General features: G+C 37.1%; 4 protein-coding genes and 1 long non-coding RNA gene across 5 annotated transcripts in view; 3 read left to right on the top strand and 2 right to left on the bottom strand.

Moving 5' to 3' along the window:
• Positions 1-12,942: 12,942 nt before the first annotated feature.
• LOC140165571 (uncharacterized) lies at positions 12,943-17,054 on the top strand. Its single transcript, XR_011860739.1, has 3 exons — positions 12,943-13,066; positions 15,142-15,222; positions 16,983-17,054. It is a non-coding gene; the product is annotated as an uncharacterized lncRNA (long non-coding RNA).
• A 6,840-nt stretch (positions 17,055-23,894) lies between these two features.
• On the top strand, positions 23,895-28,630 carry LOC140165563 (transient receptor potential cation channel subfamily A member 1-like). The gene is made up of 5 exons (XM_072188852.1): positions 23,895-24,029; positions 24,708-24,776; positions 26,531-26,644; positions 27,942-28,057; positions 28,275-28,630. Exons 1-5 carry the CDS (start codon positions 23,898-23,900, stop codon positions 28,360-28,362), a joined length of 519 nt encoding a protein of 172 aa, XP_072044953.1. The 5' UTR covers positions 23,895-23,897; the 3' UTR covers positions 28,363-28,630.
• A 4,464-nt stretch (positions 28,631-33,094) lies between these two features.
• LOC140153167 (glutathione S-transferase theta-3-like) lies at positions 33,095-37,114 on the top strand. Its single transcript, XM_072175875.1, has 5 exons — positions 33,095-33,206; positions 34,377-34,464; positions 34,686-34,836; positions 35,930-36,094; positions 36,707-37,114. The coding sequence occupies exons 1-5, from the start codon at positions 33,095-33,097 to the stop codon at positions 36,857-36,859; spliced, it is 669 nt and encodes a 222-aa protein (XP_072031976.1). The 3' UTR covers positions 36,860-37,114.
• Positions 37,115-40,798: 3,684 nt separating this feature from the next.
• Positions 40,799-52,251, bottom strand: LOC140155463 (uncharacterized). Its single transcript, XM_072178327.1, has 5 exons — positions 51,924-52,251; positions 48,618-48,824; positions 46,215-46,424; positions 45,612-45,767; positions 40,799-40,863 (listed from the first exon to the last, which is right to left on the bottom strand). Exons 1-5 carry the CDS (start codon positions 52,249-52,251, stop codon positions 40,799-40,801), a joined length of 966 nt encoding a protein of 321 aa, XP_072034428.1.
• Positions 52,252-58,735: 6,484 nt separating this feature from the next.
• The window catches only part of LOC140155444 (uncharacterized), a 13,553-nt gene continuing 199 nt past the window's right edge, over positions 58,736-72,089 (bottom strand). The window contains exons 1-7 of the mRNA XM_072178305.1: positions 72,070-72,089; positions 63,280-64,123; positions 62,612-62,686; positions 61,342-61,575; positions 60,998-61,195; positions 60,210-60,386; positions 58,736-59,556 (exon numbers count right to left, since the gene is read on the bottom strand). The exon at positions 72,070-72,089 is cut by the window's right edge and continues 199 nt beyond it. Of these exons, the coding sequence (XP_072034406.1) occupies positions 58,736-59,556; positions 60,210-60,386; positions 60,998-61,195; positions 61,342-61,575; positions 62,612-62,686; positions 63,280-64,114 (2,340 nt within the window). The 5' untranslated portion in view covers positions 64,115-64,123; positions 72,070-72,089. The remainder of the gene's footprint in view (positions 59,557-60,209; positions 60,387-60,997; positions 61,196-61,341; positions 61,576-62,611; positions 62,687-63,279; positions 64,124-72,069) is intronic.

Genomic DNA, 72,089 nt, shown 5'->3' with positions numbered 1-72,089 from the left:
AATATACGCAATTTCAAAACATACATTAAAGCCATATTATAACATTTTCAACCAAAATAGATTAGCATTTCTTTGCCATAAAATGTTAGCTTTTACTGTCAGATATATCCCTTTTATTTTTGAGCCGAACAACTACGGCAAAGCAAAGAAAATTGGAATTTACTACCAGCGCACATGTCGCCAATACATACCACTCCTTCGGTCATGTTGTGGTACGACCCGTTGTTGTGTATATCACCGTCCCGCACGCCGTGTATACGTACTGACGGTACTGTGTGTTGTGAACATCGTGTATGCGTTCGACTAATAATTCCATCGTAATAATAAAGCGCCGGTTCCGGCGTTTTATTCAAAATCTCGGATTTTGACAAAACTACAGCACCTAGAGTCTTGATTTTTGCAGGGTATATTGGTTTAATAAAGTACAATTTAATCGTGTCAAAAAAGGAATTTTAAAAATTCAGTGAGGGCGTCTTCCTCAGCAAATGTTATAATATGGCTTTAATTGAACAAATTACTTATCTAAAGAAATGTATGTAATGCAAAAAATATAATAACAGCTACAAACACAAGGTGGTTGCTTCACGGGCATTTCGTGTATTCTGTGGCCCAACTCCTATTTTTTTTACAAAAATGAGTTAGACCCAGCATTTTATTGCCAGCAGATTGTTCTTCCTTGTGTGTGAAAGATGAGCCAAAATCCACTCTCTAACTAATCTTCTACGTACAGTTAATCATGGTTTTTATGGAAGAAAGGCCCAACTCCATGGAGTTGGACCCTTCTTCCACAAATATTGGGTTAAAGAGGAATTTTGTTCATCCATGAAATCTGCTTTTTACTACAATAAACTTTCTTGCTAACATATTACATTCTATTTGTGCAATTAATGGATAATGATCAAATTTCTGTAGCTATTTATAACACATCTGCTTACGGAACTGGCACTTGCAGCATATTAGTGGAAGAAGGGTCCAACTCCAGCTCGTATTAAGGCCTGTACCGTTGCCATGGAAACATCATTTCTAATTTCGAATGTATATAATATTGTATGTTCATGTATTAAAGGTCCACTGAAGATGAAAACATTCTGTCTATAAAACTTTTTCAAATATTAAGTTTTTTCTTAATATCTCAAAAACAGTTTTGATGGAGTTGGGCCCTTCTTCCACTCAGGTATTCAATTAGTTCTAAGAGATGAGCAGTAATGCAAATAATGTATAATTCTCTTTAGCGACGCAATAGTAGTGGTTCGATACTGGACCATGAACAGAAATCCAGTCTACAAACATTTTTGACCTGTGTCATTTGATCCACTCCATCGTAACCCCCTGTCTACTTAAATGTACTAAGCCATCTGCATTTACATTAACATTAACATTAACATGTTACTGTTAATGATCAACAAAATGCTTGTCACTTTTATAAGGGTTATGTAAACCATAAACACGGTAAAGATTGTAAAGATAGGCGGGATAGGCCGTGAGTACTTCGACTTCAGTACTAGAGTAAACATACTCATCATTACGCTACATAATAGTATCAGATTTGTTTGTTGTCAAAAGTACTAATCACCTAAACTTCAGGTGCGACTATGAATCTTCTTTGCTGATTCAATTCAACATGGCATCCAAAGAGAAATATAAAGGTAAAGATGGGTCTGAGGAGAAGAAAAGGCTCAGTTTCCAGACTGTGACAACTGTTGCTCAACTCTATCCTGGTCATGCGCAAAAGAAGATTGGTCCGATAGGAAGGAAGAAAATGCAAGGTAATGAAGTGAAAAAAAAGAGGACGCGAAGTTTTTCAACGAAAAATCACGATGAAGACATTACGGGAATTCGGAAGTCTAAGATGGAGATTGATAATGACGCAAATGAATTAGAACAAAGCACTAATAAAATCACTGAATGTGATGACGAGGCTAAGATAAATGAGGAACCACCTATGGATGATATTACTGGTATCCCGTTGGAATCAGTTTGGTTTAATATGAACGGCGGCAAGAAAATGGAGGGAAGCGGTAATCAATTGCTTCAAGTAAGTATTAAGGTGTCCTGAGATCGGCATCTAGCGATACTATAGAGTCATAGACTGACTATAATTATGCCCATTGAGGTATCTTAGATTGGTTAAACACTTTCGGCAAAGCTTCTTATTGACATCAATCAACAAACTCTGTCCTATATAACCGAATGTGGTATACATTCTCCGAAAAGTTTGCGATAATAAATTATGTACTTTTAAAGTTAACACTACTTTATTTTAATGTTTTTGATAAAATTATATAAAATCATTTGCTCATTGTACATCTCGGTTTAATAACCATAGTCACATCAGTAGCCAAAAGGGGCAAAATTGCTAAATCGTCCTGCTGACCCACTTGCAAAATATTGGAACAAATGCGTGTCGAGCTCGCAGAATGAATATAACGTTGGCCAAAAACAGGACAAAACAAAGATGCACAATACAATACAATATGTAATATAATATAAATTTTGGTCAACTTGGTGTCCCGGTATTTCGGGCACTCAGTAGGCTACACCACTGGGTCACATCACCTTTCAGAAATTAACCAGCCATAACAGTGTGTATATAATACCCCCAGCAAACACAAAAACGTTTTAAAAACGTTTTAAATAAGTTATATTTTGGCTTTTGGTTTAGGTAAAAACGTTTTAATAACATTAAAATGTCGGGTTATATAAAGGTCATGATAACGTTTTAAAACATTTTGTATGAAAACACACTACAACAATATTTTTAAATGTTTTCAAAAAATGTTATTGTAAACTTATTTTACAAACATTTTTGCCAAATATTATGTCAATACTTAAATAACATTATTTTAAAATGTTTGAACCCAGCAAACACAGTAATGTTCTTAAAATGTTTTTTTTTTCAAAACCTTTTAATAACATTTAAATGTCGGTTATATAAAGGTCATGAAAACGTTTTTAAAACGTTATTGAAAATATTTTGGGCAAACATTTTTCGCAAAATATTTTTTCAACCCCAAAATAACGTTCTGTTTAGATAGTTTTGTATCAAGTTTTCAAGAATGTTTTTGGAATGTTATTAAAACGTTTTTATACCCTTTATATAACCCGACATTTAAACGTTTTCTGTAAAACATTTTTGTTTGCTGAGCAGTAGATTATCATAAAATGTTTTTTAAGGTTATGAAAAGGTTTTATACTCTTAATATACCCTTTATATAACCCGACATTTAAACGTTTTCTGACAACCTTTTATAACCTTTTGCGAATGATGTCGAAAACGTTTTGTGTTTGCTGGGCCTGTATTAATGATAATACCATTAGAACCATTTAGTGGGGCTTCCTGATAATATTATTTGTATATCCGGTTCCTTTTACTTATTCCCCAGTTCTATTTAAAATATAAGAAAATTTTCATAAACATGAAAATACATATATGTTAGTAGGCTATGATTAACGATGCGACATACCAAAGATAAGATAAATTAGATAATGTTGACTTACAGAGAAGTCAATAAGATAAGGCCCAAAATCTCGGAACACCGCGCGTAACACTTAAAATTAACCTCATTTTTACTATTTTTTCATGTTTCAAGAAATTTGTTTTATTTATTTCTTTTGTTTTGTTATATTTAGTTATCAGAGAAAAGAAATCATCAAACGCATTTTTTTAAATTAGCAAATCGCATTCGACAGTAGTATTTGCTTATAGTATGGTAGTTATCATTATAATAGCTCGTAATTGATGTTTTTGTTGTTGTTGGTGTTGTTGTTGTTGTTGTTTTTGCTACTGCTGCTGCTGATGTTGTCATATCAAACGAAAATTGTGGGGGATAGGTGGATAAATAGCTATAAATGTCCCAATATTCTACAAGAGTGGTGATCCATACAATCATCTCCAATGTTACACAGATGCGTATTTTTGGACCAAATTCACCTCATATTTTGACTATTACAGCTTTAAAAATCACACATTTTTCTCTCGCTTCTTGCGCATTAACATGATTAATTTGGTTTCAGTTTTTCGGTCCCTTTTGCGCGCATTTGATCCATTTGCTCTCCACTGCAAGTTTTAGTTCTTCTTTGATAAGCTATTCTTGGGGCAATATACACTCCATTTAATCTGCTTAACATGTTTTACATCAACCTCCATCCCCCAAATGTTAAAAAGAAATCTTCGCCACTGGTCGTTGTTGTTCTTGAAGTCATCGTTAAACATGTAAATTTGACACAAAATGGCACAAACATTTCATAACTGTTAATTTTCTTAAGGGTGCAAGGAAACTCAGAATCTTGTGTAATTCAGAGCCGGACAAGACGGATATAGATGCCTTAGATGATGATGGATACGCTACGTTGCACTTAGCTACACAACATAATAAGGTGGGAGTCATCGAAAACCTGATAAAGAAAGGAGCAGGTACGTGTGGAAGAAAAGAAATATTAATACAAATATGACAAATGAATTAAGTTGATTGATTAAAAAGGATAAACAACCAAACAAAACAAAACAAATCAGTAACCTATTCGGCTGCAATGCCACAAACAAGATGACATCACGGTTTCAAATCCCGTTTTTTGACATAGTTAGAGGGAAAGAATAATTTTACCTCAATAGCTGTGTTAGCGCGGTGATAAGAAAGATTATAAGCTCCTGTAATGTAATGTAAAGTTATGTTATACAAATATTGAATGTTTATGAGTTCAATGGTAAGAATATTTTCATGAGGTGAAATATGGACTGTTCCATTCAACGAGGCTTTGCCGAGTCGAATGGAACAGTTCATATAACATGTATAAAAACATTCAATATTTGTGTTTTATAACTCATAAATAAGTTTCCTTGCTTAATTTTATAAATCACCTGAAAAAAAATCAAAAGATATTTCAATGCATATTTATTTTAGAAGCAACACCCGCTTTAACACCTCGCCTATAATTGGCGAGTCGAGGTGGAAACCTCGCGCTATAGATGAGTTAACTTCTGATTTCAATGCCTGGCAGTATTCACACGCATCATCACAATTTCCTTTGTTTTTTGCCTGGCAGTATGCGCGCGCATTATATTTTGTTCAGGGCCCGTGCTGTTTTAAACCTCCCGCCACATCACAATACGGCTATTGAACAGTGTAGTGGTTGTATGCTGTTCGCTGAAGCATGTCGATATACCGGTCCCTTGCCTTTGTTGATAAACATTGAGGTCAACTTATCTATACGCTCGGCTCGCGAGTCTATCAGCATTGCTATGGCAGCTCCACGTCCGTGCCCCGATCCGTGCAATGGAAAAATGACTATTGCATGGACGCGGAGTGCAATAGTCCTTTTGCAGCTGAACGCTAAAATAGCAAAATGTAATGTAACGTTATCCTGTTGCCAACAAATTTATTCTACCAAATATTTTAGCTATCAACATTCGTGCCAGTGTGGATGGCGCAACGTCACTACACATTGCGGCTAAATATAACAACATTAACGCAGTCAGAGTTTTGCTGAAATATGATGCTGACATCATGGCTAAATTGACCAATGGGCAGACGCCGATCCACGTAGCATGTAGGAAAGGCCACATGGAGGCTGTTAAGGTGTGTTTCATATACTTGTCATTTACATTAATTTCTTTACAAGACAGTGAAGAAATGCATTACATTGCATCTAGTAAAGGCGCCTATGGAATCGGCAATAATGTGTATATGATAATAGGCCAATGTTGCTGAAAACATTTTGGGCTTGATATTTCACGAAATATAAATTTTCTCCTTCATTTTGGTGCAATAAGGTATATGATATTAGTGCATAGCGCTGTATTCAACATATTCAATAATGTAAAACAAAGTATATATGCATGATTCTTGACAGCAAGTGATGTTACGAACACCGTTTTCGATGGAATAATATCTACAGAAATCTGCCAGGTTCTCGATATAAATTATCGTGTCGATACATTTTCTTTCGCTTAAGGTTGGTCTGAACCCTGGAATTGTGGAAACTTTTGGGCCTCATAACTTCTAAATTGTTGGTCTAAAGTATATAAAAGTATACATATTTAGAATGGCAAAGACTTGATAAGTTCATCTGTGAGGTCAAATCAATTTAGGCCAAAATGCCATTTTTGGCCCAAAATCCCCAAAATAACGGTTTTCTTTTCGTGCATCGTAACAAAAACATTCTTGGGCCAAAATGGTTTTTTTTATTAATTTTAAAAACTAGATCAAAATATCTTAATAGATTATCGATAATAAGTTATCGATGATGTCATCACGTTTGCTTTCTCCAATTGGTCGATTTTACTTTAGTGGAAAAAATATGTAAACATTGAAAAGTGTGTTTTAGATTTTTCTTTTCTTTCAATCCGATGTAGCTTCTGGTGAAGAAGAGGCCAGGGTGTGTGAATGCCAGAGACAATGATAGGACCACGCCGTTGCATCAGGCTACAATGAATGGAGATATCGATCTATGTACTTATTTGGTAAAACAATTTTGCAAATATTCACTTCCTAAAAAGTAACTTATTAATGCAATTTTCTTACCATGTGTGCAAGTGAGTTGAGTGCAACACTGGAGAGGCCTGAATGATGTCATATAACTATACTAGTATAATAAAGTTTATTATATTTTTTAGTTTCCCTTCTTTGAGGGTGGCTCAACATACCTGGTGGCTCAACTTACCCCCCGCTCTCCCCTGCCGGTAAATCAACAAAATAAGTACCGTGCTTCATATGCATGAATACTAGCAGGCGTTAAAGGGGATGCAGTTCCTCTTTTCTCAATAACGTCGAGATAAAAACTTTTAATTTCCAGGCGTAATAAGGAAGTAATAATTACATTATTTCACATTGTTAGAGTATATTAGCCCTCTACTCTCCTGATCAAAATAACATGTCTTTGCTTTTAACCTTGATTGGATTTAAATTTGGTTTGGTGAGCCAAATGTATAAATATGTTGTAATTTCTTTCTTTTTTTCAAATTTTAATAAACATACGAGTTAACCATGTATATCAAACTTTACAATAATAATTTTCAGGTCGAAAATGGCGCTCAAATCCGTGCTAAAGATATCAATGACGTCACCCCACTCATTGAAGCTGCGCAGTGTGGATTCAAAGATGTCGTTCAGTACCTTTTATCTGTTGGTGAGTTTGTATATTTTAATGTCTTTCAAGATCACACAGTTTGGCATAATCACTAATATTGACACATTTAGAACAAACCAGAAAATTCAATCGAACATATAAGTCAAGGCTGCTCTGTTCTGACGAAAACCAGAATGGATCTTAGCGTCGATGGCCGGATCAAGTCATGCCAAGCTCTTCATTACACCTTGATATCAATTATAATCTTTTTCAAATCCATGTTATATTTTCTTCTTGGATCTTCTCTATCCATCTTTCGTTCCACCATCAAATGTGGTTCTTCAAAAGAAACCTGAAGGCAAACGCAAAAGACATAAAAGAACTATATAGCATAGTTCTCAATTGTAAGACCTTCATTACAGTACTGAAGTGCAGTATGGGACTCATACACGTCAGAGATCATAAATAAGCAAGACGCTGTCCAATACCGAGATGCCTATTTTATGTTAAATAAATAAATACGAACAGCAGAGTAGTGTAACCATGATCATTATAGCGGATGATGTTTATTTGTTCGAGGTATATGGTGAATATGGTTGCAGAGAGGAGGTATCCTTGTCTCAAACCAACTACTACTTTTCAAACCATTCAGTGATGTATTTGCTTGGATGATGTTCTTGTTTAACCATTAGTATTTGCTTGGATGATGTTCTTGTGTACTACATGTACGATGGATCGTATGCAATTCCATAGTGCTTCTCGCAAGATATCTAATGCTGCAATGAAATCAACCAAATTCCCTTTTCCAATTTAGTAAAGAGAAAAAGTCAATTATGAACCTACATGTGTATGGGTATAGTAAGCATTAGAATTAGATTTCATTAGAATTTAATTAATATTAATGCCGTTCTTTTTTCCCGAAGCTTCTCAAGTTGGTATATTCCTTTGTGAATATATATTGGACGAAGACAACGAAGGCAATACAGCTCTACATTTGGCAGTCAGTAACAGACACATAAATGTAAGTCTTCGATACAATTATATTATAGAACCGAACAATATATTTGACTGGGAGCTGGATCGTGTCACAATAAATGGCCGCACCAAGTAATATTTCATTTTAAATGTTTATTCTAGATGACTATATGTATAATAAACGCAGCTTACATCTAAACCAATCATATACCATGCAACATTATAACCCCTTAAACAATTTGTTATGTTTTACCAAATATTTAACTGAAATGGGGGTTGATGACTCGTTTTACCATGCTCTGGACCAACAATGCTTTCCGCATGACAGCTGTTACCAACTGTCAACATTTGCAAAGGAACTGGGCCTCAGACGACAGACGAATGTTAGGTTCCTCAAAGCCGTACTTAACATACTGCACAAAATTGTCATTTACTGCCCTTGGCTGTATGTTAAACTGGTAAACTGGTCGTTTTAAGTACAGATAAAAATAGTATACATTTAGGAACTAAAATGGAATGTACTTGTAATGTTTCAGGTAGCGAGAGCTCTAATAGACAGAGGTGCGCCACCAGATTGCCGTAAACCTAACGGCTTCACGCCACTCCACCACGCCGCTATCTTTGGCGAGGTTGGCATGGTGGAAATGTTGATAGACAGAGGGGCGGAGACAGAGGTATTCGACAACGAGCAAATGACCCCATTGCACAGGTATTAAAACCATATATATAACTAAATATAGATGGTCCACATGTCCACCAGGCTGGATCCTAGAGTGCAATATATCACAAACGTTTTGAACAGGCGATTCAATGCATGCCATTTGAATTGTTACTGCCATTCCAATAGGGTTATTCTACTTTCTATAAGATAAATATCTATTTATATTTCAATGTGATGAGGTAAAAGAATCGGTACAAAACTTGAATATTTTTATTATTTCAGGGCAGCACTTTACAACCGGGTCGATGTTATCCTTATTCTAATACGCCAAGTAAGTTAAATGCTATATTTATTGTTTTTATATTATTGAGGATAGTTTTCCGTAACTCTATAGTATATATTTACGAAAAACAATGCTCAAGGTGTATAAGCAGGTCATTAATACATTGCCCGTTCAGACCTGGCTGTAGCGATCAATTTTCATAGCTTATTGGTAATTGGTACATCTGTGAATGTTACCATTAATTCTTAGGTAGCATTAACCTCTATCCGAGTAAAAAAACTGCTTACCAAATAAGGGTGATTGTTGTCAGTGAAAGACAATGTAGGTTATAAGTATTTTTATCCATACCATTCTAGGGGTTATTTTTGGACGCTAGAGACGAAGACAATTTCACGCCACTTTTGTGCTCCGCCTGGAAAGGCCAAACCGGTGCAGGGCGTTTACTCCTAAGATACGGAGCTGACATTCAGGCCGTAGACAAAGAAATGAAGTCATGTCTACATTGGGCAGTAGAAATGCAGCATCTAGAATTCGCCAAGATGTTGTTTGAACACGGCCATGACGGACAAGAGATTATCGATTGGAGAGATAGAGATGAACAGACGGCTTTACACTACGCTGCTGAAGTAGGAAGCGTCAAGGTATTATTGAATTCAGCGAATGTACTATGGATCATGTGGCCACCATGGCACGAAGAACATGTCATTTGGTTTTTGATTTTTCTACTCTAATTAGGTGCTCAATAAACGGAGGTTTCGCTAATTTTACTAAAACGGAAAAGGTTTTGCGGAAAAGGTTTTGCTAAAAATGAAAAGTCCTTTCTAAGGTTATGGAGATAAAAGAGGATAGAGGAATGAATATTATAATAAATAATTGAGAACCCCTTGAGGTATTAAGTGCACATGTTGAGTGCATTGGTAGTAACATGTGTTATTTGTACGAGGGGTTGAGTAATTTCTTACGTATTCGGAAGGAATAGTTATGACGATCACATGTACACCTTTTATTAACAAATGAAGTGTGTTTCAACACTGTTCAACACAAGATTATTTAAAATATTATTTTTATACGTATTGCAAATGACGTCTTATTTAAAATATTATTTTTATACGTTATGCAAAGGACGTATGGTTCATGAACACACTTATGTAAAGTTGTAGATTACTATTCAATTCAAAGTTCATAATTGCGTTCGCAATGATTTTAACATTGCTTGATGTCAAAATATTCTACTCTGTTTGACAGTTGACCAGACTTCTGATTGAGTACTCTGCTCAAGTACATGTAAAGGATATCAACGAGAAATCACCATTGCATATCGCAGCAGAGTAAGTACCATACATCTACATCTTTATTTTATCAGTTCAAATGTGGTCATTAACATTTTAGTATTTCACAGGCAAAGATCGAAGCATGAGAATTCTTTAGGTTTCAAGAGGAAATGTCATGTTTCATCCAAATCGATGGTAATCATGCATGGTAATGGCTCATCTAGTCAAACCTGTAGTTAGTCATTACCTGTATCTTTTGTATGTCAAAACATATATCTAGGCTGCAATATATGTAATAACGCTGTCGCTGACAAAACTTCGGCCAGGCACAAGTGACCTGGCGAAGGGTGTTACCATAGATCTGTATGTCAAATTTTATGACTTAGTGACACTATCACATTTGACGAACGAGCTACATATAGGTCAAGTTTACCCTGTGAAACTCAATGACCCATCTGGATCATGTATACTGAACTTGCTATTGGACAACCAAATATGTGGTCACCTCAGTGGCAGACAGAACATGCAAGTGAAAATGCAAGCTTTCTTCAATGCAGGGATGACGTAGTGAAGCACCAAAGCGCAAGCTGCACAGCTTCATAGTCAAAGCCTCTTTTGTTGACCACTTCCATGATTGGACAAAGACCCTTGAAATCTTTGAAATTTACTGACTTTCCGAGGCTGAATTGTTGTCGTCAATTCAACACATATTGTGGCATGAATTGCAATATAATATAGCATAGAAGTGATTTCCTTTTAATGTTCATTCATATAGGTCCGGTCATCTTGACTGTGTTAAGGTGTTGTTGGAGGCCTGTCCGCTTCCTCTTAATGATGATGATATAGATGACATGACACCACTCCTGTTAGCCAGTGAAAATGGACATATTCATATTGTGAATTATCTCATTAAAATGGGAGCTGATATGTCCAAAAGGTGGGATTCTTTGCTACTGAACCATTTAAATTACAAACAAATCTCTAAAAACAATATCATGTACATAATATATTCTTACTCTCTCTTGTCGTTACTGTTTCAAATAATTCAGAAAACTATGTTCCGAAAGCCGAGAAATATTATTGAATATCACTGAATACAAATATTAAAGGCCGAAGTATGATTGGGAATTTAATATTTACAAGATAAATGCAGATATTTCATGCAATGTAACTTTGATACTTACACGTTCTACTTTTTAAAAATGACATAATTCTGTTTATGAACAGGATATCATACCTTACTGACAATAAGAAAAAACAATATTGTGAAAAAACACGAAATATGTACTGATATGTTACTAGCTGTGTTGATAATAAATTGTACTCAAATACCGCATTTAAACCAAATCACATCAATAAACAATAGAATTTCTGTAATTTCGTAAGGAATGATGATCGTCGATCACCATTAGCCTTGGCGGCCATCCAGAATGAGATGGCAGTAATAACGGTCCTGCTGGATAACAACTCTGATGTCAATGCTCTCGACAAGGACAAGGTAAAGATAAGACTGCACAACAAAGGGCACAACAAAAGTTGTCATTAGCCTACAAATATGTTGTTTTGTCTTTCACATAAAAATATTTCAGTTTCCTTTGATCGTGGTATATTAAAATGCAACCACATAATTATACAGTCTAACTTTAAATTAAAATAAATGTTCGTTGTATAAGAAACCAATGAGAGCCCATTCAACAGAGGTGTCTAATAGACATAGAGATCAGACACCTGGGCGTAGCGTGAGTCATTCGAATGATTACACCAGGCTGCATTCCAGGCCTGATTGAAGGAGTACGAGCTTTTTTCAGTCATTTTATATAGAGATGTTCACGTTGCACTTTGATGGAGGGATGTGTCGTCCAGTTTGCACGTGCTGCTACGGTAGTGCATAGTTTCAAACCGATAACTTAAATATTGTTTCCTTCTTTCTTTTCAGAACACTCCCTTACATCTGTGTGCTCGTGCAGGTCATCCTGGACCTGCCACTCTCTTGATAAACTGTGGTGCCGATTTGACAGCGAGGAATATACATGGTCAATACCCATTAGATATAGCCATTGAATTTAAGCAAGAGTCTGTGGCACTAGCTATTCTAGGTAGTCGATAGTAAGTAATTCTAATTGTTTGAACTAATATCAATTGATATTCTATGATAAACGTCCCAACGCTTGCTAAATATCAAGCTGCTTTTAAGGTTAGATAGTTTTCGTTAGCTAAACGGGAAGAGTAGCTGTGACCTTGGAGTTAGTATGGTACGTATCAAAAATGTGCCGCTGTAGTGAGTAAAAAGGAAGCTGGCTAAATGGAGAGTCTTCAGGATGACCAGTGGCAACTTCGTACTCATTGAACTTAATGCTATGGGCTTAAATTAAATTAAATTAAAGGCACAGAAGGAGTGTGCACGTGAGATTATTCCAAACGGGTGGTCCTTAAATGCACGAAGAACTCTCTACCAATATGTGATTCTACCTCTTTTACTTACCTGCGATAAAGATGGCCGACGATTAAGATGATGCACATGCACAAACAGTATTTTCCCCCACTCTTAGCTGTTTTTAAAAATTAATACATAAAATCGTGAACAAAGGGAGAGAAAAGGGAAAAGGTATTTTGAATTTATACACCTTCCTTTCAGATCTTGTTTCCATTTTGTATTATTTATCTAGTTGGGAGATCGCAATGAATAATCGTGACGATAATGACCAATCTCCAATGCAACGCCTGATCCAGTATTGTCCAGAAGCTGCAATGAAAGTGTTGGATCAATGTGTTACAAGGTCATATGAGGATCAACATCATCCAGATCTGAAGGTAAGGACTTGTTATTATCCAAATTAATGATTTAAAGCTATATAGTAATTTGGCGAACATATTTTGTGTGATAAGAAATTGTCCTGAAATTCCTCACTATAAGCATTGAATTTACCTTACATCAATTATGATCGATATCCTACTACACAGATTGATATTGGCTCACCGTAGAAGTGATGATGATGTAACAGGATTAACTACCATAGCAATAGGATATTTTTTTAAACTTAATTTTGAACTAAACGGTCGGGGATACATGCGTTACGGTGTTGCCGGAAATATATAATGCATGTTTTTGTAGTTATGACTTGCCAAATTGACCTCGCTGTATGATCGAGGTGTTTCGACATTCGGTCGTTGAGTTTTAGGATTGGTATTGATTTTGGTCACGCGGTTTCCTATTATCCGGCATATGCTCTTGACTGACACACACTAGTGCCTAGTACCATAAAAATAAAATAAGATATAAGCGATGATAATGGAGATGATTTGATGATAAATTAGTTTAATTTAATAATAAGCATAATCCATACGTCTCACCTAGGCTCTCCCCTCACCTATAGTACCTCCTTTACCCATATTCCCTCTCCTCCTCTATCCAGTGTCTCCTTCTCCTCTCGTTTCACACCTACACTTTCCTCTTCCCTACACACTACTCCACTCCACTCTCGAGCTCCCCCCTGTTGGCCTTCTTTTCCCTCTTCTAATCCACTCTCTCCCCTCTGTTTCTCTTTCTCTCTCTCCCCCTAACAATATCCCACACGCACACTTTCTCTCCCGCTCTCTCCCACTTTCTCATATTTTGTTCGTGCAATAAATAACTTGAATGAATGTCTACTAGCCTATGTTGGAAGTCATAGAGATTCAAACGATCCTCTCACATGCGATATGCACATGAAAAGGTGTGTATACGTGTCTATTCTTTTTTTTTTTTCATATGCCAGTTTGCTCGAGCCCCAATCACGTCATTTAAATTATAATTTCTCGGCTTGCATCGTTTATTTCCGATCCTCGCATATATTAATTTGTGTTTCGCATTGTCTTACACCCTGCCAGGGTGAAGCATATAGGCCGCCTCCTTCATTATTTAATATATAATTGGCCGCTGAGACACAGTGAGAGAGTTATCATGGGGACTTAAGTTGAGATTGCCCGAGTACCGACTGTGAACTCAGGTTGTACAGTGTTAAAGCTCTGGACCGGTAATCCAGCGACCGGGGTTCAATCCCCGCTGAGTCCTGATTTTTTCTCTCTCAATATTTTCATATGCCAGTTTGCTCGAGCCCCAATCACGTCATTTTAAATTATAATTTCTCGGGCTTGCATCGTTTATTTCCGATCCTCGCATATATTAATTTGTGTTTCGCATTGTCTTACGCCCTGCCAGGGTGAAGCATATAGGCCGCCTCCTTCTTCATTATTTAATATATAATTGGCCGCTGAGACACAATGAGAGAGTTATCATGGGGACTTAAGTTGAGATTGCCCGAGTACCGACGCGTCTGTGAACTCAGGTTGTACAGTGGTAAAGCTCTGGACCGGTAATCCAGCGACCGGGGTTCAATCCCCGCTGAGTCCTGATTTTTTCTCTCAATATTTTCATATGCCAGTTTGCTCGAGCCCCAATCACGTCTTTTTTAATCTCGGGAGGAAATATTTCGATTTCACATGGAAATAATCCTAGGATTATTTGACCATCTAAACCACGCTTTCAAATGTAGGTTGACTTTTGAAATTTAAACACTTCTTTTGTATACTTGGATCAGGTAACTTCAAACTAAGAGATTCTGTAGTCACACGATTATATAACAAACCGAAACTGCTTTTCAGTTTCTAACAAAATGTACAGACAAAGGTATCGGTAATAACGTCAGTCAAGAGCTTAGGTAGGATAATAGTAAACCGCATGACCAAAACCAATCCTAAAACTCATAACTTGAAACGTCCGACTGAAGTTATATTGTGGTGTAAATTTGATTGTGTCTGATGCAGTTGCGTTCGTATCTAAGTGAGAACCTCGCCTAACGCGGTGTCTTTGTTTTGTCCATCCATTTCATTTTCATGCAATACATTAGATAACGTATGACTTCAAGTATGTCGACCCTGGGCCCGATGACCCATCATCGATGAAAGGTGGAAGAAAGATTGCTTTAGAGGTGAGATTGCAATTCAGGGTCATACAGATCAACTCTTTTATATTTATCCATTCCGGTTCGATTTTACCAAGACAATTTTGTATTTATTTTATTTAGAGTGGGAGCTAGTGGGGTTCCTCTGACTTTGCACCGTTTAGCTCTCACCATTGACGCGTGACCTCTACAAATGATGTATGTTGGAAGAATGGGCACTTGCCTAGTTAACATCACTGTGTGAAAAATAACCAGCCAATATTTAACTTATTCTCCAAACTTCTAGCAAATATATTTCTCTAACATGACCTAAAATTACAGCTAGGTTAGATGTTCAGAAATAGTCGCACTTTTGTAAAAATATGAGTGAGGGCAAGGCATAGCTAGCCAACTCCCCGTGTTAATTGAATGGAGATTTGACCGAAAATATTGGTATCGGACCGCTCACTTCTGAAGGATGCCACAACAAAACGGTACAAGCTACATTTAAACTATTCTCTGGCAATCATTATGATGAGTTTCTTATATAGTATGCCGAAATTGGGTACTGTAGGTGATTGACAAAGGGTCGCACTTTTCTGATAAATAAGTGACAGTGAACATGAAATATCAGCGCCCATAAACCCAAGTTAGTAGCTAGTTAGTGGAGGCCGTCACGGGACTGATTATTGATTATTGAAGTGCCTTATTAATAGATACGCACGATTTAGGGCAAGAAAAACAAACCGGGACACTTTTGGAGACATCATCATCATCATCATCATCATCATCATCATCATCATCATCGACATCATCATCATCATCACTTTCTACATTTTTTCTAAACAACATAGGGCCTACCGTTTTAATAAGATTTTTTCTTGAAATGCATGTAACTATAATTATTGTTTAGAGCGTGATGAAATAAAACATCACGATTTTCATCACAAAACAAATATAATGCATAAGAAATCGTTTGTTTTAGAGCGTGATGATGAAATAAAACATCACGGTTTTCATCACGAAACAAAGTAATACATAAGAAATCAATTTTCGTGAGTGATGAAATAAAACATCAAAATTGTCATCACGAAACAAAGTACTACATGAGAAATCGTTTGTTTTAAAGCGTGATGAAAAAAAACATAACGATTTCAATAACAAAACAAAGTAATAGGCCTACAAAAAAAATACATTTTTCGAGAGTGATTAAATAAAACATCACGATTTTCATCACGGAACAAAGTAATACATAAGACATCGTTTGTTTGATTGCAATCAACCGCGACAGTTCGTCTCACACACATAGCAATGCACTGCGATCAAATAGGTTGATGACAACATTTGATTGAATGGACTGCACTGCGCCATGATTACGTGCACCGGTTCAAATCCTTTGTTTGGAGCCAATCAATAATTTCACGTACAGCCTCTATGCAAATTAGAGTTTACACACGCTGCAGCTGGGGTAATCGACCGAAGCTGGTTGCCGTTAGTGAGCGAATGCATGAGCTTATTTGCTTTACTGAATCGATTTACTGGATTAATTTCCTGTTAACTGGGTTTAATGCCACAAAGGTCGAATCGGGCTTGCCATGGACCATAAGTGCATCATGTACAAGATTAACGTCTATCGTCATTATTCAAAGTAGAATGCAAGTAGGAAGCCAGCTGATGGGGCTGTGCAATGTTTATAAGCGCTGGGGTAAAATGAGGGGGGGTGTGTATTTTGGCAAGGGGGTAGGCATGTGTTAAGGGGGAGAACAAGAATTTTTTTGCCAGTGACAAGTTGAAATTCTACATTTCAGACAATGGTTGAGTGGGGTCGTGAAAAACTCCTGGGTCATGAGTTATCACAAAGCGTCTTAGTAAAGAAATGGTGAGTAATCTAAGTAACTAAGGACATTTTGGTTAAAAGTACGTTCTAAACTTTTGATGAGATTTGAAAGCAAGTTGAGTGTATTGTCATATTTTGTCAACTGTATAATAAACTGTTCAGACAGATGTGACTTAATACACACATATTGTATTAATTATACTTACAACATTCAGTGGCGGCGGAAGCATTAAAATTTAGGCATATATTTTTAGCGTATTTTGTGCCGGTTTCCTTGTGACATTTGCGCGCGAAAATTGTTTTCAAATACAGACTATTTTGACCAAAACGAAGGTAACATTTGGTATTTGACGCAAGAAGAGCGCAAAATTGTGCAATTTTATCATATTTTTGCCCCAAATACGGTGTTTTTGCGCTAAAATGGAAGATGCACCCTACAAACCACATGGCAATTATTTCTTTATTCCAGTGTTAAAAAATGGAGGTGGGAGGAGAGTTATGTGTCACCCCAGTCCCCCTCCTTCCTATGTCAATGTTGTTAATAATGTTTATCATAGATTATAAGCTTCTCCTCCTCTTTCATTCTTCTGGTTTTATACTCAGGACCAAATTCGCTGGCTGGTTTAACACATTCGACATGTTCTTCTACGCAAGTTTCTTGATGAATTTAATGATCTATGTAAACCTTAGTCATAAACTATCCATCTCAGTTCCAAAAGATTTTGAAAGAGGATGTCCTGTAGCGCCTCCTAACGAAACATACATCATAGGCAACGAAGAGGTAACATTAGTTATTATCATGATTATTGTGGGAATGTTTTAACATAGATGCTGGTTTTTATTTAATTTTATTTCACCATGTCCTTTGACAAACACAATTATTGGATTTCCGCTATATTAGAATCATCATAACGTCAAAAGTAAGAAAATACATTTTTTGTTTTACATACTTATTGACTTCTCTCTTATTTTGTATTTAAAGCCATAACATTTCTGTAAAAAATAGATTAGTATTTATTTTCCATAAAATGTTAGCCGAACAAGTGAGGTAAAGCATAGAGCACCCATGCATGTCCCGCGGTTGTAATACGGTACAATCATCGAGGTGTGTGTGTGTATCCCGCACGCCGTGTACGTACTGTGCATACGTGTTCGACTAATATTTCCATCGTAATAATAAAACGCCGGTTTCATCGTTTTATTCAAAATCTCGTATTTTGACAAAACTACAGCACCTAAAGTCTTGATTTTTGCAGAGTATCTTAATTACATTACAATAGTGTAAAAACCAAATTTAAAATTTTTTTTGAGGGCGTTTTCCTCAGCAAAATTTATAATATGGCTTTAATTTTGCTCTTAGAATTTGTTTCATTTCTACATCATTTTTATGTCTGTAAAATTTCTTCAAAATGAGAAAAACAAATCTTTGTGTGTGTGTGTCTTTGGGGGATATTGGGGACTCCAGTTGGATTCCAGTGGTGATTGGTAGAGATTTATAGCATAATGTTTTATTCCACCAAAACATATTTTCTGGACTAGTCCTTTGAACTTCATATTTACGATATACCTGTCGGATCATCTATAAAATAAGCTATGGAGGGAAAGCAGTCCCGGCGCCACGGGGGGGGCATGGGGAAATGCCTCCCAATCAGAACTCTTGCCCCCATGTTTCCCCCAGTAAAAACCCAAAATTACACTTCGCCCCCATGCCCCCCCCACCCGGAAAACATTCCTGGCGCCGCCACTGAGAGCCAATATATATTTTTCATTTGAATGGGTGAACGAAAGTCATAGAAGTAACGGCTGCCTCATGTTAGACTTTAAAATTGCATTTACAGAGGATTTCAAAAACGTGACAAGTGTTTATTTCATGAAGCATTGGGTTTTGAGATTGTTCACCATTGTTATAAAATTGGATGGTTTGAACCCATCCAACACAGTCCAAAGATTCTGAAAACATAATAGTAATGATAAAACTTGCTCCTTGAAACATCTGAAGACCCACAACTCTCAGACTTAACACCTTGTTAACAGTGTTAACAATATTTTGCTAACAATGAAAAAGGCAGCTATTCTATATACGACTGTCTTGCACTCACAATGCGAATTGTTTTCATGCGTATTTAGTTCAATCCCGTCATCTTGCATCATGTTGGATTTTTTTCATATAGTCTACACCTGAGTCTATACCTGTTGATGACTGGCAGCGCATCGTAGATCTACGGCTTGCAGGGTTGCAATTTTATCTTATCTTCTTCGTCTTATTAAAAGTGCTTGAAGATATTGCTGAATTGTATTGGAAGGTATGTTTAATACTTAAAGCCATAATAATTATGTGATTTGTATAAAGAATATATTACTATTTAAATCTTAGTTTTCACTGATCACAATGTCCCCTTTTACTTTAGAGCCAAACAAATGAGGTAAAACTAAGAAAATTGCTATTTCATTCCAGCGAATACAATGCGTGTATTAGGTCGTCGATAAATTTCAATTTTCCCCCAAAAGACTCATATATTATATATTTTTGTTTGACAAATGCAGATATTTTATTCACGACTTAAGCTTGAGCGCATGCCGTCAATTACTGAATGTGCTGAATGTGATTAAGCCATCAGCTCCAGTCGTGAGTAAAATTTCTGGATTTTTCAAGCAAAAATATGCAATATTATAACAATATCAACAATATTTCATTTCTGATTCATTTATGGGTTACTGAAAAGTGTAGTATGTGCTATGCGTGATACGTTAATGCATTGGTAGCTTATCCAGACAGGAAAGTTTAATCATGTCTGCCGGCAAATATATAGCATATTCATAATACCCTTCCACCATCAGTATTCTAATAGAAAATGTTGGGTAGAAACAATACCTCACGTTGAAATTACTGTACAATGTTGAGTTTATTGTCTAACCCCCCCCCCCGTAACCCCCCACCCCACCCCCCCACACACACACACACATACACCCACACAATGTCCGATATGATGACGAGGTCTATACTGATTTCACGAAAAAGTGACTCAATCTACATACACTCTAAATTTTGCAACGGATAATGTAGTTGTGACAAATGGTTGAACCGATTGTTGCACATACTTTGAATAAACCTATGAACATATATTGCCTATATTACAATATAAATTTAATTAAGCAGCCATAGGCATGATAGGTGTAATCGTAATTGGTAAAAGTAATTTCTTGGCTATTTATACTGCACTAACATATAATTGTCCCGAAAATACAAACGCATATACTTTCGGGACAACTATGTGTTAGTGCACTTTGTCATTTGTATAAATTGTCTTGTAACAATCACGAGCCCTTTACCAAAAGACTAATTTTCACACATGTGGCCATTTAATGGTAATTATATCATATTTAAGCACTGCATGTACACATGTTTATTCAAAGTACGCAACATCAAGAGAATGCAACAAACGGTTCAACTATTTGTTCACAGCTACATTAACCGTTGTAAAATTTAGAGTGTAGAAGCGTTTCGAAAATCTTCTCTGAATTGTTTCGCTTTTTATTTAATATCACGGTTTTCTGTGCGTCCAAAGGGTTTTTTCCCCTCTTTTGTGAGGGGGTGGGGGGGGGGAAGGATGGGATTTGGAAGATACCTTTTATTTTATAAAGCAACGTTTTCTTAGTCTGAATGAGAATAAAAAGACGTATGTATTTTTTCCGAAAGAATTTTGTTACAATTACAATTCTTTGATCATGTTGGTAAGTTTATCGCAAATACCCGGTACAATGTAACGACCATATTTGGAATCAACATAAAAAATGCATTTTGGAGAAAATATCTCAAAACTTGAACATTTTATGTTGAAGCCGATAGCCAGAATGCAAACCGTTAAGCAATAAGAGATAGAATAATGTATATTTACTATGTTTTACTTGTAGAAATTCAGGTATTTTAGAAATTTTGAGAATTGGATGCACTGGATTCTCTATGTGTCTATCATAGCGTTCATATGGCCGCCATATTTTCCTCCGTGTGATATTAATTGGTGTTTTGGAGCATTGGGTTCATTTGTGGCTTGGATGAATTTCATTTTTGTTCTGCAAAAGTAAGTCACATATACATGATTACGTTACACCCACCTCCAAAAATTTGTCACATTTCACCAAAGTTTATTTATGGAAGTACAATAAAGAATATATTTATCATTGGATTATAAAGGGGGATATTGTAACGTCAGCTTTGTGACTATCATTATGCAAAGGTAAATCACACGATACTGCAGGTAATCGATGTAAAGTCACATATTGTTCTCATCCCGTTCTAAATTATAGGTCAAAAAAAGAGTGTTTACTTGTCCTCCACCGACCGACCCTATTAAATCGGGAAAATCTGAAGAAAAAAAAAATTTTGTTTTACTGTAGAAATGAATACCGACCCTAATTTTGGAAATTCCAGAAAAAGTTGGTTTTTTTGACATCTTGAAAAGTTTTTTGTACAGTTTCTACACACTTCTAAACTGTTTTAGAACGAAGCATGAGTACCCGGGGCTACACGAAGTGCGACGACCCGGGAGTATTAGTTTGAAATAAAAATGTTCCGCATTTTTTGTAAATGATTCAAACCATTACTGACATATCAAATGTGCACTATTTTTACAGATATGACTTCTTTGGCTTGTATGTGACGATGTTTTTCACAACACTGAAGTCCTTGCTGAAGGTCAGTTAGAAAAGATGCCACTTGGTTATAAAGTTTTGGAAAGGGTATAGACATAGACCATATAATATAGAGGGCAATAGACTTACAAAATAAGTGTAATTACTATGGTTACGGTTTGGTAAACCTCAGCAGTAGATAATAACTTTGAGTCCGTCTGGTTCTTGCGTATACGTTACAAGTATTGCGTGATCAATTATTTATTCATTATTGTACGTTGCGAGTATTGCGTGATCAATTTACTCAGGTATCTCATTTGCATCATTGTGACATACCAACACACAATAGGATAGCGGATTTATTAGCTTTTTAATGGATAACTACGTTTACAGCACAGGTTACTAAATTCGGATAAAACAAATTAGGCTAAACATGTTAAAGGGAAAGAAATAATTGACTCCAAATTGACTAAACATGTCAATCACGATTGTGTCTTAAAGTATAAATTATTGTAAGTGAGCGTTTCGAAATTCACTCAGCAATGTAACTTAATTAACAGCGACTTGATATTTCTATCGTCTTCAGTAATGTGAAAACAAGTAAAATGAAGATTAATGGTTTGTTTTATTACAGGCGATGGTGGTGTATTTGTTTTTCATTGTTGGTTTCGCGATATCCTTCTTCATATGCTTTTATGATACTAGTGTGAGTATTTAAAAAGATTTCATTGCAAGTCTACACCTATTAATTTACAGTTTTACAGTGCAATTACGGTGTTCTCGACGCAAAAAAACCCGTTATGTGCAATAACCATACTTCAAGTTTTAACCTCCTGAAACAAAAATAAGTTAGCCTTGTAATGAAAAAATTGTCTTTAAAATAGAAATTTCAAACTAGTAAATACTCATATAGTTTCAGGGAAATTAAAATAGTCTCAAATTATCCGTCTTGACAACTGAAAGCAAATCAGTCTTGCTATACGGAGCCTAGGTTGAATGTTATGACCTCTGAACTGTCAAGGTTATCTCTCATAATTCTCGCTATTCGCAATAAGGGCGCCGCCAGCGGTTTGCGATGTAATCGTGATGTATCGTGATGTATCATGGGAAGGTCGACATCAAGTCCGCGCAATACGAATATTACCATGCTATTACATAGGAACACGTGACAATATTTTTTAGTTTGTCAATATAACGGTATTACACGCAAATCGATAGAGAAAAAATTAATTGTGCACATTTCAAATCACATTATTAAGTATTATTGAGTATCGATTCGCGTGTAACACCTTTATTTTGACAAACTAAAAAATATTGTCACGTGTTCCTATGTAATAGCATGGTAATATTCGTATTGCGCGGACTTGATGTCGACCTTTTCCCATGATACATCACGATTACATCAACGCTGGCGGCGCCCTTATTGCGAATAGCGAGAATTGCAAATTATACATTTTTTGGTATTCATAATGATCATTAAAGACGATTAAAAATTTGAACTATATAAAATTACCGTTGTACCCTTTGACATATACCTCATTAATTAACACATGATCATTGACTTTTTTTTATTCCTGAGGACGAGACCAACAGCTTGTGATCTTTGACAACTTGATCATTTCTTTTTCAAATTTAATCCCCCTTTTGACCTTCGACCTCAGTAACTCAAAGATGCCTTCTTGATACTCAGTAGATTCTGAATCTACATACCCTCCTCTATTAATACTTGAAGCAACAAAATACCATACGTATGCAACTTCACATTTAAAGGAGTATTTCGTGATCCTAGTATCCTCTTTTTATGACATTTTTCAGTACATATCCACGAAAAAAGCCTATTCCCAAAATTTCAGTTGATTCCGATTTTGCGTCTGCGAGTTATGCATGATTATGTGTATTACACTGCTCCATAGACAATACGTTGTAATTTTGTTCTGGTGCACCTGAACGAAATTCAAATTTCACGATATCTTTGCAACACGAATTAATCTGAAAGAAATAATTTGAACATAAACATTATGTAGCCAGAGGTTTCCAGTGATATAAAAATCTCAACTTTTTTTTGAGAAAAGTGGGGGATGAGGCTGTGGATCACGAAATGCCCTTAAATACCGTACACTATAGTCTTCTATGGTGTCTTTCCTCGACTATAACTTGAAAATCTATATTAATTGTCTTCATAGAAGATTATCTTTTGATATTATTTTACCAGTTATCATTCAGAGACGAATGGACATCGATTCTTACAACGTTTACGATGACTTTGGGTGAAATTAATAAATCCGATTTATTTGACTCAGGAGAGAGTTTGGAGCCGTACACGGAAATCGCTTATATTATATTTGTGTGTTTTCTGTTTTTGATGCCGATGGTGTTGATTAATCTAACGGTATGTAACTTTTCGAAGTGTTTTATCAATATCCACGCTACGCCACTGGGGCGGTTGCTACTTTTATAGCCTCCTGTTCCATGTAAAGATAGCAATCAGTCGGGGAAACGGGGCACACCGACATCGCCTGGCTAATAATTACATGGTACAGCAGAGATACTAAAATCAATACCTGAGATCGATACACGTGAATGTGCTAGGTTTTCTGCCATGAAGATATCGTGGCGATGACACGGTGCGGGGAACAACTCGCGGTTGTGACGTGTACTTACTGGTAGAAGTTCCCATTGTAAATAACATAGCTAGACTTTAAGTACACTAGTTTAAGATTTGATTATCGAGCTGCAATGATCGTTAATGGCACTGAAGCAAAGAGAGATGTGAAAAAGAGTGTACATGGTCATGATGGTGTACGGGGCCAAAAGTCACGGATACCTTACATGGGTTGCTAATCTCCCGATGAAAGAATATTACCCGAAAATTTGTGGTACATCTAAACTTGTGTTGAGAGGAGCTTTCATTGTAGAAGATACTCATAGTTGTCAATGTTGTGTGGTATACACGTTGGAAAATGCATTTGCAATTGATAAAATTCGCTGTACTTTATTAGCATTTTTTTATAAATCCACTTGAGTTCTTTAAAAGAAACCCAACGGATACGTCTTTTCGATATTGCAGATTGGTATTTCGGTAGGAGACATTGACTCTATCCTTCGGACATCATATATTACGCGATACGCTCTCCAAGTGAGTATAAGAGTCTCGTCCTCCTCAACTTGTTCATTTTTTTTCTTACTCTTCCTTTCTTTTACTTTCTTGTCTTCTTGTATGCTCTTCTCTGTCGTCTTTGGTATGGGTATTCATGGTATATATGTGTGTAGTGAGGTTGGGAACGTGAGGGTGTTTGGAGGATGGGGTAAGAGTGTGGTGTGGGATAGGTGTATAGTGATGATGTGGGATGTGTTTTATGTATTGTGTCGACTGCTTGAAGCTCACATTTCAAATCAGGTACTTGTACACTCTATGTGCAGTCTAATGTGCAAAGTATAATGTGCAAAGACTATGAGCACTGTAATGTGCAAAATAGTATCGGAAATTTTTGATGAGATTTGCCATTGCTGTGATCATATTTTCATAAGTAATGTCAGGACATTTTGGAAATTTTCTGTACCCTTGGCTTTACAGGCAAATCGTGGAAACAAATCCCTTTTGCCTAAGGGAAATCCCTTAGGAAATCCCTAATGTGAGATCCTTAATATTTTGGAGGAATCCTCACAATTTGTGTTTGTTGATTGTTATCAAGTGGCTGTAATCCAGATCCCGGGGAGCAGTGTACTGAAACCTCTGGTATAATAATAATATCGTCATGTACCTACGAGTCGTAGATAATCCAATTGCCGATATGAAAGAAGCTGTCAAGTGGGCATTATTGGTTCGATGACGGGTTTCTTGGTCAAGTCCGCAAATACGCTGGCGAAGTTACGTAATAATCGGATTAACTACCATAGCAATAGGCCAAAACAATTTTTGAATATACCGCGCTGCACTGATACGCGGTATCTCTGCATTGAACCATATCATGCTGATCACTTGCACGGTAAGATTAGTATCTTTAAAAAGAACAATAGTGTATTCAATCTATGATTGCACACATACACAGGTGATTAGTTCAACCTGCTTGTAGTGCAGCGCGATATGTTCAAAATTGTTTTGATCTATTGCTATGGTAGTTAATCCGATTAATTACGTAACTTCGCCTGGGTGCTTAATCTCGCCGATTAACTCTGCGGCGTGCCCGGAACCCAAGCCGCAGACCCACGCCGATGCGCCTATGCTGAGAAAGAAAATACTGTTGCGATATGCACTAACAAAATGTGTGTCTGCCCCCGGGGTCTGCCCGATGAAAAGCCATGTTCAGTCACCCGTTCATCGGCTTGATCGGCCCAACTCCTACATTTCTCGCAACCAATACCCTTACACATTAGTGTCCTTGAGTGCGTTGATTCTTTGCCGGATTATATCGACTGATCCGCAAATTGCTCACGGTGAGTAAACTCAAGTAAGTACTACAATAAAACATTAATATAAAGGTTTTGAGTAATGAATGGCAAACCGCAGAGCAAGAAGATGGCAAGATGTTGCGAACTCGATGTCCATAACTGCTCGCGAATTCGCAACCAGGGATATGGCCACACTATATTAATTCATCGGCGTGCTGCGGCTTGAAACTGCAAGCCGCAGGAGAGCCATCGAAATGCTCCGAGACGATGCAGAGGTAATCGGCGAGATTAAGCACCGGAGCCTTATTTTGTGGGGTGTATTATGTCTTGTGTATGTTTGTTTCATGTACCCTATATGGAAACGTGTGTTTGTTTGTTTGTTTCATATAAAGTATATAGTGCGTGCACTATTCAAAAGTTTTGAATTCAGTTATTTGCATTTTGTATATGCATGCGGCGTGCTTTCTTGCTTGAATTCAGTTTGTATTTCTTACTCATCAGGTGGAGATGATATTTGGATTAGAAAAGCGTTTTCCGTCATTTATTCAACGTAAAGTGTGGCAATCAAGCTATAGTTTCTATCCCAACAGACAAAATCCTACACTATGGAGAAAGGTACGTATAATCATATTGTGTAAAACAGGATATGCTTGCTTTGAATTCTATCTCTTTAAATAATTTAAAAAAATAATGTGAAGGAATTGTTGTCTGCTGTTTCGTCGCCAACAAATGAGAGATACAAATTTAATACAAATTTCGTTTCCACTCTCGAACATAGGCGTAGATCCTGGGGGATGGGGGGATTTATCCCCCCAATATTTTGCCAGGGGGGATGATCCATACAATCATCCCCCAATGTTGACGCCTGATAATGGGTTTCTGACCAAATTAACCCCAATATATCCAATATATCCAATTGTTCAACTTAATTTCTTATACTTGTATATTTTATATAGTGTAATGCAATAATCTGTGTGTTCTGAAAATGTGTGATTTAATTATTTAAATATGTATACTATGTGGTTTTCGTAATATGTATAATAAAGGCTTATGCCTGACAACTCGTCAAAAAAAAAAAATTAACCCCATATTTGCCCATTTTAGCCCATTTTAGCCCCAAAAGTGCAACTTTTCGCGCGCTTCGCTCGTATTTATTTTACTTTTACACCATATTTCGTCAGTTTAGCTTCAAAATAGTAACAAAATTGTAATTAAATTGTAATTAACAAAAATCGCAATTGTACCATAAACTGTCGCCAAAAGGTGCTGGATTGACTATACTTGAAGAATTATTTTTCCAACTCCATTCCCCCCCCCCCATGTCAAAAAGAAATCTACGCCACTGCTCTCGAATAAATCAATACCAAAATTGCATAATGAAAAGCAAATAGATTCATATTGATGCAGCTTTAACGTTTGAGCAAAATCAATCATTCCGCTAAATGCTTATGCCAATGATTCTGGTTGCAAGGGTTTGTAAGCTACAATCATCGAAAAAAGTCTTGGAACGCTTGCGTGTAAATAACGGAAAACTCTCACCCCTCCCCGTTCAATGTTGAGAAATGCCAATGTCTTCAGCGGTTTCCCAATGTGTTCCAACATTGATTGATGGGGAGACGGGAAGGGGATCATTGTTGTAGATGTCATGCTTGTTCCCAGGCAAAATATACGTCATTTTCATGATCATATGAAATTCTGCACGGAATTTCGACAGAGTGTACCAAGCGTTCCAAGGATTTTTTTCGTAGATTGTAGGATGAATAAGGTGCTGTGGGTGTCACAGAACTCCAGTAATGTATTTTGAATAGCGTTATAGATGATTGCTGACGTTATGTAGCGGGGGAGTAAAAACCACCAAATGTTGAATAACTAAAATTTAATTTTGACGAGAGAAGATACTTGTTTGTTCTAGATGAAGCTGCTGTTGATTGGCACCGGCAGAGAATCTTCTTCATTTCTCGGGAACGACAAAGAAACAAGCGCCACTCTCGACGACCTGATGTCGGGCTTTAATCGCCACGAACAAGCGTAAGTATAAAGCCATCCGATTTATAGTAACACATATCACTAAATCTGTTGACGTTAAACAGTGCTCTTAGAATTTAGTCAAAGATACACGAGCAACCATGCAAAAAACTTTGTCTTAGAAGATAATGGATCAGATCTAAGCGTTATTTGAAATGTTTGATTCTTTTTTATTGCATTATATTCTAATCAGTGTCTTTTTATTTCCCTTTTTACCCAGGTTATCAGACTTTTCTATTATACTTAATCGGCAGAGTGACATATTACGACGTCTTGCAGAGAAAAACGATATCAAAATTGACTTGTAATATCAATAAAATGAATTAAATAATGACAGTATTTGTCATGATCGAATGATCCTGATTATTACACTATAGACGAATCCAACGAGCCAAGTCATGTCAGGATTTGGTCGGCCATTTTTGGGTCCCCACAGCCCCTAACTGGTGTTGTGACTGCCCAATTGGGTGGATTAAAGCCGCTTAAAGTTCGATGTTAGATTCTTTTGTGTTGTAAACTGTCATCATTCTTTTGTCTACGTGTAGCACGGGTGATAGAATGCAGTTTAAAATACCCTCCAAGACACCATCATTTCACATTTTAGGTGAGATGGAGCCGACGGAGACCCAGCTAATGGCTGCCATTGAGGTGCAGGAATGCGTGAATTTGGATTCTTCGATAAAGGTTATCCACGTTACTCATGCGTGACCTCTAACAAAAGGCGCTAGTTCCCGTAGTATTCCTCATTCAAACGAATTCAATACACGACCTCGGTGAGTTACCTGCATGACTTTGGCGGGCTATTTTTATTCATATTTATTCGGCAAAATCGACAAGAATACTAAATATAATCAATCACACAAATCATCACAAATTTAGCATACATGAAATACATGGATACAAACAAAGACACCAAAATGCCGAAATGCCAGGATAACCCATAAAGTCTAGCTGCAAATGTGTAAACCTATTTCCAATGTAGTCCTACATAAAGACAAGAAGGTGCCTGGGACGGAGGACAAAACAAGCAAAAAATTGTTCCAATCAAGTGTGGCTTGATAGAAAAAAAACTTTTTGGTATAAGATCCTACTCTCGGGACATGGAAATTCGAAGCACTTGAGGCAAGTGGTATGATTATGAACATGAGATATTTTTGTAAAGAATTGATTAAGATAAGACGGGCCCAGTGAGTGAAAAATATTAAACATGTGATTTAGCCTTAATTGTCTAGCCCTGTTTTGGCTATCAAGCAGTTTGACAGTGTCCAAATTGATTTGACCAACATGATCTCTTAAGGATAAGTTCAAAATAAAACGAACCATTTTGTTTTGAGTGATTTGAAGCTTACGTTGACTTTCCTTTGACAAACCAGTAAACCAGGAGGTGCTACAATAATCTAAATGACACTGCAATAATGCAGAGCAGAGATTTTTTCGAAGCTTTTGGTTGAAATATTGTGTGTGTCTATATAAAATTTTGAGCCTGCCAATAGCTTTCATAACAAGCGAATCATCCATAACTTCACCAGATAGATGTTGGTCTAGTGTGACACCAAGGTATTTTATGGATGGGACAGGATTAATTCTCGCGTTTCACAATACGATGCGCCTCCAGCGGTCGCTGGGTCGAAGCCAAAATACGCAGTGCATCATGGGAAATGAGTCGACATCCAAAGCCCGCGTAATACGAATACAATACAGGAACATGCATCATTGTGGGTTTAAATGTCATTATAATGATGTTACGTGCGAATGCACACTAAAACAACAATTTACAACTATAGTTGATCCATTTTCTATCTATTGATCACAGGGAATCCTTCGTGTAGCTGTTTTCAACATATTTATTATTATACTCGCGTGAAAATTCAATAGAAGCTAGAACGGCGATGTCGACTCTGGAGTCGAAAATTTGACTGCCAAAAGCAACCGCTGGCGGCGCGTCGTATTGTGAAACGCGAGAATTGTATGACCATTGTATGAGATGTGGAAATCAGAAGCTTTTTTACGTTTTCTGTGCGAACCAAATAAAATGAGCTCGGTTTACCAACATGTAATGATAATTTATTGTTAATAAGCCAGTTTTCATTTCAGTTTATTACATAAGCGTGTGAGCGCAGAATGTCAGGTTTGAAGTTACCTTGATCATGTTGATCAAAGTACACAAAACAAGTTTTTTAAATTTCGCAGTGCAATATTCACGAGGAGAGAAGTTGAACAAGTCAATCTACATTTGAAAGCGTGGTTTAGTTTTCGAAGTAATCCTAGGGTTATTTCCCTGTGAAAAAAATATAGACCATCGAAATATTTCCACCGAGATTACAAAGGAATAGGTACTCGAGTGATATAAACACATCTATTCGTGTGCATATCGCATGCAGGATTGATAGAAAGCTATATGACTTTTATTCAAGTTAACAATTACTCGAAAGAAATGAGAAGAGAGAGAAGGGAAAGTGTGTGGGGGAGGAGGTAAGGGGAGGGAGAAAGAGAAACAGAAGGGAGAGAGCTTTGGAAGTTGGAAGGAAGGGAAGAGGAGAGCTCGAGAGTGGAGTAGAATAGTGTATGGAGGAGAGGAGATATCGAGTGTAGGGGGAACCGAGGGGGAGAAGGAGACAGTGAGATCAGTCTGATGAGAGGGAAGATGAGGTTATATAGGTGAGGAGGGGGAGCCTAGGTAAGAGGTATGTGTTTGTTTTTCGGGGACAATAAACTAATTCATCTGCATCATCATGCAACGTTTATGTTTCATACAAACAAACAAACAAACAAACAAACAAAAGTTTTATGACGCTTATACTTCCTTAGCATCCATGCCACGCCAATCCTGTTACCGTCCACGTGCGATTGATATCCGATCCATATAAATTGTCTGCATTCAATATAAACACAACCAGATATGTATCCGATATTTGCTTAACACAATCATGACAATATAAAAGCATTATACTTATGGTCCTCTCTACGTAAAGTTGAATTTATTACTCTATCACTGAGCGAAAAGCGGTTGGTATTTACCCAGCAAATACAAAAACGTTTTAAAAACGTTTTAAATAAGTTATATTTTGGCTTTTGGTTTAGGTAAAAACGTTTTAATAACATTAAAATGTCGGGTTATATAAAGGTCATGATAACGTTTTAAAACGTTTTGTATGAAAACACACTACAAAAATATTTTTAAATGTTTTCAAGAAATGTTATTGTAAACTATTTTTACAAACATTTTTGCCAAATATTGTGTCAATACTTAAATAACATTATGTTAAAATGTTTGAACCCAGCAAACACAGAAATGTTCTTAAAACGTTTTTTTCAAAACCTTTTAATAACATTTAAATGTCGGGTTATATAAAGGTCATGAAAACGTTTTTAAAACGTTATTGAAAATATTTTGGGCAAACATTTTTTCGCAAATATTTTTTCAACTACAAAATAACATTCTGTTTATAATGTTTTTGGAATGTTATTAAAACGTTTTTATACCCTTTATGTAACCCGACATTTAAACGTTTTCTGTAAAACATTTTTGTTTGCTGAGCAGTAGATTATCAAAAAATGTGTTTTAAGGTTATGAAAACGTTTTATACTCTTAATATACCCTTTATATAACCCGACATTTAAACGTTTTCTGACTACCTTTTATAACCTTTTGCGAATGATGTCGAAAACGTTTTGTGTTTGCTGGGTAACCAATGAGACACTTTTCCCAACGTAACAAAACGCCCTCTATCTCATTGGGTAAAAGCAATCGCTGTCGCTCAGCTGTCGTTCAGCTATTTAGTATAAATTAAGCTTTAGATGTAATGAGTGCAGACAAGTTCTGTCCCTCTTTTTAAACCGATGATTTTTAGTTTCTGAACAAAAGAGAAACGAAACTTATAACCAGGGATCGACAGTGTCGATTTATTCCATTAAGTATAATATCAAGAATTAATATCACCGTCTTACAGCAATTTGATGCTTTAGTGGTTCTATACCGTGATTCACAACCGGTAGTTCCCGGGTTCGATTCTCGCTTCTGTTTTTCAAGACTGGGAAAAATACTGCTATATAAGTTTATTTGGCGCGCGATCTGAGTTAGTCCTTTTCTGATAGCCGTGGGCAACATTGAAAATTATATGAATACCATTTCAATCAGTTATGTTGAAACTACAGCCTTGCAATATTGTGATGGGCCCTGATTTAATTTAATTATTTAACTTTGTTTACAAGCTGAGAGTATGTCACGAGAAATATGAGACAAGAGGAAAGTAATCATGCAAGAGTTTGTGTGTTATGGCATGTTTTGCTGATTTTCGCAGGACAAGTGAATAAGGATATATACATCAGCCTTCCAGAACATTGCAAGAACTCTATGATTACCTAGAAGAAGACTGATGGTTAAGTACTGAGTAGTTAAAATTGTGATTGTGTGATTATCAAGTTGATTTAAATTAAATCTAGTCAACTGGACTTACTATTTATTGACTGGCGACGTTTATAGTAAGTCCAGTTGACTAGATTTAATTTAAATCAACTTGATATTTTATTTACCTGGATGACTGAGAATATACACAAATATATGATTGTGTGATTATATTTAAATCATATTTTGCTTTCGATTAAAGACTTAGATTTTGTTAGCTTAATCAAACAGTGTATTTGTGTTGTGCATTCGTGTGAATATGGGTAAAAGGTGATTTTGGCCGAGTACGAAAGTCCCATAACACTGAAAAACAATTTTGTCAGCACCATGAAAACGGACAAAGAAAAAATGCAAATCATTATTAGAGTGTTTTACTACAAATAGGCTATATGGATTAAAAACGAAAATCAAACAAAACGCATTTCGTACCATTATTTTTTATTTTTTATTAAGCTTAAAGTTAAATTAATTTATATTCATATAAGCCATCTAGACTTTGAACCATCGTGTTTGTTCTGATTAAATTGCGTCAATTTGACATCACTATTCACAATGATTCAGCTATTTAGTTATCAGCAGTGGTCTTGGGTTGTAGGTTTCGTCCGCATTCTCTCATCATCTTCTACAACTTCAACATGGGGCTAGATATTTATTATAATCCTGCATCTCAGCCATCGAGGTCTGTGGCGATGTTCGTGAAATTAAACAAAATTGAGCATAATGACAAAGTTGTCAATCTGTTCAAAGGTAAGAAAAACGTTTGAACTGAGGTCATTGAGAAGTTACATTTTACCGTCACCCTCATAACAAAACATGTTTCTCATTTGCAATTTTGATTTTGTGAGTTATAAACCCGTAATTAATCGAATTTCTAGCCGCATTCTTCATTAACTTGTGGAATACATCTTAATTTCGGGTTTAATACTCAGAAAATCAAAATTGCAAATGAGAAACACATAATAATGACTTAGGCAGTTTTGTTATGAGGGCGACGTTATGTAAGTTCAATTGGAGGGGCACGGTGGAGATCTCAGCTCATAATCGGGAGATAGCTCGTGGTCGTTAAAACTTTTCAAGTGATGAGCAGAAGCGTAGCCATTTTTTATGGTTGTGGGTGGGCAAATTTTCGAGAGCAAAGACAAAAAGAATTTCTCGGTTGCATCATTTTAACCCGGTATTATCATTGGGTTACACAGGTCAGTAAAAAGGTCTCGACAAGGGATAAAAATCAATCTTCATCAATTATGTTTTATTCAATGTCCTATGACATCTCTATTATATCTGAAATTGGTATTAAGGCCGTGGAATGATGGATGTACTTTGCATAAACCTGTCATAAACATCGGCGAGGGCGGAGGGAGCACCCCCCCCCCCCCATTATTCAATTGGGGGCCTTCCCATCTATAAATCCTAATAGAAGACAAAATATTTGGCGGCAATTGGCTCTAATTTCGGGGTTACAAAAGTATCCGCATTATAGACCACGATAGTACTGTTTTGTCCCCGTCAGCGTACATGTTTATTTTTGTAACCAAAATGGGCCGCAATTCGCTAACCCTAGCCCTAAACATTAACTTACTCCTAAACCACTACGTAACCCTAAAGGTCTGTGATATTGCGACCCATTATGATTGCAAAACGAAATAGCCACACATTGCATTTACTCCAATATTGGAAACTAATGATACCATATATCAATATTGGGTGGGGTCTTGGAATTATTTGGTCGGAAATATTAGTTTTGAAGAAAATTAATGAAGCCATTTTAGTTCAATTCAACTTTGAATTGATTTGTTATCACACTAGACAAAATATGATATCTGGTGTATAGCTCATAATATAACTCGTGTTCTTTCTTTATTGACTAGATTAGATTTTGTTTGTTTTTATGTTTGTTTATATATTTATCTGTTATAGGAGAAAACAAAACGCCCGAGTATTTGGCAATGAACCCAAGTCATACTGTACCAGTAATGAATGATGATGGCTTTATCATTTGCCAAAGGTAAATTTACCGTCTTTATGCCTACAGTATACCAACCAATAAACATGATAAACCAACATAATGTACCTTAATGTACATAATGTACTTACTTACTTACTTACTTACTTACTTACTTACTTACTTACTTACTTACTTACTTACTTACTTACTTACTTACTTCAATTTAATTAACATGTATCAAACACCATTCCCATTTTCTTGTATCATGACTTATAAAACAGTCCTGCGATTGTGAAATACCTAGCCGACAAGTGCAAAACAGCCGACCACTGGTACCCATCAGATCTCAAGAAGAGAGCCAAAGTTAACGAACTGCTGGATTGGCAACATACTAATATCAGGAAACATGGCAGCGGAGTCTTCTTTAACATTGTAAGCAGTTTAATCTTGTTCTATATATGTTATGTGTTCAAGCAAAATCAGTCGGAAGTCGGAAATATTGATTTTAAGATATAGCCAAACAAAGGAAATAATTTCCAATTAGAAAAATAAAAAATAAATATTTCCGACTTCCGACTGAATTTACTTGATCATATCACATAATGTTGTGATTTTCAATACTTAAATCTACTACGTCTGTTCCACAGTTGGTCATCGGATCAAAGTTTTACAAGTTCAATCAATTTAGAAAGTAATAAAAGCTGTAGGACTAGGGGGCAACATACAAATGACCTTGAAGTAAAGTGAGGAACGGAAGAGGGAAAGGGAAAAACAAAATAGAAGGAAAGAAAAAGAGGACGAAAATGTGGATATGAGGGAAAAAGAAGAGTAGGACGAACTAATGTTCTTTGAGAAAACTTACATGACCTTGCTACACTAAACACTCCGACTGCTTGATCAGGAAATACTGCCGAATCAGGCAGCATGTTGCTGAATCAGGCAACACAGGCTGTGGTAACCCTTCCGAATTTGACAGACTAAGGACTAAATTGTTCATGAATGGTGATTTTATAAAAGATCGGTGGAAATTTTACTTTGACACACATGAGCTACATGTAAGTTGACAATTATTTTTCACCGGGCGAAAAAAAATTCCACCGGGAGGAAAATAATTTAAATAACAAAACAAGTTCTAACAGTTTTTTTTTAATTTGATGTAAATATGCAAATTAACTTTATTTTAACTAAAATTGATGAAAAAATACTACTAATTGTACATCCATTGATAATTTTATATATTTTACCTACTTCTTTGCTCTAAACCAAGAAATAACGGTATATTAAAAGATGCTCTATTTGAAATAGAGCATTGCATTGTGGGATACCATGTTTCCTGACTCGGCAACATGCTGTCTGACTAAGCAGTATTTCCTGATCAGGCAGTCGGATCGGACTGCTAAGAGCATTTACTTCCGAAGTTCCCATACCTAGAATATGGGGATATGTGCATATTCATTGTACTCTCCGTATAAGAATCTCTTTGATTGATTGTTTGTTTTGTTGTTGTTGTTGTTTACCACTGCAGAAACTAGGGCCATTGTTTGGGTTACCACCTATGACTCCTGAACAAGTGGACGAAAAATACAAGGAGCTCGATGGGTCGCTGACATTGATAGAAGGCTTCTTAAAGGATCAACAATTTCTTTGTGGAGATGAAATTACCATTGCTGATTTATTTATTGCTAATGAGGTATAAATCTGGACTTTATTTTGATGATTACAATTACTAACATTTTTTTTACTTCGTGCTTCTCAGCGCTACTCTGATAACTTTAAGTTGATGCTTGCGAAGGGGTATCTAAATTAGCTACGAGAACATGTTTGGGAATAAGACACAAGAATTCTTCTAATTTCAACTGCCATTCTTTGGGTTACTTTTATTCATCATAAATTACGTTTTTGCTTAACAAATGAATGAATGTTCTTAGTCATCCAGTAGTTTTAAGAGAGTTTTGGAATTAATCAAATACTGGAACTTACTTTTTACAACTTTGCTACGCTGCGTCTGGAACCAGCAGACTTCATCAGGCAACTGACCCGCTGGACTGGTCACGTGATATACGTATCGGTATCGTCTTGATGGCCCGACCCCATGCAGGGGATAAGTTAAATGGCTTCTTTTATGCCTTTCCTATGCCATTGCTCCTCCTGATTCATTAAATGTCTATCACGTGACCAGTTAAGTTGGACAGTTGCCTGACGTAGAAAATTTGCAAAAAGTAAGTTCCCGTATTTGATTTAATTCCAAAACTCTCTATGTTTTTGATTATTTCTCTTAACTTAACTTTTTTTTACATCCTAGGTACTTCAGCCAACCATGTGTGAGCGGGACATTTACGAAAATCATCCCAAGGTTAAGGCGTGGATGGACCGCGTACGGGAGCGGTTAAATCCTGTATGGGGCGAGATGGTTGGCGTATTTGAACAAATAGTCAGTGGCATCGGTAGCGGCTAGTGCACGAAATATGGATTCCTCAACCAAAATATTCAGGTGGTGGATGACGTGCATTCCCTAAATTCAGTAAATTTTCATCGTCAACCGTGTAATTGAATGGGATTATTTTGAAATTTTAAAACGCTTGAAATATCACAAACAAATAGGCCTATGTTGATAAATAATATAAATACAAGCTAAAACCGTTGGGGTTCGATAATGAATCCCACAAAAGTAACCGAGTATATGGAAAATGCCATACGGCTCGATCATGTCATCCGCCGCCTGAAAATATTCTAGCAACAGAGGGAATAATTGGTGAAAACTCTTCCCTGTGTGATGTGGAACATTGGGTTACTAATGCACGAAGCCGATTGGCTACGTTTTCAAATCAACACGAGGGATATTTTCACCATGTCCCGAATAATTTTGTTTAAAACATCTTAAACCATTTTTGTCATCCGATTGGTTATTGTATCTATATGGCGAAGAAAGTTCATAGGTTAGGTCGAAACGTTCAGGTTCAACACGGCGAACCAGATTTACGACATAGCGAACCTGATTTACGACATAGCGAACCTGATTTGCAACATAGCGAACCTGATTTTAGCGAACCTGATTTACGACATAGCGAACCTGATTTACGACATAGCGAACCTGATTTACGACATAGCGAGCCTGATTTACGACATAGCGAACCTGATTTACGACATAGCGAACCTGATTTACGACATAGCGAGCCTTCGACATAACGAACCTTGGATATAGCAAACTGTAACTAAATTGTGTTCATATTATGGCTTATGGATGTTTTAGACCAATGATCATACTTAATCAAAAAATATACGATGAGTTCATTTCTAATCATCATGTGAGGATAGTAAAAGAGCTTTGTTACTAAAACGCTAGGTTTAAGGTCGTTTTTGGTATCTTGAAAATTGTATGTTATTTATGTATGTAAAATGATTAATATCTCATCAACAAACCTTTGTCCAAGTGTGCTCTTTTTAATAATGCAAATATACTCAATCATGTATGAAATTAGTACTAAATCTGTGACTATTCTGTACTGTATGTTTTCAACAACAACATAACATAACATAACATAACATAACATAACGTAACATAATATGGCATGACATGACATGACATGACATAACATAACATAACATAACATAACATAACATAACATAACAACAACATAACATAACATAACATAACATAACATAACATAACATAATATGGCATGACATGGCATGACATAACATAACATAACATAACATAACATAACATAACATAACATAACAACAACGTAACATAATATGGCATGACATGGCATGACATGATATAACATAACATAACATAACATAATTATTAACATGACAAAACATAACACAGCGCAACATATATAACATTTGTACTGATTATACAAAATTTTGTACTGATTACAAAAATAAATATTTGAATACTGCTAATTGTGCAGAAAATGATCCAATCACGTGAATTAAGTAACAAAGTACCAAATTGGAATAACTCAAAACAATAAGTACCAGTAACTTAATATGAACGAGTTACCTCAACTTACATGTTGAGTTACTCAACTAATTGGTTCTTTGAACCTTGTTTATTTTCTAAGTTCCCTGAACTTGAATTCAGAAGTTGGCATTACTTAAAAAGTTGACGCAACGACTTACATCAACTTTTTAAATAATGCCAACAAAGTTGATTAGTTGACGGAACTTTTTGAGCTTTTTCAAGATTTTTTAAGTTTGGATAACTAAAATGAATTTTGTTTTGGCCACTTTTACACTATTTTTGAGTTGTCCAAACTTACTCCTTTTGAATTACGCCAACAAGGCGAACAAGTCATTTCTATGAGTACAGGTACTTAAATATAGAGCCGCTTAGCAATGATTGACCAAGCCATTTTATTACTTAAATATAATTATAATTTAATGTACAAAATTTAAATCTATAATTTAAAGGTACACCAGATAAACATTTTAAAACTATCATGAGAATCTACTGATTGTGGGTCTTTGGGAGCTGAAAAGGGGGTGTCGGAGCTGCCATCCTCTGAAATCAAGAATCTTTATGGTCGAAAATCGCCGTGAACAAACAGAAATGAGAGGAATGAGCATGGGGTGGTCTTTTAGCATGTTTGAAGCTGAAAATATAAAAATCAAGAGTCTTTCAGGGCTCTGTTTTGATCAAATTCAGGGGTCTTTCAGAACGGATAGGTCCAAAAACAGGGGTCTTCCCGCTAATTGCCCCGGTGAATCTGCCGAAGACGAGTGGTTTTAATTCATTTTTTTATTCGTTTCTACATTTCACATTCTTGCGTTCTCAGTTCTTCGCAGCGACTTTCATGTCGACACCTTGATTTTCCACTCAAAATAATGATTAGCTTTGTTCACGACTTTGTTCTCCTTCTCGACGTTTTAGACGTTGCGGAAAACGTTGGCGGAAAATTAGCCGCTTCGTCTATCACAATAAAACCTACAAGAGTGTGGCCAGTTTGTTTCGTTATACGGTCAGTCCCTGCGTCCATTTTATAAAACTGCCTCTATTTAAACTTTAACTGCTTCAGATGTCAACCTTGAAGTTTGGGGATTGTCCAATTCGTGATCTTACTATAATGTGGCCAATGTTGTATGTATGAGTGTTTGTGGGGGAGGGTGTAAAAGGCTCCGTCAGTTTTGATCCGAATGTCGCCAAATTCACACGGGAGATCGAGAATCATGAACAATTCTCAGCTTTTAGTCCTATACGTACGGGTTTGTTGTACTATCATAAAAATTATCGGTCATATTTTTTCTTGTATCTGCCATCAGCATAATGTTACATCTTAGAATTTGAAGTCCATCACTCAAACGTTCTAATAATTTATGGAGAGTAGCACTAATATCATAAATATAGTAAATCTATTAGTATCACGATTAATTCAATGTCACTTTATAGGAGTTTTCAATGTCTGCATCCATTCTGCATTTATATGACTGCATTGATTTTCTATTCCTGTGCGTAAACAACACATCTCTCATTTTGCAATAAAGTAAGGCAACCAGTTGTAGAAAGTGAAAGGCAATCAAATGATGAATCGCTATCACTGAACTCTTTTATACTGCAGTATGATTTTGCATATCTTGGAACACCGTTTCCATCCCACGTATATTTGCAAACATACGTTGTGTCAAAATCCTCTTCATAACACCCAATATATATTTGCCTTGCATCACTTCTTGCTCTTACACATAGAGGAAACGCATCATTAGGAATGTTAATAGTGTGCAAGGTCTCATCGATGTTATCAAGAGACCTAACAAAGATTTGATCTTCATCATCTGATGCGAAAAAATAATTAGAGGCAATGCAAGGTGGACATGGTAGGCCTAAAGGATTCGTATGGATATCAAGGAACCGCTGCTGAGTGAAGCCTGGCAGTGAACACACTACATATCTACGGTAATCCACACTAATCACAGCAATGTCCGTGTTGCTGGCCATGGAATGTATATTCTCGACACCAATGATTTCATGTTTACTGTTACACTGCGTTGAAGCCTGACAGGGAAATTGATACACACTCGACTTGTCATAAACTGTTACGAATATACGATCAGGACTGGGGCCATTTGTAGTAACCGGGGTAGTAACACAGGAAATACCACGGTAGTATGCATCCCACTCATCCGTTGCAAGGGAATATAAAGGACGAGCTCCTTCCCCACTCACCATATCCACTTGATATACTTGCACCTTTCCAAACCTTGTACCTATCGCTAGGTGATCAGCTGTTATCCAGTGTACACAGGAGACTTCATCCGCTTCGTCGCCTACTCTCTAAATTCCTAAGATTTAAAAATAAGTCTAAGAGACTTATTAGAAGGACAAAACTTTGAAAAGACTTAAAATTCAAATCTTTATTAGAGTAAAATTTAAATCCATTAGATTTGAATTTTAAGTCTTTTCAAAGTTTTGTCCTTCTAATAAGTCCATGGGATTTAGAGAGATCCAGTGCAAGCCTGTTGATGCAAAACATATAACAGGTCATACTGTTAATTTTAAAAGTACGAAGTTTAATTTATTATAACGCGGATGTGCAGTATTAAACACGAGGACTAGTCAAATTTATTAGCATTTTCTTATTTTATCTGAGTGGTGTGGTGGAAATGACATTAGTGTCACATCTGAGACTATTAATACTGAATAGTGCACAGCGCTATGTTGAACAAAGGGGAAGTCGTGCGATTTGTTTGTTAAAAGCAATTTCTCAATTGATTTCATTACATTGAAAGGTAAAGATTGAAATAAAACATGTTTCCATTTTTTTAAAGACCGTTTAGTGCCTAAAATCCAAGATGGCCGCCGTGATTGAAAATTTGCCATATTTTACTCATAAATTGCGCTTTAGTAGGGTACAGAATGGAAGTCCCATTCTAGGGTTGAGTACAAGAAGTTTTGAAGGTGTTTCTTTATAGATTTGAGGACACTGAATAAAATGAGAGGGGTCTGCACCATCGAAAAGTGTGGGGAACTCTTGGTAGAGGGCGTTTCTCAAAATGGCCGCCAAAATCCCTTAAAATCACCATAACTTGGTCAGAGAAGCACCCAGCAGCATGATTCTGATGACTATACCCATGTTTTCAGGATCAAGGAATCCAATAGAGTCATTTACAACAGCCTTTGACCTAAAATTTAGCCTTTATCTTATCTTATCAGTGGTTTATACGGCCTTATCCGGGGTTTACGATCCTTACCTGGTGCTAAGATACCTTAACCTTAGCATAACGCAGTCTAAACCCCAGATACGGTATCTAAACCCCAGATTAAGGGACATATAGATTCCAGATAAAGCAGTCCAAACCCCAAATAAGGTGCCTTAACCCTAAATAAGGAACATAAACCAATAAGGCATCTAAACCCCACGTAAGGTGCCTTAACTCTAGATAAGGATCGTTAACCCCCGATAAGGGTCGTAAACCCCAGATAAGGCACCTAAAGCCCAGATAGGGCGCCTTAACCCCCAGATAAGAGACGTAAACCCCAGATAAGAGACGTGAACTCCAGATAAGGCAGTTTCAACCCCAGATAAGGTACCTTAACACCAGATAAGGAACGTAAACACCAGATAAGGGATCTAAATCCCACATAAGGCATCTAAATCCCAGATAAGGCGCCTTAACTTCAGATCAGATGAGGGACGTAAACCTAGGATAACATAGTCTATGATAAGGCATTTAAACCCCATAAGGCTCCAAATAAGAGATGTAAACCATAAGGGATGTAAAACCCCCCAAAAGGGATGTAAACCATACATAAGGCAGTCTAAATATCCCAGATCCATTCTTTAGGCATCTAAACCCAGATTCTTCTTCTTTCATGTCCTGACATCAAACTGTACTTATCCACTGAGAAACACACTTTTGTGCCCGTTGAGAAAATTGCGCCAGATCGTCTGTCGTCACAGGATCTTCCAAAAGCGGGCATTTCAGCAGATGCTGCATCGTCTGTGGCTCTTGTCCACAATCACACATGGTCGGGCCACTGATGTATCCCCATTTGTGAAGGGTATCCTTGCAACGTCCAACACCGGTTCGGAGGCGGTTAAGGCATCTCCAGTTTGCCCAGACTTCGTTTGCTCCTGGAGGTAGTGATTCTGTGGGTTGAATCCCCATCTCAGTGGTGACTGCTTCAGATGAAAGCCTTTCTTTCCACATCTGGGTGCGAGCCTCTGATGATGTTGTTTGCAGAGGGAGGGTGCTTGTGGTGAAGCTTTTCCTTGACTTCAGCCGTCTGGTTGGTGGTGTGTGGTTGAAGAGGGGGTGTCTTACGTCCGTGGTCTGTTTACGGCATTCCTCTTTGCTTGCCACAGCTCTCCGGATGTCAGGTGGTGCGATACCTGCCAAGAGGTAGACCTTGTCCATGTTGGTAGGCCTTAGACATCCTGTGATGGAGCGGCAGCTTGCGTTGAGTGCAGAGTCTAGCTTCCTAGCATGTGATGATCTCTCCCAAGCAGGGCATGCGTATTCCGCGGTGGAGAAACTCAAAGCCAGTGCTGTTGATCTGATGGTATCTGGGCTAGCACCCCATCTGGTGTTGGCAAGTTTGCACAAGATGTTGTTGCGTGTGCTGACCTTGGCCTTGGTCTTCTCCACGTGGGCCTTGTAGGATAGGCATCGATCTAGTGTGACCCCCAGGTACACTGGGTTAGGGCAGAAAGGGAGCTTGGTACCAGACCAGGTGATGTTCAACTGTCGCTTGGCTCCCTTGTTGATAAGGTGGAAGGCACAGATAAGGCGCCTTAACCCCTGATAAGGGACGTAAACCCCAGATAAGGCAGTCTAAACTCCAGATAAGGCACCTCAACCCCAGATAAGAGATGTAAATATAGGATAATGCAGTCTAAACCCCAAATAAGCTGCCTTTAACCACTGATAAGGAATGTTAACTGGGGATAACACAGTCTAGACCCCAGAGAAGGCATCTAAACCCCAGATAAGGGACGTTAAGCTCCAGATAAGGCAGTTTAAAAAACCCAAATACGGCACCTTAAACCCTAGATAAGAAACACAAACCCCACTGATATAAGGCAGTATAAATCCCAGATAAGGCATCTAAACCCCAGATAAGGTGCCCTAACCCCAGATCAGGAACGTGGATCTAGGATAATGCAGTCTAAACCCCAGATAAGGTACCCTAACCCCCGATAAGGGACGTGAATCTAGGATAACGCAGTCTAAACCCCTAAACCCATTACACTGTTGTCAATGGCAAAATGGCTGATTTCGGGTGAAATTTTCTCAAATTTAGAACTCTCACCTGCTTTAATATAGTTAAACGCCACCAATATCAGGTGAAACTAGATGATTTAATGATCAAAAATGATCAAAAACTCAACATAGGTTGAAATGAAACTTTTCTTGTTTAAATGCACTGAACCGCAAACAAAATGGCATTGCGCCCTCGAAACTGAAAGATGCAATTAATTAGATAGGGCGAATATATGCTAAAAGGTGTCATATAATGAGAAAAATATACCATTTCGAAGCATCAAAACCCAAAATGTACTTTTTTGGCAATATAGCTTGGTCAATTACAGTGATTTTAAACAGTCTTTTCAGATGCCACGCAAACAAATAGTTCATCATTTCCATGCATCACCCAGGCCTATTAGTGGTGTATAACCAATGTACTAGTGCCATGAGTAGGCAGTTGTTTCTGATATGCCGTCCATCTTGGACCTGGCAAGGGGTCTGGTTATGTAAAACATTGTGCTTTTGGTTTAAAGACATAATTATACACTTGTAAACGTGATCATAAAAACAAACTCATGCATTTCTATACATTTAAGCAGCATATAAGCAACCATATTGGTCGCCATATTGAATAATAATCATTTCTAGAATATTAAAGTTATCTTTGAGTGCATGACACAATGCTAGTTCCAGTGTTTGAAATTTAGATTTTGAGCATACTTTGAGAGAGGTATATGGCTTTTTTTGCATGTGTCAGTCAGTTTTACAAGATTTTGGTGGCCATCTTGGATTTTACCACTTACCCTGAAATATTAAATCTTTCTTTGAGTGTCTGACACAAGGCTACATAGTTCCAGTGTTTGAAATTTACGTTTTTAGCATATTTTGAGAGCGATAATAGCTTTTTTTGCATGTGTCAGTCAGTTTTATAGGATTTTGGTGGCCATCTTGGATTTTACCACTTACCCCGAATTTTTCTTTGAGTGTCTGACACAAGGCTACATAGTTCCAGTGTTTGAAATTTACATTTTTAGCATATTTTGAGAGCGATAATAGCTTTTTTTGCATGTGTCAGTCAGTTTTATAGGATTTTGGCGGCCATCTTGGATTTTACCACTTACCCCGAAATATTTAATCTTTCTTTGAGTGTCTGACACAAGCCTACATAGTTCCAGTGTGTGAAATTTACATTTTTAGCATATTTTGAGAGTGATATATAGCTTTTTTTGCATGTGTCAGTCAGTTTTATAGGATTTTGGCGGCCATCTTGGATTTTACCACTTACCCCGAAATATTTAATCTTTCTTTGAGTGTCTGACACAAGCCTACATAGTTCCAGTGTGTGAAATTTACATTTTTAGCATATTTTGAGAGTGATATATAGCTTTTTTTGCATATGTCAGTCAGTTTTATAGGATTTTGGCGGCCATCTTGGTTTTTACCACTTCCCACGAAATAAAAAAATGGAAACATCTTTTTTCCCATTATTTACCCCCACAAGAGACAAAATCAAGTGAAAGTTTGCTTTTAACACCGAAATCACACGACTCGACATAGTGCTGAGCACTAGAAGGTATAATAGTCTCAGGTCACATACTGAATGCTTTTTCAACGGTATGCATATATAAATAACACAAATGAACGGTGTGCAACATGATATTTAAAGAATATTCTTGTGGTTACACGTTACATGACATATCTGACTAAAATATAATTGGTTTTAGGGTTTTAGAATATCAAAAATCCCGGTCAAAAATAAGGCCAGCTTATTAAATGAACTTGATAATTTCTTAATTAAGTAATTTATAATTTATCAAATATCAGATTCAACGTTTCTAACAGAAAATGATCGAATAAAACAAACAAGTCATACCGGTCTGTGTTATATTCAATCAATCAGTAATGATTTTCAAAATTAACGTTGTTTAATACTATCCTACAATCACGATGAAGATCACAAATCAACATGTGCCTCGAAACCAGTTTCCAAGACCATGCCACTGACTAATTCATACCTTGAAGAGTGTTGTTATCCTTGATACCACACTCTGATACGGTAAGATGATCTTCCATTTCCACTCCATTGTTTAATATAGTATCTAATTTAAACTTTGTCTTCACTTCGCTGATCGTCTGACTAGAACAGATTCTGCCTTGAGTTATCTTCTGGTCTATAAAAATGTAATAAGCGAGACGATTCGAACTAGGTGAGTGTATTCTTATAGACGGAAACTTGACTTTAATCGGGTTTTTAACATTTAACGTTTTTCTGGGGTTTTGGGTATATTACTGTCTTTCTGTACGGGTGCGAGTCATGGGTAATTACCAAGGACATGGAAAACAAGATCAATGCTTTTGCAACATCTTGCTACAGAATCATGTTAAACATCAAACGTGTGGATCCAAAAGCGCGAAACTTTTCGGTCAGATCAAATTTGGATGACCTACACCCAAAAGCGTCGGATTAAATGTTTTTGGTCTGAGCAACATCGGACTAGTATAATCGCACTTTAACTCTATGTACATGGTTGGGAAAGTATTCCATAAATATTAGAAGCAAATGAACGTATGTTTCATGGTCATAGAAAAAGATTAAAAAACAGTGTAAATTAATTTACCTTTGTATATATTCAGCTGCATTGAAAACTCTATTAGAAGTTTGGTTTCGTCTGTATGACTCATCTGCCGATAGTCACCGTCCGTGATGGTTGAATCGTATGTCAATTGTGATTCTGACGGAATATCTAAAATTCCTCTCCTGAGCATAGCTTTCAAGTCCTTTAGAGTGTGACTGGGGCATACTCTAACCGTCCTAGGCATATTGTTACCTGAATTGTACGAAAATATATAATAGCATACTGATTATCCAATCAAATATGCTATTAAAAAAATACAACTGAATGCATACGAGACCAATATCATTATAATTTACATTACACGAAATGTACTGTAGTTCATCGCTAGTATAATGGTATTCAAATCTAACATGAAGTTACAATGGCATAAGCATGGCCGTCAATCCAGGGGGATATGGGGCGTGTCCCCACACCTTTCAGCAAAATGAACCATTTTTTGTTCTTTTCAACCACTTTTTGACAATTCGGACCACATTTCAGCCGGATTGGCGCTAATGGGCATTAGGCGGCATTTACTTGGTCTACGTCATCGTCAGGTTTCTAGATTTCTTGTCCTGAATTCCCGTTGAGTGCGCAAATCGAAAACATTGTGGCATCAATTACAATACCATTGACGTCAATGGTATTGTAATTGATTACGATGCCACAACAAAATATTAAAGTCGACCTGTTCCATTTTAAATTCGGTTGCAAAGTTGTCTACGGGGTTCTTGCACAAAATTCTACCTCAACCGTTCATATTTGTTTCTATACTACTAGTAATCAACTACTGTTAATGGCAGCGCTTTTCAAAGTTCATAATGCCGAACTTTGGCATGTTTTTCCACCATGGTGGGATAATTCTGAATTGACACTTAATTTGGGTGTACTTTGTCTTGGGTCCTATCTCTATCATGGAAGGTTTGCTATATCTTTCTAAATATATGATTGTTTGGTCTAGATTTGGGTTTTAGCGTTTCATATTTGAAAGAACTGATGTTTAATTGCAACATTTCGAAACCACAAACCAAAACTGGGTGCTATGATGTACAAGATTGGGCTACGAGTATGCATTTTACCAAGTTAGCAATAGGTAATTGCTTCATTTTGCATATGCATGACTTTCTTTATTATACTCAAAATCGGATTTTATTATACATGTTATAAGGAAGTTGTTTACGTGCATATAGGCTCCTTCACAGCCGGTTTCTGTCGTGTATGTTTGCGAGTGAGCCACAAGCAGACTGGGTTGCCAGGGACTACAGGACAAAATACCTGTTTCTGACTAACTATTAGCAAGGTCTGGATTTGGCACCCTACCAGCTATACTGATAATGGTTAATTGGTAATCTGACAATAAACACTTATTTTGTAAACAGATTATACTCTGTGATTATTTATGGATGGAAACTTAGGAAATTGCTGTTAATGGAATAATTGACATGATATTAAACGTACATTTTGTTTTGTCAACGATAAAAATCCATTCACAAATAAGGTTTTTAGGAACCATTTGACATTAAATATTTTGAACAATTGCTCTATGAAAAATGATATAAATGCACCCCTGCTGATCCAGGCTACTGATAAGATGTCAATCACTAATTCAACAATTATAATGAGCAATTATCTAACCAGACAGGAACCAAGCTGGGTACAATGGTGTTGTCTTTTTAAAGACATTTCTTGTTTGGTTTCAATCATTTCAAAGCTGAATTAGAAAAACAGTGGCGTAGCTAGGGTTGTGGCGCCCGGGGCAAGGATGCATAATTGTGCCCCTAGATCCCCAATTCTTGAAACAATTGCGCGCGGAGTGAGCAAAATGTTTTACTTTTACCGCTTGGTGGGGGCGCAGAATCGATTTTTTTTATAAACCATCATTTCGGCGGTGCCCCCTCCGTGCCCCCTCGCCACGCCACTATAGTAAAATGAAACAAAAACAAAATGAACAAAGCAATCTACAGAGGTGTCCCTAAAATAGCTTAATTTGTTAAGCTATTAAAACCCTCAAACCCTCCCACTGTTATTGCCTGTAATCTAGTTTCAATACTTTTTACTATTTGTCAGTTGTTGCAGACGCAGGAAAATGAAACAGAGATTTAGTTAATTGGAATAGCAAATCTGTGGAGATATCTAACAAGACGGCATCAGGAAACCAATGTGAAGTGACCTTGATTTACTGTTTGGTCAATTAAGATGATTTGTACTTGGGATAAGTGTCAATATAATTCTGGTCTCATTTGTAGGTGACCAATGTATAATGAGGCATATTTATTACGAAGCTGCCTTATACAGAAATGAAGTAATAAGAGTTGAAACATAATTTTGTTAGTGACACTCATATTACCAAACTTTATAACTATCATCATAAAAACCTAAAAGAAAGAAATATATGTGTGATTTTACCTTCTACATCCAAACATTTCAGAATCATGTCCCGCTCCAATTCAGCACGGAGTTCAGCTCCATTTTCAATACGGTATGTACGAATGGCATCATGGTCCTCTAACCAGAGAGCGTCATAAAACAACTGTGTATCAGGTGGAATCCCAGCTTTGGTCCGAATTGTCGCAATGGTATCGTTAGAAAATGCGTCGACTTGTACATATTCACCTAATGCAAATAAAATAATGACAGTTACGTGTTAATTGTGTCTGGTGGAATATAAAAATCATCCTCTTCGCGAGAAAAGTATTTAATGAGTTCAAAATGAATTTACGTGTCTATATCAAATAAATAATAACATTTCCCCAACATACATGATTCCAAATTTTCAATTATTTCAACATGATGCCAATGCTTTATAGTGTCTGAGCCAGGTAGGTTGGGAAGCATTAGCGCCAATCCGGCTTGAAATGTGTTGGGGACAACCGGTCAAAATGGTTAAAAAGTGGCTGAAAAGAACAAAAAATTGGTCATTTTGCCGAAAGGTGAGGGGCACACGCCCCTTTCCCTTCGGGATTGACGCCCATGTTGGGAGGTACCACTTAAGGAGACAAAGCTGCACTGTTATAGTGTTCCATAGGTATTCTACACAGAAATGTGTGATACCAATTGAACCGAAGTAGTTTTGGCGGGAAAATGTCACCGAACTTTGTGCAGATTCAAAGTTCAAACTTGTTCAAATTGTTTTACAACCCATACCTCTAGTCATACGAATTCAAATTCAGAAAAAGTAGTTTAACCTACATAAGTCAAAAGTCAAATTTTTGGCTCCATCAGGGTCTAAAGATCAAAATCAGTGTTTCAAATTTTGACCCAAAAAAATAGGATGTTTCATAACCTAGGTACCCAGCAAACACAAAAATGTTCTTGAAATGTTTATTCAAAACGTTTTAATAACATTTAAATGTCGGGTTATATAAAGATCACCAATACATTTAACAACATTATTGCACACTATTTTGGGCAAACAGTTTGGCAAAATATTTTGTCCATAGTTAAATAACGTTCTGTTAGAATGTTTTGCATCAAGTTTTCAAAAATATTCTATGAAAATGTTATCTAAACGTTTTCATACCCTTCATATAGGGCCCTAACCCGACATTTAATTGTGTGTATGCATCAAATTATATCAAGAGCAATAGACTAGACAATATGAGACTTTCTGCTTTACCTAGGTAACAAAACATCCTAGATCTTTAATTGAATTATTATATCAAAACGTAGCATTTTGTCAAAATTGGACAAGTTCAGGCAAGCTAGACGTAAGAAACATTTGAAAAAAAGAAGATAATGTGACATTTTTGGCGGCTATATGAATATGGGGGGATGGCCCAAAACGACATGGGGACGCATGTATATTAATTATATTCAACTACCAAAGATAAAGCATAGATATGCCAGTAGTATAAGACGTCCCCCTAGAGCCCGGGGTGCAGGGGTGCAAGAGGTGCACCGGAAGTGACGTCACGTGACCTTTGACCACGGAAGTGACGTCACGTGACCTTTGACCCGGAAGTGACGTCACGTGACACCACGATATGAATATTCATGAGATGGGCGTGGTTAATTAGCATATGAATATTCATGAGATGGGTGTGGCTAATTAGCATATATGAATATTCATGAAGTGGATATGGCTAGTTTGCACGAAATGAATATTCATGAGATGGGCGTGGCTAATTAGCGTATATGAATATTCATGAAGTGGGCGTGGCGAAAAATTCACAATGTCACGATATGAATATTAATGAGACGAAATTGAAATATTCACTTTTATTTAATACATTTTAATTTATTTTATTTGAAATAATTCATTTCATTTGAATTAATCTTTTTATTTCATTTCAATTTATTTCATTTGAATTCATTCATTTCATTTGAATTAATCTTTTTTTTTATTTGAATTAATTAAATCAACATAAATTAAATTCAACTTTACCATACAATATAAAAATGTACTCCATAAAAAATGTCTTGTAATAAAGAATTGGAATCTAAATACGGTAGGCATAAAATTAAAGCGAGTTAAATCTACTAAAACAAAAAAACGAAATATAGGCCTGATAAATTAGAAAAATCAAGTTAAAATGAATGAATAAATTAAATAAAATTTTAATATCAGCCTCTTATGCTTATTAAGTTACTATAACTCGACCTTGACTGTTAATATATATTAATTCCTGAACAGTTTCCTTTCTACCTCTTGTATGTACAGAGTGACCTTGATCATTACGTAACTCCAACAAGTTTAAATTTACAAAACACAGATTTCGAGTTCAAGTTTACGCGGCACATAAATACAATACTATAGGCTAATTTATAACACAAGAAAATTGTTATTTCTTAATTAATAATAAACATGTTTGAAATAACAATACAATTTTAGTAGAATTTTTTATTTGTACACTAGTGTACAGAATGACCTTGACCATGATTACGTAACACCGAGGAAGTTTTAACTGTACAACACTCAGATTTTCAAATTCACACGTCACACAAAAGTCATATACACCGTTTGTCTCCCCATCTCGTCGAAATCGATCTGGTCAAAAGCCTCCATTATTGTAGCCATCAAGTATTCCATATCTAAATCCACTTCCTTGTAAGCAATGTCTTCGTCGCGATTCTATAAACTCGTCGCCGATTATAAAGTTTGAGAAATCCTCTTCGATACACTCGTCCCAAGCATCGCGATGCGTAGAGTTCATTTTATCACGAGTAGTGTTATCAAGCTTTATGATCATACGAGGGCTCATACGTTAATACGACCGAGTTTCTTGGCAATTATCAACTAAGAGTCAGGTTGGTTGTGTCGGAAAATGCATCAACTGGGTCGGAAGTAGTGAAATGAGTAAATGAGCGGTGAAATGCGTCGATTGCGTAATAAAATGCGTCAATCACGTAACGAAATGCGTAACGCGAAAGCTTATATAAGCGGGTTTTAGCGGTTTTTTTTTTCATTATGATTAATGACGAGGCGACTTGGTACTATTTTTTATTTTTTTTTTTTATTTCGTTTCTCCATTTTTCATGCCGTTAAAAGTACGCGAACATTTAATCTTCGCTGTCTTCATCCATCGCATCATCCTCGACGTTCTCCTTGTCCGCATCGTACTGGAACAGCCCGTCAAATTTGGATCGATGCTTGGCCATCGTTCTCTTCACGGCTCGGTCCACTTCGACCCCTTTGTCCATTTTTTCCTCGAGATCGTCCGTGATTCCGCAGAAACGTCCGGTACTGGTCGAAAAAGTCGCGTTTTACGGCACAAACGGTCTTCAGGTAGGCTTTTTCCATCGCCATCTCCGGGTCCATGCCATCGTCGACGTATTTTTCGTATTTTTCCCTCCTCATATCATCCGTAGCTTCTTTAGCTCCCTCGTACCATTCCCGATAAGCCTCGTTATCTTCCAAGTCGTCGCCGGACTCTCGGTCCGAGACCTCATCCTCGATTTCCGAGTCGGAATCCTCTTCCTCCTCGTCTTCATCATCCTCTTCATCTTCTGGGTGTACGTTTCGCTCGTGTCTCTCGAGATCGTACTTGCGCGAGAATGCCCTGTCGCACAGGGAACAAGCGTGAGGTTTATAGGCATTCATGTCGACTCTTTGAAGGTTAAGATGGAAATGACTAAAAGGTGAAATAACCCGCTTATATAAGCTTTTGCGTCACGCATTTCGTTACGCGATTGACGCACTTTATTACGCAATTGACGCATCTTGTTACGTAATCGACGCATTTCGTTATCCAATCGACGTATTGGACGCATTTACCCGCGCAATTGACGCAAACAACTCGGTTTCCGACGCAAACGATGTCATAAGGTAGTCTTGGCATTCTGGTCTATTCTCTCTCTGGACACTGAAGGGAAAACATGGGTTTCAACTCTACGCGTCGCAACGCTTGGGACGAGTACGTCAGAGAGGAACAGCGGCAGCAACTCCACGATTTCCTGAACTTTATAATCGGCGACGAGTTGGAACGCGCCGTGATGAATCGCGACGAAGACGTCGTCTACGAGGAAGAGGCTTTGGATTCGGAATACGTGTTGGCTATATTCACGGAGGTGGCCAGTTTGCGACGGTTCGACCTTAATTTGATCGATTTTGACGCGACCGTCGCCGAACTTCGAGAGAAATGGCGAGACATACGGTATCGAGACGGTGACGGTCATATGGACGCTCCGGCGTTAATGCGCGCCATGCACGCCGGTTTCTATTCGACGGAATTCTTCACGAAAGCGGAGGTGGTAAATCTCGCTCGGTTGAGAGTGGACCGTGGGTTGGATGAATTTCGTTCATAAATATAAGATTTGTTTTGTTTATTTAAATACGACATGAATTGAGTTGAAATGAAGTGAACTAAATTAAAATGAAATAAATTACATTGAAATAAAATGAATTCAAATGAATTAAAATTATATAAATGAATTGGATGAAATAAATAAACGTGAAATAAACTAAAAGTGACTCTTTATTTAGCATATTTAAATTCCGTCTCATTAATATTCATATCGTGACATTATGAATATTCATATATGCAAATTAGTCACACCCACTTCATGAATATTCATATATGCTAATTAGTCACACCCACTTCATGAATATTCATATATGGTAATTAGCCACGCCCATCTCATGAATATTCATATGTGCTAATTAGCCACGCCCATCTCATGAATATTCATATTCTAATTAGTCACGCCTATCTCATGAATATTCATATATGCTAATTAGCCACGCCCATTTCATGAATATTCATATCGTGGTGTCACGTGACGTCATTTCCGGGTCAAAGGTCACGTGACGTCACTTCCGGGTCAAAGGTCACGTGACGTCACTTCCGGGGTCAAAGGTCACGTGACGTCACTTCCGGTGCACCTCTAGCACCCCTGCACCCCGGGCTCTAGGGGGACGTCTTATACTACTTATGCCCGATAAATGATGATGTAGACACATTTCAGAAACTATAGCAGTGTTGATATGCCATAACATGTATAAGTTTTATACATGCTTGAAGGTACATGTAAAAAGGTTGTTATTATATCAGAACCAATTCGTGGAATGTTACGGATAATAGATGATACAGGTGCGTGGTAGCAAGCCTATATTGTAATCATTCCATGAACTAAGACTGAAAAGATAAGGTAGCAGGACCGGTTTCGTTCCTCGGATAAGTGGGAACTCATTAGTCGGGCTCTCATTCACGCGCGGATGGGAAATAGTGTTCACTTTATGTTTGATACGGTTTCTAGACTGAAATTTTGCGTAGAACACGCTCCCGTAGTCCACTTTAATTAAAAATGTGCCCAAAGTGCTTTTTCCGGGGGGTGCCCCTACAATGGGGGTCAAAATTACTAAAAATGTATTCTAAGGCCAATGGTGGTGATTTTGGTGTCTAAATATATGTTTATGGACACGAAAAAGTCATTATGACAGTTTACGAAATCCAAAATGGCTTCCTTATGGTCCAAAATTCAAAATGGCGGCCAAAATGGTGAATTTTAGCCAAACTTATTTGAACGGCTTTATCAGGCCGATGGTGGTGATTTGAGTGTCTATGAATATGACTGTGGACATGAAAAAGTTATTTACATAGTTTATCAAAATCCAAAATGGCTGCCTTATACAAAAAAAATTCAAAATGGCCGCCAAAATGCCGAAAATTATTCTAACTTATTTGAACGGCGCTCTCGGTCCGATGGTCGTGATTTGGGTGTAGGTATATGTTTGCGGACATGAAACAGTCATTTATATTGCTTATAAAAATCCAAAATGGCTGCCCTATGCCCAAAAATTCAAAATGGCGGTCAAAATGTCGAATATTAGTCTATATCATTTGAACGGCATTCTCAGGCCGCTGGTGGTGATTTTGGTGTCCAGTTATATGTTTGGGGACATGACAAAGTCATTCAGCTAGTTTACAAAATCCAAAAATGTTGCCCTATGGTTCAAAATTCAAAATGGCGGCTAAAATAGTGAATTTTAGTAAAATTACTTGAAAGATATTCTTAGGCTGATGGTAGCGATATTGGTGTCTAGGTATATGTTTATGACATATAGGCCCCTATAGTGTACATGACCACGGCAAGTCATTTAGATACTTGATGAAATCTAGAATGGCTGCCCTATGCTAAAAAATCAAATGGTGGCCAAAATTGCAAATTTTATATTGATTTTATCTAATTATCATTATAGACACCCCAGCTCTTGGGACTTAAATTTTGTTTTAAATCTAAAGTCGCCGTGTTACAATAATAATCACTTATAAATGGAACATAGATGCCCAAAATATTCAAAATGGCGTCATTAAACCAAATGTTAATACTAACTAACACTATAAGGATCACATTTGATGTCCATTGATCTATTATGATTTTAAAAGGTAGTCCAAAGACGATTGAAAATGTTGTATATCCCGTAAAATGTAAACTAGTTCTATCTCTAAACCTGGGCACTTGAAGACCTTGGCGGCCATAATATGAAACATCATATTATGGAAATCATTATAACGCAATAAGTAAAGTGATAAACCCTAGAACTAAGCAGGGAGTTGTACCACCCCAAAGGTTTTTCATCCGCCATAAAAAAACACGCGTATTTACGTCCAAACGACTTAAGTTAATCGTAGATCCATCCATTGCGCTCATTTTAGTGATAAAATGTTTGCCCAAGCATCTTACCCGGGAGTAGGACCGACCATCAAAGATGGCCATGGGGTGGGGGAGGTGAGGCCCATCATGATTTTCATTTCACTCTTGTAAAATTATTCCAAGATATATTGACTTTTTATTTGTTAATTAGGTTGAAATAGTCATTTCCTTTTATATTTATGAGCAGAATTCGGTGAAAATCGCACTTTAGATTTAAAATCGTAGATTTTTTTGGCCGAATCTATTTTTACAAGGGTGTGCTCACATTATGACGTCATAGCGATATTATGACTGAGGAATGTGGACTTTTTTGGAATCACTGGAGAGAGTAGACCTATAGCTATACTTTGGTACCAAATATAACGGCATATGACGTTTGTAATTGAAAATTAGGGGGGTTGCAACACCCCACCCCTTTGTAGTCCGTGTTACAAAATATGGCTCAGTAGTTCTAGGGTTAAACTTACACACGTTTCCACTTTTGATCTGTTATGAGTGAAATTAATGTGCTAAAAGTGGCAACTATAAATTTGTTTATCATCTATCCTTGCTCAATGGATACTCGCCTTTATCAGAAGGATATCAGGTCTTGGTCAATATTATTACCAAACAAGCGAATGTGATGGCTTTCTTACAGCTTCTAACAAATCCAGCTTTCGCCGTTACCTATTGACTCCAAGGAACAGTCGCTATATACAATCATGGTGATAGCGGCAAGAGGAAGAAACGCCTAAAAGTTCACTCCCTAGCAAAGGCTTCTTGACCATGCAGAAAATCCACGAAATGTCATATCCTGCGAGTAATATTCGTCGCAAATGGCATTGTTAACTGCTTTTATGATTTGTATAAACAGCAGACATATCCTCTCAACTACGGCATCCCTGGACTCATTTTAACTCATAACAAATCAAAAGTGGAAACATGTGTACGTTTAACACTAGAACTGGGAACCTGGGGACCAAGGGAGACCAGTGCCAGTGCATTGATTGGTCACTCCAGGTTAAATAAATGCCCCTAATTTTCAATTGTATTTGGTACCAATGTATAGCTATGGGTCTTTGTCTATCCAGTGATACCAAAAGAAGTACAAACATTCCCCACATAATATCGCTATGACGTCATAATGTGAGCACATCCTTGCAAAATTGAATATATGAATGCACAACCCACCCAAGTCCATACTTTGGCCAAATTGAGTTAAGCATGGACAATGGTTGCTTATACATTGGCCTATCATATGTATAAAAGTTGAACCCAAATCAACCCTTTACGTGGGTCTATTAGCATGTGAAATCCAAAATGGCCTATACCCGGCATGTATGATACACATTTGTTTTTTAGTTTTCTCAAAATCACTTTCGATGGACTTGTGTGGGTTTTGTATTCATGTATTCAATTCTGGTTATTTACAAAAGTATAGGCAAAATTGATCTTCTTCCAAAAATTCTACGAACATGCGATTTTCACCGAATTGTCTCATAAATATAAAAGAAAATGACTATTTCAACCTAACTAACAAGTAAAAAGTCAATATATCTTGGAATAATTTTACAAGAGTGAAATGAAACTGTATTTACTGTAGAAACCTATGGTGGGCCTCACCCCCCCCCCCCCCCTCTATGATCAATCATCTTTGATGGTCGGACATACCCCGGGTAAGGTGCTGGGGTAAAAATTGTATCACTTAAAAGAGCGTACATGATGGATCTACGATTAGTTTAAGTCGTTTGGGCGTAAAGACGCGTGTTGTTTTTTTATATATGGCGGATGGAAAACCTTAGGGGTGGTACATGCAACCTCCTACGTAGTTCTAGGGTTAATCACTTTCCTTAATTGCGTTATAATGATTATTATGTTTCTTATTATGGCCGATCTTCAAATACCCCAGTTTAAAGATAGAAATCGCTTACCTTTTACGGGATATACAACAGTTGGCCACCTTTTTAAATCATAATAGATCAAATGTTATTATTTGGTTAATGGCGCCATTTTGAATAATTTGGGCATCTATGTACCAATTACAAGTGATTATATTGTGACACGGCGACCTTAGATTTAAAACAAAAATAAGTCCCAAGAGCTGGGGTGTCTATATGATAATTAGATAAAATCAATATAAAATTTGCAATTTTGACCACCACTTGAATTTTTTAGCATAGGGCAGCCATTTAAGATTTCATCATCTAAATGACTTGGTCATGTACACTATAGGGGCCTATATGTCAGAAACATATACCTAGACACCAATATCGCTACCATCGGCCTAAGAATATCTTTCAAGTAATTTTTACTAAAATTCACTATTTTAGCCGCCATTTTGAATTCTGGACCATAGGGCAACTTTTTTGGATTTTGTAAACTAGCTGAATGACTTTGTCATGTCCCCTAACATATAACTGGACACCAAAATCACCACCATCGGCCTGAGAATGGCGTTCAAATGATATAGACTAATATTCGACATTTTGACCGCCATTTTGAATTTTTGGGCATAGGGCAGCCATTTTGGATTTTTATAAGCAATATAAATGACTGTTTTATGTCCGCAAACATATACCTACACCCAAATCACGACCATCGGACCGAGAGCGCCGTTCAAATAAGTCCATAAACATATATTTAGACACCAAAATCACCACCATTGGCCTTAGAATACATTTTTAGTAATTTTGACCCCCATTGTGGGGGCACCCCCGGAAAAAGCACTTTGGGCACATTTTTAATTAAAGTGGACTACGGGAGCGTGTTCTACGCAAAATTTCAGTCTAGAAACCGTATCAAACATAAAGTGAACACTATTTCCCATCCGCGCGTGAATGAGAGCCCGACTACATCAGCTGCAGGGGAGGGAGAAAGTATGGAGTGATATAACATCGTGCTAGATAACGCTGTTAATTCTGTGAACATGTATGATCTGGTATATAAGTGATACTGATAACTTTATAGCAGACATACCATATTGCTAACCGCTACGTGGCATCGGTTTGACATAGCTACAAGTGCGGGGTTTTAACACCATCATTTTTTAGCTTAGCTATTTTAGTATATCGACTCAAGACAAAAAGCACGATTTTCCTGACTTTATCGTTATCGTGGTTGAAGATTATTAGAAGACGCAAGTTGACACTTACCCTGAAGATTCTTCACCGATAGCTTCACGCTCCTATTAAGATCCAATTGTGTATTGCTGTCCAGGACATAAAAACACACTATATTATTAACTTAAAATATGTCCGTAAATTAAGTATATTATTTTACTTGCATACATTATTATCAATTTACTTAATTGTGCAAAAAAACACCATAAGAATGAATAATGGTCTTAACTCTTATAGTCCAAAATCCCTGCAGATTATGCCTTTAAGAAACTAATATTAGTAAATTAAAACACAACATCTGAGAAATGGAGCGCCATGATAATACAAACAAACTCACCCAAGAGTGTATATCACTACATCGTCGTCTGCATCAGTGCAGGCAATCATACCACCTGATGAAATCGATATAGCACTGCAGTATAGACCTCGATCTTGATGTTGAATGACAAATCCTGAGTTGATTAGACGTGCATTGCCCTCAGCATCATTTTCACGGGTATATTTGAACAGTGACATCTTGGCATTGACTACATTTAATCCCCAAACATAGCATTGCCTTGAAATATGTACAGAAGCCACACCGTTGAATTCAAACCCATCTGGTGGTTTTAGCTTGTAGATATTGTCATCCATACCATTCAGGTTCTTCCACAGTATCTGTTGTTCACCCATAGCTAGTAAGTTTTCCGTGGTAATACAAAGATCCAATGGAATAAAGTCAAGATTGACGCGCTGTTGTTGGTTAAAATCGGGCAGTCTAAGTACTAACATGGCTCCACTATTGTCATAACCATTGATGCCTATCACAACTGTTGTAAAGTTTGACGCAACGGCGATGGCGCTTTCGTCTTCACCTGTCACCTTGAATTTGCTATCATGATGAGATGATTCATGGCAAGGAAACTGATATACATCACCATCGAAGCCTAGAACAAATACCCTATCAGGTTTGGATCCATTTACTGCCACTTTATACGGATTGAAATGTCCATCTGATTGCAATCTGTACAGAAGATGGGTCTCTGCTACCGTCACCTGATGTACCTCTACTCTGCCCCTCGTACAAATAGCAAGCTGCTCATCCATCACCCAGCATAATCCAATATAGTATCCCCAGACATGCCAGATAGTGTGTTCCGGCCTCCATTTCCAACCTATGTTAAGTGAATTTAATTTTACAAATCTGATATCGGCTTAACAAAAGTATATGAGAATTTAATCTTAAATAAATTCACTAATTATATTCGCAACATTTCCGTACTGGGACTCCACTGCTTGTTAGAATTTAAATGTTCCGATATTCGAACCTGGCAACTAATGGCAGGTGCATACATGATTCATTTAAAAATCAGTACATGATTTAATACACGATTTATTTTAAGCAACAGTATCATTTAACTCCTTATAAACATGATTTATCATACTTATTATAATGATCTAACTTTTATTTACTTTTAAACTATAGTTTCCTTGTGAACTCAAATGGATGTTACTGAAAACCTCGGAAAAACTAAAATGTTTGGTCTTCTAAATAAGCACATTTAGCAACTCCTTAACAATTTAATTGATCTTAACTTTATCATTTTTATATTTTTCAAAATAATTTCCATCTTTATCATTTGTAAAGGCTTGTGAGTTTGTACCCTAAAGGACAGTTGATTTTTGCCACCTCTACTAGCTACTATTCGTATGTTATAATTTTTATTGTAATTCAATAATCTTTGCTTGTAAACATGTAAAGTAAGATAAATCGTATAAACACGAGCTCATGATAAATTACAATGCTTATGATTTTCCCATACACTACCTTCAAGTATGTCGTTGTTTTTTATACCACACTCTGCTATTGTCGCATGGTCCTCAAGTTGAATTCCATTGCGAGATATTGCATCTGATTGACATTCGTCTTCATCCGACATGGTCATCTTTATGTCACGAATTGTTTGCGAAGGGTAAAACATTCCCTCGTGTTTGTCTTCTTCGTCTTCAGAAAAAGAGAAAGAGAGAAACGAGATGTGCAATAATTTCCCGGGAACAATTTCAGCTAATGTTCTGTAAACTTCTTTTGTCCAAGGAGACGTGGATTTTTTTTGGCCAGGGAATAATACAAGGACTTCACAAACATCACCCTTATTTATCCCCCAGTTCGTGTTAAACCATTATCTTAAAATAAGAGTTCAAATTTCGTCCTCTCTTCTGTTCCCGTTTAATAATGTGATATTTATTTTTACATACTATGTGACAGGATCTGGTCCATGGGGGTCAAAGGAGGCATTTTTGAAAACTGAGTTACTACAATTATAACCTTAAACAAACGATAGGCTATCTAATTCTGAAACAGTTGAGGTCTGGCATACTTGCTTTTGAAGTTTTGTCCCAGTTTCAAATTTGCCGCCTTTGGCCACCATGGACTAGATCATGTCACATATCATTTTTTGTTTTTGAAAAATTGCACAGTATTTTAAGCAAATGTAAAATTTGCATACAGATCAATTGACATTTGAATACATGGCAGGACGTGTGAATAATGAGAAAGCACACAAAGAAGGAATGGAGAAGATGATGATAAAGAAGTGCAAGTGTTAAATATTATACCGTGAAAAGCCACACATATCTTGATTGGATATTCAAGAGACAGTTGAACTTCATCTTCTTCTGTGCACTCAGCAATCTTGGTGTTGTCTACTAGATATTGTTGTGCTAAGAAGAGACGAGCCTCCCTGTAGCCGCCGGCCTTGGATTTGATGCTACCGATGGTATCTGTCAGAAGTGCTCTGATCTCATTGGATGTAGCTAAATTCAATTGGATAATTGGTGAGTAAAGAATATAGCAAAAAAAAATATGATTACTGTATGTTTAGGATCTTTTTTCTCACTATAAATTACCCCTATAAGACTGTTTGGTTAATTGGTGTGATTCAGTATTCCCTTAAAATTACCAAGTCCTGATGCATCCGTCATGTTAATCAACACCTTTATCGTCCGCTTCAAATTCAAGATTTCGTCTTCCCCGATGTCATAATCCAAGAGAGTCAAGTGGTCTTCAAGATCTCTGTCGCCATGAAAAATCGTGAACTTGTGAGCCACATCATCGCTTTCGGACCTCAGAAGCATGATTGACTTTAGCTTGGCAATGTTGGTTCCATGTAGTGCGTCTACAGCTATTTGGGTGTCTGTAAAACATTAATAGAAAGAGAAAAAAGGTAAAGGAGACGATCCTGTATAAACAGTATTCGGCGTGCCCATCTCTCTTTCATTGGCGATTGGGCCAGACTCCTCCATGTAATGTTGCTATAGGGGATCGCTACACCTCCTCTACAGCGAGTGTGTTACCTTCCCAGCATTTAAGAATGCCGGTACCCATTTAAACACCTGGGTGGAGAGGAGTAATCGAGATAAAGTGCCTTACTCAAGGGCACAGCACGATGACGTCGCCGGGGCTCGAACCCGCAGCCTTCCAATTATGAGTCAGTGCCCGTTCCGCTAGGCCACCGTGCTCCCAATAGAAAGAACACATGTTAAAGAAAGTGTTCATGACATACTTTATCAATACCAGATACATTAATCTGCTAAATAGACTTGTGTACGAAGATCCAAGAGAAGAGGAGTGACCAAAAGATTGGTGGAGGACATTTTTCTACGTCTAACAAAAGGCAACCTGAAAAGTACTACCGTACCTTATCTGATCTCAAGTAAATAATTTATTGGATTTAATGTTTACTAGTATCCTACGCTGTGACCATCAAATGAATATCTTTAAAGTGCATTGCCAGACCCGCATGGCCACAAACTTAACAGAAAGTACCTGACTACGTTGGCCCAAATCATTAAATAAACAGGATCAGAAATTTCAAATTTGACACTATTTTGGCAACAACAAAAACGAGGAACAATGAATCAAATAGTCAACATATGGAAATCTTTCCTATCTGAGTTTTATTGACTAATTCTAGGAGCAGGGAGAGGACGTTCAAGCAAACAGTGCTAATGGACTGTCGAAATCAAGAAATATACCGGTGCAATAATGGTAGCTGCACTAGCTGCTCACATATACACGGCAAGACATAGTAATTTGTAACATATTACCAGTTGCAACCAGAATAATGAGCATTGCGTTGATACCGTTTATAATCTTTATTTTCCCTCTCCCAGTTAATATGTGATTTGAGTTTATGATCCATTTATTTAAATAATTATTTTAATTCTTACCACCGACGTCATTGACTACTCCATTGATCTTAGTGCGTGGAAGCGTTTTCTGCAAAACATCTTCATCATGTTGTTCTTTAGGTAAATAAATAAAATAAAATAGATAAATAAATATATAAATAAATACAGGGTGTGTCACACAAATGATACAGTGTGATAATTATTATTTGACATTATATGATTTATTTTGTCAAAATAAGTGATGTGTCAGCTTTCAAAGAAATTGTATTCCGTTTTGATTTGGATGTTTTAATTTATACTTAGGCATTATAACATATTACTGTGGCATGTCATTTTTTTCGTCAAAATGTCGATATCGCATCCGACGTCATGCTGAATACGAGGAATGTCCTTCTGATGATAAATAATGTAGATTTTTTTTTAAATTCGCTATATAGTACCAATTTTAAGATTGACATTATTTAACCTAATGATGTATATAGCTGGGAAGAAAAGATCTACAATGTTTAGGTCTTTGAGAAACTTCATGTATCTTCAATACAAAGGGTCAATATTTTCATATGACGGTCGACTTCTCATCCTCATCATATTTATTACTTCTCTTTTTTGGCCACTTATACTACGAAGTACGAATTTTGTTTTTATGTTTAATATCAAGGATTATACCCTATAACAAGATATTTATAAAAACGTCAAAAAATGCCTACCTTGAATTTGTTTCCTGTATTCAGAGATGACTTGAACAACCTGCTCACTTGTAGGACGTTTGGTTCTGTCTGCTTGCCAACATTGTGTCATTAATTCGGCAATCTGGTCAGGACAATCATCTGGGATTTGCGGCCGTTCATCTTGGTCACATACTCTCTTCCAGACCTCTTCATACGGGGCTCTAGCAAATGGCACCAAACATGTTAGAAGCTCCCAGATCATGGTTGCATAGGCGAAGATATCAGATGACGGCGATAGGTGATTTTCAGTAAACACCTCTGGTGCTACCCATCCCCACGTTCCTTTTGCTTTCGTTGTGACCGTCGAATCTGCTTCTTTGGCTAGTCCAAAGTCACATAATTTCAAATTTTTTGATCCGGTGATCAAAAAATTATTCGATTTCACATCACGGTGAATAACTTGTTTCTTGTGTAGGTATTCAATTGCTCTTGCGGCCTGCTCTCCCCAAGCAGTGATAAGACAAATGTGAAGACCATCCTTTGCGTTGTTTTTTAGGTAATATCTTAACTCTCCGCCGTCACATAACTCAAATACTAAGAAAAAGTCGGGCTTTTCATCAACTACACCCAAAAGTTTGACGATAGTTGGGTGACGAAGTCTTGATAATATGTCTAGTTCTGATTTTGATACTCTGTTGAGGCGTTTTGCAGCAGCTAATATGGTTTTTCTGCGACTGTGTACAAGTTCATCTGTAGTATTATCTCGTTCTTTCTTAGTCCATTGTACTTTGTAGACTGTACTAGAACCTCCCTTGCCAATTATTTCTTTGAATTTGAGATCTGCAAATGCAATGGAGGTAACAGTCCCCGACATCTTTTGTACCTGATGGTAAAAAATGAAAACAATATGTTCTTTTATTTAATATACTGACCGAAATCAGTTGGATGGGGGACAAGTTTCCCCCACCCAGCTCTCGTTTTAGGTGAGTTTCCCCCAACACATGCTTCATCTTTCATTCAAAAGAAACAAACATCTGAAGTTGACAAACAACGTTTCAATTCCCTTAGAACTATGGTGGTCAACTGCGAGAGCATACGTGGTAAAAAACGGAAGCACTGGCTGCCAGTGTTAATGTGTTAGCGAGAACCACAACCCACATATCATCATAGGGACGGAACCATGGCTCAAGAGTCACATATCCAGTAATGAAGTCTTCCATCCATTTCCGTAGAGATCGGGAAACAGGGCGTAAAGGTAGTGTGTTTGTGGTGCTAAGAAGACTTGATCGGTACACACTAAATTGAAGTTGATACCTAGTGTGAAGTTGTTTGGGTCAGCCTCCAGTTAACTGGTTGTAAGAACATTTATTATTGGAGCCTTTAACCAAACTTTAAGTGAGCGAGATCCAAACTGTTTAGAACAATTGAGATTATCTCTTAGCCGCATGAAAGTTGACCAGGGTACAGTCATCTGCCTAGCCGGTAATTTTAATTGGCCAGACATTTGCTAAGAAACACTCACTGGTAAGAATCCTAAAGTGTGCCATAAATTATTGGAGATATTCCAGATAATTTCTTTGGAACATGGTGCGAGAACGAACCAGACACACGAACAGTCTTGACTTGTTTTTTACAAGCAATCCTTCACTGGTAGAAAACTGCATTCTGGTTCCTGGAATAAGCGACCGGATGCCGGTGATCTACATGATTCTGACAGACAAACAGACATTTAACGATTTGGTTTACACACTCACAGGCAACATACATTCATGGATCACCAACCTTTTAAAATTCGCAAACATGGGGGTGGTCATTGACGGGGAGAACTCAGATTAGGACCTCTTCTATTTTTGCTCTACATCAATAATCTCCCTCTCAACATCTTATCAACAGTTACGTTATTTGCAGGCGACTGCGTCCAATATAAGCCCATCAAAAATGACACAGACGCTCATTACAACAACTTTAAACCGACCTCGACACTTTAACCACATGGCAAAATAACTGGCAGATGACATTTAAAACAGAAAAATGCTACACCTTGAAAATATCCCATACAAGACAATGCAAACACTTTAAATACACACTGGGCAATGCAACGCTGCAAGAAACATCTTCACACAACAACTTGGGTATTGAGATCACTAGTAACCTCAGGTGGTCGAATCACATTAATAAAATCACTGCAGAAGCTAGTATGATCCTTGGATTTGTGAAGGATTTCTGACTGGCAACCCATCCAATCTGACTGTTTTCTTTTATAGGCAACAGGGACTGCCGTAGAGGGCGTGATGGGTTGATCATAGATGTTTTCAGGATCTTTCTTTTTTCGGTTTTCTTTAGAATTGTTCAAAATCCACAATTACTCAGAAGTAGGCCACTTACCATTAAATATTTACAATAACAATGCCACTTGTTTTTTGCTAAAGGTGGGCTTACACGATGAAATTTCCATTGCAAGGCCCATTACTTAGTGGGTGAGATTATGTGCTCACTGACCATGAAGCTGTGCAATTGATCAAAATAGAAGAAGCAATGTTCGGCCTTGCAATTCCTTGAGCGTGGCCATAGGTTTGGGATATACTCAAAACATAAGTAGTGGTTAATGATTTTCGTATTAATATCAAAATGGCTCATGTGTTGTCCTGAAAGCAAAAGATTGCCATCCTCTCCTGTATATCTATACAATTTTCCATAAATAAAAGGCTAAGGAAAACTAAGATCAAAAGGGCTAAACACCACCACCAACAACAACATAGGCCTACAAGTGTATTATAATGTAGCATGTGCACACATTTATCATGTTGTGGATGGTGAATCAAGCTGGTCCCTACACATTCCCAAATGAATGCAGTGATCAGCCGTTGTTCACTCAGCTGATTGGCTGAAGGAGGTTAGATTGCATGCAACAACCTTGAAAGTAGAGCATGTCTCTACCTTTTTGCCTGTTGCTCGGGGGATTATTTTGCCTGATGCTTGGGGGATTAATTCCTTGCAAATCCAAAATACACGAAGCAATCTTTTTCCAAGGTCTGTGCAACAGGCAATTGCATGGAAAATTGCATCGTGTAAGCCGGCCTTAACCGTTGTCTTATAGAGGGTATATGCAACGACGTCACTCATAAAAGAGTCATCCTCATTTAAATAAAATTCTGTCCTCCATAAGGTACCACGGGAAAATTCGCATGATAATACAATAAAACGTGTGATAGGTATGAATGGTTGTGGAATCGATCTAGAGACCTGTCTCTCTGTCATCTTAAGTTATCTCAGAACTGTCCTCCAGCATGGCTGCCATTTCAATTGTTATACCGTTCCGGTTGGTTTATTGCATACACTCTATATCACCCTATGAATTTCTGCACCACGCGCTATATACTGCACTATGGGTATCCTCCATGTGATCTAATTTAGTTTTAATAGCTTACCACACATTCCATAATTTCAAGGACAAGATCTTATTAGTGAACTACATACCTATATGTGACTGGACGCGGCGAATCAGCCGTAAAGTCGGCCCCAGTCAATTTTGTTTTATTTCGTGTTTAGAAAATATATATCATAAGCTTTAAAATGGTATATCATTTGACTTCAAACGATATCCAAAAGCGGGGTTATGATTTATTGAACTATGTTCCTTCGACAAAATTGTATTATTATCGGTTCTACGTGTGTCTCTTTTTCTACATTTCTGGTAATAAATATCCAACAGTCATAATTGGCGGTCATTTCAAATCATCCCCAAGTCAACGAGGTTCAGAAATATCCTCTCATTGTTCATATTTGTTGATTATACATACATAGACAAAATACAATGCTTTGTTATATACCACTTGAACAGGATTTTAGAAATAGGCAGAAGCTTATTATCCTCTTCAGCAGTAGTATTATTAATTGATTTAAACAGCGTTTGATAAGATACTTGTCGCAACGAATTGATACACCTATGAATACGGTGACATCCCGCTATCTCTAAGGTCCGCTATCTCTAAGGTTCGCTATCTCTAAGGTTCGCTATCACTAACGTGTAAAGTCTATGGAGACAGAATCCCGCTATCTCTAATAGAGAAAAGGTTCGCTATACCTAAAAAAGGTCCGCTACTTCTAAGGTTCGATATCACTAATTTAAAATAAGGTTCGCTAGTTCTAAGGTTCGATATCACTAATTTTAAATAAGGTTCGCTATCACTAATTTAAAATAAGGTTCGCTATCACTAATTTTGAATAAGGTCCGCTATCACTAATTTATTGAAGGTTCGCTATCTCTAAGGTTCGTTATCACTAACTCGAGTCCAATAAAGGTTCGCTATACCTAAGGTTCGCTATCACTAATTTTAAATAAGGTTCGCTATCCCTAATTAATTAAGGTTCGCTATCTCTAAGGTTCGTTATCACTACTTTCGATTAGGGTTCGCTATACCTAAGGTTCGTTATCACTAATTTTAAATAAGGTCCGCTATCTCTAATTTGAAAAAAGGTCCGCTATCTCTAATGTTACAAAAGGTCCGCTATCTCTAATTTTAAAAAAGGTCCGCTATCTCTAATTTCAAATAAGGTCCGCTATCTCTAATTTTAAATAAGGTCCGCTATCTCTAATTTCAAATAAGGTCCGCTATCTCTAATTTCAAATAAGGTCCGCTATCTCTAATTTTAAATAGCGCCCGCTATTCCTAATTTTATATAAAGCCCACTATACATCTCTAATTTTCAATAAAGTTCGCTCTTTCTAATTTAAATTAGCCCACTATCTCTGACTTAAAATTATTTTAAATAAAGCGGGAAAGGCGCCCTCGAGTTGAATAGTTTATACGGGTGAAAATATACACATAAAGTACACGAACTCTTAAAAAAAAAGCCGTTTCTTAAACACACTAAAACTAAATTACAAGATAGAGAATTTTGTCATCAATATTTTCATGGCCTGCTACTATAAACTTGATGTGGGAGTTACCACCTGTTGATGGAAGCAGGAGGCTGCGGTCTTCGGGTGGCTGGTAAAGCTGCCGATCTGAAGCCGGATGTGTTATTGATGTAACTGCTTTATGGTAGGATGTTCCAAATGACAATGACCCCAAAGTGACCCCTTTTGTTGGGAAAAAATCCTTGTTTTCCTTTCCATCACATGTTGTTTGGAAGATATAAATTGCATAAAGGACCCCCTGTTCTGATTTTGATGATATCAATGATATATTTAAAGATGGAAGTAACTCGACGTATGGCCTAAAAATGCGACCCCTATTTAGCACCTAAAGTCTGTGGAAAGTTTTTTTTGGGTGGTATGTACCATTTAAGGAGCATTCCATGCGTTTTCGTGTCTTTATCTATTTAAAATGCACGTGAAAAAATTAGGACATCCACAAGCGCGTGCATGGACGCCACCAGGTTTTTCGCTGTACGTGCGTTTGCCGGGAATAGGCCTACATTCATTTCCAATTTAATAACAGCTCCGATTAGGGATACATGCTCAAATTTGCCTGAATGGACTTCATCTTAGTGCAAAGCTTCCTTGATATGAGAAAAACATGACAAGGTCAAAAGTCAAATGCTAAAATGGGCCTAAAATTGGTGCAAATAATCCTTGATATGAGGTGAACATGAAAAGTAAAGCTGAGTTTATCCGAGGTCAAAGGTCAAACGAGTTCAAATGTAAAAATGGGCCCTTAATGGGCTTTAACTTTGTGCAAATCATCCTTGATATGAGGGGGCATGAAAAGGTCAACCTGTGGTTACACAATGTCAAAGGTCATATGAGGTCAAATGTGAAGGGAACATGAAAAAGTCAACATGACGTAAAGGTTAAATGATGTCAGAAGTCACTTACTGATATTCGTGGTTCTTCATGTATGCGTGTGATCAGAGCAGTGGCGTAGCTGGGATTTTTTCCAGGGGGCATGGGGCGGGGCCCAAATCCACCAAACGAAAATGGGGGTAGGTGCGAGTGGTGCGACGCACCCCCATCGAAAAGAAAGTGTACTTTCAAAGAAAAGTATACACTTTCAAATATATCAGAGAAAAATAAAAAACAAAGGTAAATACGTTTAAATTTGGCAATACAGTGGCCCAAGAGAGAAAATGGTAAACCGGGTTATTACTGAGAAAAATTTGCTTTTTTATTACTAATTTGGTCTTAATAGAAATGAATTTTGGCCATAATTCTTGCTAATTTCCTGGTTAAAGTGCGTGCAAAGCTCGCTAAAAATGTCCAATTTCAGACAATTTGAACCCAAAATGAAGGTAAATTTTACGTAAAGGTCAGTGCGCGCGAAGCGCGCAAGATTTAGCAATATTGCCATATTTCGGTCCAAAACATGGTATTTTGGGGAACATACCTTAGGCTATTTTAGGGGCCTGGACCCGGTACCCATCTGGTCTAATCGTAAATCCGGCCCCAAGTTTGAAATAGCTCAATGGTAAATGACTTATAATCGGCCAATTTTGTATCGATACTGAAAATTTTCGGTTGGGGCATGCTACAAGAAACATGTCGGACACAGCCTTCTTGACCACCTTTTTCGACTTTTCTTTTTGGGTTGACCATTTTATTGTTTTAGTCAATATACTGTTCCTACAGGTGCTTTTGTGCAATTAGCATTTCAAAAGATTTATATTTCTTTGTCTTCAAGAAGTCAGTACAAGTATATTGTCGAGTATATTGATAATAATCGTATATGGCCCTACATATCGTAGGCCTATGGATTCCCTCTTTCTCTTTCCCTTCTCTTCCCCATCTTTTTCCTCTTTCTCCATCCTTTCTCTTTTTTCCCCGCACTAGGGGGGCGGGGGCCCAAATAGACAATTTTTGCCATGCTTAATGATAATAATCGAATATGGATTCCCCATCTCTTTTCCCCTCCTCTCCCTATCTCCCCCTTCTCTTTTTTCCTCTCTCTCTCTCTCTCGCAGGGTCTGAGGGGGCGGGTGCCCAAATAGGCAATTTTTGCCAGGGGGCAATTGCCCCTGCCCCCCGGCAGCTACGCCACTGGATCAGAGAAGATATTCTCTGGTTTGATCAAGTAAAATAGTGTGAATAAATTATGATGCATCAAATGGCTTCAATTGGAACTTAATTTCCTTAATTTTGGAAAATTTTCCAATTTTCCAACTTCCTCAGACACCTCCCCCTGCATAGACAATAGTGGATAAACAAGTCGCCGATTTCGTTTTTGTCACCCGCTACTTTATGTTTAACACAATTATTTTATAGGCCTACAATTATAACAGAAAAAACTTGTGCCAAAATGGTCCACCAAATGACTTTAATTAGGTCTTCATTTTGGAAAGGTTTCTCACTTCTTAGGGGGACACAACATATATCCCCAACACCTGAGCGCAACGCGATCGGCTGTCAATTGTAGGCCTATACTGGTACGCGACGGTGAACTGATTCAAATCTCTTTCTGGGTTGTTCGGACCGGACCAGTATAGCGATCTTGCAAACTTTATCATGTTTATTAAAATAAAATTAATGATCATAGCGAACCTTACAGTAAATTAGAAATAACGGGTCCTATTTTAAATTAGATGGGCCTTATAGCGGGCCTTATTTTTAATTAGAAATAGCGGGCTTTATTTTAAAATAGCGAATTTTATTTTCAATTACAGATATGAAGCGGGCTTTATATAAAATTAGAGATAGCGAACCCTATTTGGAATTAGATATAGCGAACCTTATTTAAAATTAGATATAGCGAACCTTATTTAAAATTAGAGATAGCGAACCTTATTATAAATTAGAGATAGCGAACCTTGTTTGAAATTAGAGATAGCGAACCTTATTTAAAATTAGAGATAGCGAACCTTATTATAAATTAGAGATAGCGAACCTTGTTTGAAATTAGAGATAGCGAACCTTATTTAAAATTAGTGATAGCGAACCTTAGAGATAGCGAACCTTAGAGATAGCGAACCTTAGAGATAGCGGACCTTATTTGAAATTAGAGATAGCGAACCTTAGGGATACCAGGATTGTTAAAATTAGAGATAGCGGACCTTATTTTAAATTAGTGATAGCGAACCTTAGAGATAGCGAACCTTCAATAAATTAGTGATAGCGGACCTTTTTCCAAATTAGAGATAGCGGACCTTATTTAAAATTAGTGATAACGAACCTTAGGTATAGCGAACCCTAATCGAAATTAGTGATAACGAACCTTAGAGATAGCGGACCTTTTTCGTAATTAGTGATAACGAACCTTAGAGATAGCGAACCTTAGAGATAGCGAACCTTAGAGATAGCGAACCGTAACCATGAATACGACCTTCACATACATTTTACACTTTAACTCAGAATACAATTTGCCGAGTTTACGGCTGATTCGCCGCGTCCACTCACATATGTTTCAATGTGCAAATGTGTAAAAATGTTGTACCTCAAAGTTTGCATGCACATGGGTTGGCATGCAAGTAGGCCTATAATATGCAGAACCTAGTCATTCAGTGAGGTGTTATCACCCCAGTGTTTATTTTAGTTGTAATAAACACCGAGCGTTTTTCCTCTTGATATGTGCACCTTATGTACTATATTTTACACAATACTGTATGTCCTTGAATTAGTCAAAATTCTTTGTACATGTACATATGACAGTTAATATAAACCAGTCATATCGGCGATATGATTCACAACAAATCCATAATGCCTAATGATATCATTTTTTTTTTAAACATGATTTAGCAACAGTACTAATAGTACTACATGTGTGTATTCATGCAAACGTTAAACGGTTAGCCTTTTTGATATAAATAACAAAAGAAAAGTTCAAGGTCATTGCTTCACCTATTAAATCAATAATTGATAACTGTACGTGTACACTAAATATAAGGAACTCTTACCGCTGAGTAAACTTTGCAAC

This window comes from Amphiura filiformis, chromosome 1 (genome assembly GCF_039555335.1).
Source record: "Amphiura filiformis chromosome 1, Afil_fr2py, whole genome shotgun sequence".
Lineage (NCBI taxonomy): Eukaryota > Metazoa > Echinodermata > Ophiuroidea > Amphilepidida > Amphiuridae > Amphiura > Amphiura filiformis.
The sequence above is the reverse complement of the archived record's forward strand: the minus strand, read 5'-3'. Positions and strand labels throughout refer to the sequence as shown.

Bases quoted from the DNA above. Each gene is read 5' to 3' on its own strand.
- LOC140155463 (XM_072178327.1), bottom strand. From the start codon at position 52,251: ATGAATGCCTATAAACCTCACGCTTGTTCCCTGTGCGACAGGGCATTC. The intron at 48,825-51,923 runs GTGCCGTAAAAC...TATTTGCATTAG, and splicing joins AGCCTACCTGAAGACCGTTT to GTGAATATGTACAAGTCGAC. The intron at 40,864-45,611 runs GTATGAATTAGT...TTGCATCAACAG, and splicing joins GGATAACAACACTCTTCAAG to GCTTGCACTGGATCTCTCTA.
- LOC140153167 (XM_072175875.1), top strand. From the start codon at position 33,095: ATGGGGCTAGATATTTATTATAATCCTGCATCTCAGCCATCGAGGTCT. The intron at 33,207-34,376 runs GTAAGAAAAACG...TATCTGTTATAG, and splicing joins AGTTGTCAATCTGTTCAAAG to GAGAAAACAAAACGCCCGAG. The intron at 36,095-36,706 runs GTATAAATCTGG...TTTACATCCTAG, and splicing joins ATTTATTTATTGCTAATGAG to GTACTTCAGCCAACCATGTG.
- LOC140165563 (XM_072188852.1), top strand. From the start codon at position 23,898: ATGACTTTGGGTGAAATTAATAAATCCGATTTATTTGACTCAGGAGAG. The intron at 24,030-24,707 runs GTATGTAACTTT...TCGATATTGCAG, and splicing joins TGGTGTTGATTAATCTAACG to ATTGGTATTTCGGTAGGAGA. The intron at 26,645-27,941 runs GTACGTATAATC...TGTTTGTTCTAG, and splicing joins ATCCTACACTATGGAGAAAG to ATGAAGCTGCTGTTGATTGG.